The sequence below is a fragment of the Musca autumnalis genome, unplaced genomic scaffold, assembly GCF_047663935.1.
Source record: "Musca autumnalis isolate F117 unplaced genomic scaffold, ASM4766393v1 scaffold_4, whole genome shotgun sequence".
NCBI lineage: Eukaryota > Metazoa > Arthropoda > Insecta > Diptera > Muscidae > Musca > Musca autumnalis.
In genome coordinates, this window is record NW_027411977.1 from 191,023,106 (window position 1) to 191,095,194 (window position 72,089).

Sequence of the window (72,089 nt, forward strand, 5' to 3'; positions counted from 1 at the left end):
AGTGAACTTTTGTGTAGAATTTTTCATCCTTTGACACTTTTCACCTATAACCAAGTTTTATATTACTACCATGTATCAACTAGAAAAAAGAAGGAAAAATTTTTCATAAAAAAAAAATAAAAAAAATATTTTCATGTTTTTTCAGCAAAATTGATACTGATATTTTCATGCTATAGAATGTAACTAGACATTTCATTTCTTTGGTGACCTATGGAGAAATTTGACGGAAAATATTTTTGTCTCTGACATCATCTCTCTAAAATATGTTTTGTGGGACAATTTTGAATAAATTCAGATGAAGTCGGACTTTAACCCCAAAACGTGTTTTTCATTTTAAGAGATTCCTGGCGATTATACAGGAGTTACAGATTTGGTGTATTCTAAGACCTATAGTAAAATTTTATGGCGAACAATTTTGTAGTATCTTCGGATTTAATACGAACATATTTTTAATGAGTTTTTGCACGATTTTCGAAAAAAGGACAAAAAAGACCCCTTTGATGAACCGAATGAGGGTTAAAATTTTTAACAAAAGTATTTCCCACACCCTCTTAAGTAAAGTTGCCAAAGACCTGAAATGCAAGGATTCCATGATATCTAAACTCGAATATTTCGAAAAATTTAAAAATGGGCGGAACTTGTTTCCAATATGGAAATAGCCCCAAAGTTGCCGTGTGTGGTGGTTGGAGCGCAAGATAACTCTCGAATGGATCTGCCGATTCGGTCCAAAATTTGGCCTTAGTAATATTTTGTCCAAACATAATTTAATTTCGAAGATAAGCCATATCGGTCCACTCCTTCAGGTACCTCCCCCACAAAACTTCAAAAATGTTCGGAAAAATTGTTCGTACGGTAACCCATGAAAGGAGTAGCCGAATTGGTCCATACTTTACACATCCTAATATATCTACCAGATATTGATTAGGTTCAAATATGGACTACATTTGTCCACTCCATCCGGTACCTCCCACACAAAATTTCGGATAAGTTCCCTGCAATCGAATAACACTGATTTTTGTTGAAGCAACTTGCATACGCTGCCTCAATTACGATGGTAACTTTTTTCAGGTGCAAGTCCATACTCTTGAGCAAACAGCCCGAAGGGTGTAAAAACCCCCTATCGCATCATATGTAGTGGCTGGAGATCCACTTCCATAATGGTCAATGTCGATCCATTCCTTTAAGTATCTCCTCTGCAAAACTTTTGATCTTTAATCCTAATCAACCTTTTTGTCGGTTCATACATCCAAATTTTTAAAACCCCCTAAAAACATACGTTTTTTGGGAAAAAATTTTTTCAATATACCCAGGCTGAGGGTATATCTCTGTCAGCAAAGCTGACTGATACTTTTTTACTTGTTTTAATTATAAATAAACAATATGACAGAACATTTTTATATTTTGTTTAAAAAAAGAAATAATGTTGAAAAGAGATTACAAGAGAGAAACTTTGTCGATTACACTATCCATCGGTAGTCCATAAAATAGTCAATATGTTAGACGCCGCATTACCTGTAACTAGTGAATTGACATGATAGACAGGAAATCCCATTTCTAGTGGCAAAAGCCGGCTATAGTCTATTTTGTGTGCAATTCTTGGGTGTTAAGTAACTACGATCAATAAGTAACTAGTTACATAACTATGCCAAAGTAGACAATTGCTATTTATTGAACAACTGGGATGTGTGATTTGTTTTGTTTGAGAAAATAAAATGTGTCGGTATTTTGAATTATTTTATTTAATTGATTTCTTCAAAATAATGAATGAAACAGCCTTTAAAACGTGTCTGTAAAATTTTTATTTTGTTTCAAGAATGTGTTGCATACATTTGATTTAATATTTTCGGAGTTGTTGGTGAGTTTACGTTCTACTCGACAGCTACAAATCCAGTGAGTGATTTTGACATTCCTTTTCTATAAAAGACAGTCCTCTCGAAAGACAGGAAAGTGTACGTTTCCGTGTTATTTCGTATGGCTTGTCGGTTGCATAGATTTTCGTTTCGAAGGTATTTACATGAACAGAAAATGATTTTTTCCACTTCGGAACCGCAAGAAACCTTTCGGTCGACATACATAAACAGGGGCTAAATGTCCAATGACTGAACACCCTTATGTACATTCGATTATTTGTTCAATACATTCAGAATAACAATATGTTCTACTACAATTTCGTTAAAATTTTTTAGCATTTCTTTCTTATTTTTCCATTTCCTTAGAAAACATATCCCTAAGAAAAAATTGAGATTTAAAGCCCGTCATTTGGCTTTGTTATTACTTTGTGAACAACATCATATGTCGTTGCTTTTACTGCTGTTGATGGCCGGTTCAACTTTCTTCTTGTCTAAGTGTTATCCTTTCATTTATTGTCTTATATTCGCAGAGATTCATTCTTTGTTTCATTTATAAGAAGTGCTTTTTGTTAGGTCCTTAAAAAGCTATACAAAACATACATTTCAAAACCACTATTGTTTTTCGTCCTATAATTTTCTTTTGTTAGAAATATCTTGAAATATGACATATGTATGGTTTTCTTATGTTTTTCCCAAGAAAAATTCATAAAGAAAAGATTATTTTTAAAACAATGCCAAGCAAGATAAGTTGTCATAGTAACAACTCTTTTGGGAACTTTTGAAAAGTGTATGTGCTTAGCAATGTCACCATTACTGCAATCTGATGAAGATCATAGAACAATAAACCTCGAATGGACGACTTACAAAGGACAGTGGTTACTAAGGACGGGGCAAATGCTTGTTTTTTCGTAATATTTATAATTTTTTGCATACAAATGAACTGTTTTGTAGGATCTAGGTGGGGGCAGCTGCCCCTACCTAGCTATTCCTGGCTACGCCCATGCCTCCATGTGCACTCTTGAAGTGTACGTCGAAGGTTAGGCTAAGTTAGATTCGTTTAAGTAGCAAAGACATAAATACAACTAAGACTAGACAAAATGCATGCAACAAAAAAATGTTTACGAAACTTTGTATAGAAACATTACCTTTAACAGGTTGCAGTTAATTCAAAATCGCAACCAAGGAGGAACATTTCATGTAATTGTATCAGAAACGAAATATATGAATTCAAGGATCTATTCAAGAATAATTCTATGTCAATTGGATCGGTAATTTCGGTTAAATACGTAAAAAAGTATAAAAGAAAAAAATGTTATATCACCATATCGTGATATAACATTATGTTAAATTCAAAAGCCATTCACTGAAGAATGATAGCAAACAAAATGTCTTATCTTGTTGTATTTATGTCTTTGTAAGTAGTTCATAAGTAAAATATTTTGAAATAAAACCAGAATCGAAATAGCAATCGAACCGTTAGGTTGGTGTGTTTCCTTTCTCAACACAGAAAATGCACGTAACACCGCGAAATATTCGTAGTAGACCCCCAATGTGGTATACCAAAATTCATATCTCTACGAGATAAAGCGAATTTAAGATGGTTGTCCGCCTGACCGTCTGTCCGTTCATTAAAAATTATAATCAAACTCCAGGCCGCAATTATGGACGAATCGTCACAAAATTTTGTATGGAGGTATGGTTCAGACCAGAATAGACGCCTGCAGTTTTTGGTGATGATCGCATTTTTATATTATACCCTCCACCATAGTATGGAGGGTATATTAAGTTTGTTTTTCCGTTTGTAACGCATTGAAATACTCATTTGCGACCCTATAAAGTATATATATTCTTGATCAGGGTAAAATTCTGAGTCGATTTGTGCACGTCCGTCCGTCCGTCCGTCTGTGGTAATCACTCTAGCATCCACAAAAATGGAGATAGGACGCTGAAATGCGTCTTTTGTTTGCAGGCAGGTCAAGTTCGAAGATGGGCTATATCGGTCCACGTTTTGGTATAGCCCCCATATAACGGTACCCCCCGATTTACGGTTTTTTTGACGTTTTTAGCTACATTTTTAGACCGATTTAGCTATAATTTGACATTTAAGGTTCTTAAGTGTCAATAAACTTATATAACAAAACTTGTGGACATAGGTCCACGTTTTGGTATAGCCCCCATATAACGGCACCCCCGATTTACGGTATTTTGACGTTTTTAGCTACATTTTTAGACCGATTTTGCTATAATTTAACATTTAGAGCTCTTAAGTGTCAATAAACTTATATAACAAAACTTTTGGACATAGGTCAACGTTTTGGTATAGCCCCCATATAACGGTACCCCCGATTTACGGTATTTTGACGTTTTTAACTACATTTTCAGACCGATTTAGCTATAATTTCACATTTAGGGTTCCTAAGTGTCACTAAACTTATATAACAAAAGTTGTGGACATAGGTCCACGTTTTGGTATAGCCCCCATATAACGGTACCCCCGATTTACGGTATTTTCACGTTTTTAGCTACATTTTCAGACCGATGTAGTTATAATTTGACATTTAGGGTTCTTAAGTGTCAATAAACTTATATAACAAAACTTGTGGACATAGGTCCACTTTTTGGTATAGCCCTCATATAACGGTACCCCCCGATTTACGGTATTTTGATGTTTTTAGCTACATTTTCAGACCGATTTATCTATAATGTGACACTTAGGGTTATTAAGTGTCAATAAACGTGGACATAGGTCCACGTTTTGGTATAGCCCCCATATAATTGACTCAATTAATATTTATGGCCTTTTGACGTAATTAGTTACATTTTCAGACCGATTTAGCTATAAATTGACATTTAGGGTTCTTTAATGTCAATAAACTTATATAACTAGTGGACATAGGTCCATGTTTTGGAATAGCCCCCATATAACGTTACCCCCCGATTTCAGGTATTTTGACGTTTAAATGCACATTTCTATACCGAATTAGCTATAATTTGATATTTAGGGTTTTTAGTGACCAAAAACTTATATTCGAAATAATTATGAACGTTGGTCCATGTTTTGGTATAGCCCCATATAACGGAACCTCGGTATAACGGATTTCGGTATCCCCATATAAGGGATTTTCGGTATTTCGAGAATTTTACCTACAAGTTTTAACCCAATTATCTGTAATTTGAACATTTGACATTTGAAATTCTTAGTGGTCACCACACCTCTCCACCAAAAATGGTCAAGAAAGGTCGATGTATTGATAAAGCTCCCATATGAAAGTACCTCCCGATTTTCAGTAATTTGATGATTTTAGTTTGACATTTGAAGTTCTTAGTGGTCACAACACCTCACCATAAAAAATTGTGAACATTGGTCCATGTTCGGATATAGCTCCCATATAACGGTACATCCCAATTTTCAGTAATTGGCAATTTTAGCTAAAATTTTTAACCGAACTAACTGTAATTTGACATTTGAAGGTTGTAGTGGTCACCACACATCTGCATCAATCATTTTCAACATAGCCCTAATATAACGATACTTCCCGATTTTCGGTACTTTGAGGATTTTACTTAAAATGTTTAACTGAACGTTTCGAACCTCCCGATTTTCCGTACCTTAGCCTTATTTTTTGGACGAACTTTCTGTAATTTGAAATTTAAAAGCGAACAAAAATTTTTCATTTAAGTTCATATTTTCGTATAGCCCACATACCTCCGAACTAGTTGTTAATGACATTTGAAGTTCCCACGTTATGTACCGATTTTCGGTATTTTGAGGATTCTAGCTACAATTTTTAACCGAATTAGGAGTTATTTGACATTAAAGGCTCCTATAAAAAAGGGCCTACCGAATGAAACATTTTATGTACATTATCTGACATTTAAACGTACCCACTTAAAGTTGGGGACAGGAATGAAAACTAATTATTCCTTTTTAGTTCAGAATATTTTATGGTGGAGGGTATGAAAAGTTCGGCCCTGCCGAACTTAACGCTTTTTTACTTGTTTGTTTTTGTTTTGAATAACTTCGTCTAGAATATATTATCAAAGCAACAGAGCTAAGAAGATTTTTATGCTATTATCTTTTTTTATAACCTCAGCCTTTAGAACGTTGTGGCCATATACACTTGCACTGATAACAAGTAAGAACGGCGTTAGGTTCTGCCCGGACGAACTTGTTATACCCTCCACCACAAATTGTATTGAAGTAAAACCAAAACACATTTATAAAAGGTGGATGCATGCATTGCAACAACTAACAAATTTTCAAAATAACATTGTTGTTATTGGAAATTAAATGTCGAACAAAAAATTTTATAATAGGGTCGTTTTAAAAATTTTCTCAGAAAAAACATAAATTGATTTTGAAAATCTTCAAAATAGAAACTAATTTGAATCAATATGTAAATATAAAACATTCAGGACTGTCATAGGTCATTTTTATTACACGTTTAGGATGAAAAGAAGTATTTTATGGTAGTAAATTTCGAAGTTTCAAATTTCATGAGTAGACCCTATTACATTCTGAAAACCAAATTTACAAAAGAGTAAAAATACAGATGATTGTCACTTCTACCTTATATAAATGTGCCTTCAGTAAAACTGAACAATTAGTTTCCTTTCGTTTATGAAAAAGACTAAATACCAATTTTAAGCCATTTAGTTTAAACAATGACTAACTTTCAAAATACCGAAATTCAGGAGGTACCGTTCTGGACCTGTACGAACAAAATTCGGGGGGAAAGTTCTATATTAACAACGAAGACTAAATACCAAAATTTTTAATGAACTATATTTATGTTCAGTAATTTCGGTCGAATATTGAAGCCACAACTTCAAATACTGAAAATTGGGATGTACCGTTCTAGGGGGGCTATATGAAGGAGTCGACTATACCGACAAATTTAGAGGGGAAAGTTTAATACCCCAAATGAAAACTAAATACCAAATTTCAACCATTTCGGTTGAATATTGAGGCCACAACCTTCAAAATACCGAAAATCGGAAGGTACCGTTCTATAAGGGCTATATGAAGGCGTGGACCTATACCGACAAATTTCATATGGAAAGTTTTATACTCCAAATGAAGGCTAACTACCAAAACCTTCAATACACCGAAAATCGGAAGGTATCGTTCCATGCGGGCTATATGAAGGAGTGGACCTATACCGACAAATTTCATATGGAAAGTTTTATACTCCAAACGAAGACTAACTACCAAATTTTAGCCATTCCGAAGAAATATTGAGACCACAACCTTCAAAATACCGAAAATCGGAAGGTACCGTTCTATGGGGGCTACATGAAAGCGTGGACCTAAATACCAAATTTCAGCCATTCCGAAGAAAAATTGAGGCCACAACATTCAAAATACCGAAGATCGGGATGTACCGTTCTATGGGGGCTATATGAAGGCGCAGGCTATACCGACAAAATTCTGGGGAAAAGTTTTATAACCCTAGCGAAGACTATGTACCAAATTTCAGCGATTTCGGTATGATAATGAAGCTAAAACCTTTAAAATACCGCAAATTGGATGGCACCGTTCTATGGGGGCTATATCAAAACGTGGACCGATATAGCCCATTTGCAATACCAAATATCCTAGAAGTAATAGAAACGTCTATACCAATTCTTGATTTCTCCGATGAGTATTTCCATGTGTAAAAACGTAATGACAAATTTAATTGTATCCTCCATATTATGGTGGAGCCCACATTTGTTTGAAAGAAATCCGTTTCATACAATTTTGAGTCGACTTAGCACGATAATTCCTATCGGAGTACCTGATTTGATCCTAAATTTAGTCAGTTGGGTACGATTAACCGATCATCATATTTTTTAGAATTTTAAAATTTTTTTCATTTATTGGACAACAATATCGGCATATGGAGCATTTTCGTGACAAAGCACCTTTGGCCACATACAAATTATTATGGAAATAAAGATCGCTCAGGTAGCACGGGTTAACGTTAACCGATCGCCGTAAAATTTCCCATATAAGGTTCTTGGATCTAATAGAAAAAACAGGGTGCAAGCCATTACATTTTAATTTTAAATTCATGCGGACTAATGTTGCAAGCTGGGCAGATGTTCTGCGTTGTGCCAGCAATCATGGTCCAGTAAGAATTAAGGCGGCTACGCCCACCAGATCTCAGTTGATCCAAAACAACTCTCGCTTGTCTAGGCAGCAGTTGTTCTTCCGCTTCCACGGATGGCGGGTGCTCTCCGAGGACGGCATTCACGGTAGAATCGGTGACTGCATCAGTATGAATATCCCTCAAACCTGTCGGATAAACCTGTTGATATATAGGTTCTCTTTTGTATATTTGGACCTCCCTTTCTAGATCATGAAAATCTTTTCTGACATGCCTGGGTGGGGGTAGCTATTCATTAGGTGATTGTTTTGATGGTTTTGCCTATAGCATTTAAGCAAATATTGCATCGCCAACATTCTGTTGTGCCGAAGCATCGGCAAGATATTAGACTCCTCATGTAAATGATCCACTGACGACACGAGGAGATACCCTATTGCTGTTCTAAGAGCTGCATTCTTGCAAGTTTTTGCATGGCGTAGGAAAACCATACAGGCGCCGCATAGTCTACCACAGACCGACTTACTGCGTTGTATGTACTTAACAAGGTTTCTTTATCTGCTCACCCTTTGCTGCTAGGGACTTGAGGCCCTTGTTCCTCTTATCGCAGATAGCTGTGGCTTGCGCAAACGAATTATACGTGATGTCGAATGTGTCTCCCTGGACTTTGGGGTAGTTAGTTGTCGGAATTATTGACCCATCGACCTGCACATTCAGTGGGTGTTTCATTTCCGCCGTCCATGTGGTAAAAGGCTGTTCATAAGCCACTAAGGCTTATATTTTTATATTCCTCGCGTGAAAAAACTCAGCAAGGTCAATGAGATAGGCGTTTAGCCTGACATAAATGTCATCAATAGTGAGACCTGACGCCATGTGCGTTATTAACTCAATAGGATAGACTGTTCCGGAGATATCAACCCTTCTTGGGGAAGTACCTGTTTAACTCTACGGGGTTTGGACTTCTTATTTCTAAATTTCACGTTTGACTGGCGACCACACACAATAGGGTGGCTAATGATAGGTTGAGGACCTTACACAAGTACTCTACTCCTGGTGCCTCGGATAATATCTGCAACATCGCAAACGGCTATCGCACCTCTTCGAATCTGTCACAATCACGCCGTTAATATGACAGATGTGCGATCATCCCTTTTACTAGGATTCGATAACGCCTTAACCCACATTTTACTACTACCGGTTCCAATGTTGCAGCGCTCCCGATGCTCTAGCCACTTTATCCGCTAGTGTTCACCGACTAACTTGTTGACTTCCATTGTAAATTCTCTGACTCTGGGGTCGCTAGGGTTCGTACGGCGCAGTTCGTTACGCTCATTCGCAAATCCCGTCGCCTCTGCTAGGAAATTTGGCGTGATTTCAGATATTCGACCAGCAGTAAGAATTTATACGGATGCACCATCCCGAGTATAGTTAAGCCAAGAATACCCTGGTTTATCGTGGCAGCTGATACTCCTCAGCGGCGACATATGGGGAATGGGCATAAGTTGAGTTTAGGGCCCGGTTCCGGATCTTGATGATATATATACCACAGATAGCCCTTGGGTTCCTGAATATAACGATATAAATTTTGTCTAGCACAAGCAAGAATCTTTGTTTTTTATGTAGATGGTCCACTAAAGACCTGAAGAGGCATCCTGTTGCAGTTATCAGGGCAGCACTCTGACAGGTTTTAAAAATTTTGTATTCGCGCAACACTCTGGCCTATGCTGGCGGCTAGAGACTTGAAGGCCCTTTTTCTTACAGCTCAGCTTGTCACAAATAGTTAAGTCATATATGGACGACGTGAACATGCTGTCGAATGTGACGCTTAGCATCTTGGGAAAGTTAGTGGTCGGAATTCTGCTACCATCGACCATGATATTCACTCCGTGCTCAACTCTGCATTCCATGTGGTGAACAGAAAGCCCGTAGATTTAGTGGATATGTACATATTCCTCGCATTTTTCGCCTGACTTCGATTGTAAATTATCTGACTCTGAGGTCGGTAGTGTCCGTACGATGAAGCTTGTCAGATATTCGACCAGCATCAATATTGGGATCGGCAGCACCAGTGATGATGTCTCGGAAATTCCTCTCTGTTATCCGAACAGCAGATACATTGGGCAGTACTCTGAATAGTTGGATGGTACACTTTTTGAATACTTGCACATTGTGCGAAAGGAAAGTAAGGCATGGGTGCCTCCTTGGTGCAATGGTATGCACACCTGCCTTGCACGCAGAAGGTCGTGGGGTTCGATTCCCCGGCTAGACAACATAAAATATCCAACTGTGGCAAAATACCCCTCAGTAATGTTGGTGACATTTCCTGAGTATTTCAGCCATGTAAAACTTCTCTACAAATTGTGTCTTAGAACACGCCGTTCGGACTCGGCGATAAACTGTAGGTCCCATATAATTGAGCTAATATGAATCGGGATGCACTCATTGATATGAGAGAAGTTTCCCTTGTCCCACCAGCAATGTTTGTGGAACAAGTATTATTAAGGCGTTCAGGAGCGTGCTTTTCACGGTATCTTTTGTATTTCACCGGCACCGAACTATGATGGATGAGATGGTGACAAACGAAGCAAAGGTATGGTCCGGAATTATTCTCTATCCCGACGTGGACCAGAAGAATCCGGAGCAAGCTTTCCGGGACACGCCGTTCCCAAAATAAAAATAAAGACGAACAAGGACAAGGATTGAAGTTTTTATGTCTTATAGGCGAAAGTTTTGCACGACACATCTTAGCTCAAAGGTTATGATAAACGGATAGCTATATATCTTTTATAGGTTACCATGTTGAAATCGCTCGCTTTTGCTCGTCTACCTATAACTTTTAATATTCACCGTTCCATAACCTTATACTTGCTTCGTTTTTATTTAATAACTATAAAAATCCTGTAAGGCATAGACATCACTGTCTTTAGGCTAAACGAAGATATGTAGCTGTCACATTTGACACAATGTATTTCAACGCTTTGAAATCAAGACTTCCCTTTTGAGAATACCTTGATCTTAATTGCTGCGAATGAATGAACAGATTTGCAGTTTTTATTTTTTTTTTATATAAAATGTTCAGTGTCACTATCACTAATGGGACAGTGACCGGCCATATGGGTGGGCAGAAGACTATCAATGCTATGGGAATAGAAGAAGGAAGCAATGTCTTTGCGCCAGAAACCCCTTTAAGCCTTGGCATAACTTAAAATGGAAAAAGTTCCTTCATCATACACTTTGCGATGTTGTTGTTGTTTTCTTTATTTTCATTGTTGTTCTACATAGTTCAGTTTTTTTTTGTGTTCATTTTTTCATTGTTACAACTGGTGATGCTTGCCGGCTGATTGTTGATGTTTTGAGAAATGCTTTTGTTTATTGGTTCTTCAATTTACACCTCCAAGGACTTAAACTTGGTCAAAACAACTCACAACATAATACAACCAGTTATAGCATCATTGCCAGCTAGCTTGTTGGCAGGCTGGGCTGTATGACAGGCACAACAAGGCACAAAATATCAAGCTCTGTGAAAGCAAAACAAAATAACAAAAGCAAAACTTTTACCATGAATTTGTCCTTTTACGTCTTCGTTTTTTTTCCATCACCACCACCAACACTTGCAGCAATGGCTGGCACTATCCACACACACAGCTAGTCATGGCCACTGTCGAGAGATACAAGCCAATGAAGAAGAACAAGCAAGACAAGACACAATCTGCAAGAAGCAAATGAATTCTTTTGTGCATTCTTAACTATAAAGAATAAAATCCTTTATAGCCTGCGGCAAATGATGCACAACAATCTTGGTAAAAATAACAACAACAAAAAACGAAAGATATGTTTGCAGTGGTTGTTGTAGTTGATTCGTAGGTGGTAACAATGGTCATAATATTGTTGCAATGTTCATAAGAATCTATCATAAGCTGAAGAAAAACAGAAGACTGTTTCTGTTCTGAAATGAAACAGAAAAAATAAATGTATATAAATATTAAAAAAAATATGAGAAGGAGAAGAGGAATTTTTACAGGTATTTCTTATCTATTAAGTGCTCGCCCAGCAAAATAAATTGGAAGTAGTGCAATGTAGACTAGTTCTTTCACGGCATGTTTTTATGCAGTTCAAACGGAGTCGTGAAAAAGGCACTCCATTCCTCACATTTAAACCGCATTTGGATGCAATCCAAAGAATCACATCCATTTGTCACATTTTAATAACATCCGGAGGCAGTTCAACGGAGTCGTGAAAAAGGCACTCCAATTCCTCACAATTTAACAGCATTCGGATGCAGTTCAAACAGAGTCGTGAAAAAGGCACTCCGTTCACTACATTTTATTAGCAGTTGTTAGAGATCCCTACATGTACATAAATCAGTTTGTACATCTCTACAGTCAGCAGTCCAAAAAGAGATAATCGTGTTAACATTTCCAAACATTTGTTGATACAAACTAAATAATATTTAATTTGTGAACATTTTTCCGGTAACTCACGAGAAGAAAATTTCCCAATGGAGTGCTGTTGGAGTACATGTCGAAATCTTAACTGGTGATGGGAAGACAATATCAAACCCATTTAGCAGATGAAGCAAAAGCATTTAAGTTTGGATTAAATGAAAAGCGGAGGAAACACACATGTTTGCGATTGAATTCAATAGAGAATTTTCATAATTTGTGTTAATTTAATAAAGTTATTAATATTTTTGTTTTACACAAATAATAAATGCATTTTATTTTGTTATTCAAAACACGTGCTCTGGACTGCCTCCTATTCTACCCCAAAGGGTCAGTTAAAATGCAATGCCAAAGGGTCAGTTAAAATGCGGTGCCAAAGGTTCAGTTAAAATGCGGTGCCAAAGGTTCAGTTAAAATGCAATGCCAAAGGGTCAGTTAAAATGCGGTGCAATGGAGTGCCTCTTTCCGGGGTCACTCCCTTGTAAAAATCATGAGTGAAAATGCGTAATTTGATGCACTTCCAAATCACTTGTACATATCATTTAACTGCCTCTTTGGAGGCAAACTTTTCGCTGGGCGAATATGGACTATATTTATCCACTACTTCGGGTCAGGGTTTAAAAGCCAGCATCGAAAACCATTAGCATTAGCTATACACTTCAGCTGCTACACAACATTCACACACGGCTAAATAAGCGACCGAACGCATATTTATTTTTGTACATTTTTGCTTATTTCGTTTTTAACGCCTAATCTTTTTTTTCGTCGCATTTTGTGATTAGAGTTGCCAACGCAGTAATAAACAAGTAAAAAAGTATCAGTCGGCGTTGCCGACAGAGATATACCCTCAGCCTGTGCAAATTGAAACACTTTTTTTCACAAAAAACTTATGTATTTAGGGGGTTAAAAAATTTTGGTCTCGTATGAACCGACAAAAATGTTGATTAGGATTAAAGTTCAACAATTTTGCTGAAAAGGTATTTAAAGGAATGGACCGACATAGACCATGGGGGTTCCATAGGGGGTTTTTACACCCTTCGGGCTGTTTTCTCAAGAAGTATGGACTTGTCCCTGAAACAACTTTTACCATCGTAATTGGGGCAGCGAATGTAAGTTGTTTCAACAAAAATCAAAGTGATTCAATAGCAGGTCTTAAAGTGAACTTATCCAAAATTTTGTGTGGGAGGTACGTGATGGAGTGGACAAATATAGTCCATATTCGAACCTGTTCTGTATGGACCAAATCGGTCACTCCGATCAAGAGTTATCGTGACCACAATTTTTCGGAATATTTTTGAACTTTTGTGGGGTAGGTACCTGAAGGAGTGGACCGATATGGCTTATCTACGAACTTAAACTAAGTTCGGAAACAATATTACGAAGAACAAATTTTGGCCGGAACCGGCATTTCCGTTCGAGAATTATCTTGCGCTTCCACCCATAAACATGGTGTCATAAGGTTTGTTTTTCAACTTTCAGGCTATTTTTTCAGGAAATATGGAAAATTGTACCTTCGTATAGGGGACAGTGAATACAAGATGGTACAACAAAAACCAAGGCGATTCGAGAGCAGGTCCTAAACTGAACTTTTCCGAAATTTTGTGTGGGAGGTACTCGAAGGAGTTTACCGATTGAGTCCATATTGGAACCTCATCTAAGTCTGGTAGAAATTTCATAATGTGCAAAGTATGGACCAAATCGGTTACTCCCTTCAGAAGTTATCGTACGCACAAATTTTCCGAACATTTTCGAACTTTTGTGGGGGATGTACCGGAAGGCGTGGACCGATATAATCCATCTTTGAACTTGAACTAAGTTTGGACAAAATATTACGAAAGCCAAATGTTGGACCGAATCGGCAGATCCGTTCGAGAGTTATCTTGCGCTCCAACCACTACACACGGTGTCATAGGGTTTTCTGTAACTTTCAGCCCATTTTCTCTGGAAGTATGGACTTGCCCCTAATGAAACTTACAGCGTCGTATAGAGGACAGCGAATACAACTTGCGTAAACAAAAATCAAAGCGATTCGAGACCAGGTCCTAAACTGAACTTTTCCGAAATTTTGTGTGGGAGGTACCCGAAGGAGTGGACCGATTGAGTCCATATTGGAACCTAATCTAAATTTGGAAGAAATTACACGATGTGCAAAGTATGGACCAAATCGGTTATTCCCTACAAGATTTATCGTGCGCACAAGTTTTGCGACAATTTTAGAAAATGTGTGGGGGAGGTACCTGAAGGAGTGGACCTTTATGGCCCATCTTCGAACTTAAATCGTATCTGGACAAAATATTTCGATACCCAAGATTTGAACCGAATCGATTGATCCGTTCGAGAGTTATCGTGCGCACCAGCCAGCCAGACAGACGGACAGACAGACGGACGGACATTGCTAGATCGACTCAAAATTGTCTGAAACGGATATCGTACAAACATACTTGGGGTCTAAAACCATTATTTCGATGAGGCACATTTTTGGTCGTATCAAAGTGTAAATACCCTCTTTAGCCTAAAGGCTGGTGGTATAAAAAGGTGTAATTTAATGACAAAATGCCTCCATCATATGTTTGAACCTAAAGAATACTAATTATTAATTTTTAAAAATAAAAAATATATATATTGAACGGCTTCACCAAAAATTCACATGTCCTTTGAACCATGGTAGAATCATTACATGGTAGGGCATAGCAAACAGCTGATTACAATTTTTTTCTATTGGTTTGCTTATTCCCAGTTGTTCGGGTAACTAGGGGATAACTAGCAATTTTGCTAGCTACTGGTAAACACCCCTAGTTACCACCCAATCTACTCGCAATGCTATAGACTGGTGAATTTAACATGGGGATGTCATAGGAAGGGGTCTATTGTCCCCCCACTGCATTACCAGTAACCACCCAATTCGATAGTTGTGTGAGAGGCAATCGTCTCTTCATTGCATTACCAGTAACCAGTCAAATCGATAGTCTTGGGAAACCCAATAGTCCCTTCGCTGCATTACCAGTAACTAGTCAGTTCGGTACTCAGAAATGATAGCCAAAACTACTAGTAACTTGAAGTCATTTATTTTATTACATGGAGTGCAAATATTTTACAAAGGACAATATAATCTTGTATACAAATAGATCTTGATCCTTGATACTGGAACTAGTGTATGACTACTTGATACAGCGACTTATGTTTATTTGGTCCTCGGAATGTTTTTCCAGTGGGTCCTTCAGATCATTCAAAAGTTCCTGGAATAAAATGTATAGAAGTTTAATGAAATGGCGCGATAATGAATTGTGTCAAGATATGTATCAATACTTACCACATATATTATAAATATTCTTCTTAAATTAATCATCCTTTCTATGATTTAGCTCGTAACACGTTCTTTTTTGCATCTTAAATTTTTTCACAACAAACGCATCAATAATTTTCTTATTTATGAATAAACAAAATGACAGAACATTTTTTTCTATTTTGTTAAAAAAAAAAGAAATATTGTTGAAAAGAGATTACAAGAGAGAAACATTGTCGATTACACTATCCATCGGTAGTCTGTAAAATAGTCAATATATTACACGCCGCATTACCTGTAACTAGTGAATTGACATGATAGGTAGGGAAGACCATTTCCAGTGACAAAAGCAGGCTATAGGCTATTTTGTGTGCCATTTTTGGGTGTAAAGTAACTGGGATCAATGAGTAACTAGTTACATGCCTATGTCAAAGTAGACAATTGCTATTTATTGAACAACTGGGTGGTTTTGAAAAATATGACAAAATATTTTATACATATTAAAATTCAGTCGAAATCAAAATTGTTATTACAACATTTATTATTTATATTTATTACAACATTGTGATGAAACAAATTTTTGAACATATACAGAAGCTGACTCTGTAAAGAAGACTTAGCCTCCCATTCATTTTTCGCGTTTTTAGTTAATTATCCAAAATATCAAATAAACAGTACAACCTGTTGCATATTCAGTTATGGTAATTCTGACAGAATAAGCAAATACACCCAGGCCTTGTTTTTCACAATTTGTTCGAACCTGACCTACCTTCCAAATTATTGTACCATTCTTTGAACGAAAATGTGAAATTAATTATATCGTGATTTTTAATGAATTACACTGGTAACCCTGATCTCAAAAACAATTGTTTGCTGAAAACCTGGCTAAGCCGTTGAAACTTTGTTGCTTATTGTCTTTTCTGATATGTGTTGATCATGTGTGCTGCAAAATATGAGTATGCGTATCCGATGCTGATTTATTACAGCAACAATATCAATTAGCATCAGCATCGCTAGCAATTTTTTTGGGAAAATTTGTTGCTACATGTTACCGTTGTTCATTGTGGCTAAACATATTTCGAAGAAATTTTAGCAGGCAAAGCTGCAAATTTTCGGTGCTTTTGCTAATATGGCGTTAGCATTTTAAACCCTGCTTCGGGTACCTTCAACACAAAATTTCGGATAAGTTAACTTTAAGACCTGCTCTCCATATGTAGTTCGGAAATGGACTTTCTTATAATGGTCCCAAATCTCTTAATTATACGGGTACACACTGAAATGACTGGCTGGAACAAGTTTACGATTATCCAAGTTTTGTTGACGATTTCCTATCAAAAACTTTCGAGAACGCTGGTCCCGATTTATATTAGCTTATTGATATGAGACATATTGTTTATCGCCGAGTCCGAATGGCATGTCTTACGACACACATTGAAGAGAAGTTTTATATGGCTTAAATACTCAGGAAATTACACTAAACATTACACTGATGGGTATTTTGGCAAGTTTGAAAATTTGATGTTGCCTGACCTGGGATTGCCCTCTACCAATCTCAAATAACAGCTTATCCTTACGTATGTATGTATGTATATTAGGGTTATTTCTTTTTACAACCTCCTATCCCTGTATAACATTTCGATGATTCGATAAAAAAAAACCTTACGCAGAAAATAATTTGAAAATTTTTATTATTGAGAATTTTGACAACCAAAATGACATAACGTTTTGTGTCTCACTAGTTTTATCATCATATCATTATACCCTATACCGCAATGTGGAAAAGGGTATTATAAGTTTGTTTTGGTAAAAATTCATGTAACACCGCGAAATATTCGTCGGAGACCCCCAATGTGGTATACCAATCTTCATATCTCGACGAGATAAAGCGATTTGGAGATGTGTGTCCGTCAGTCCGTCCGTCCGTCTGTCCATTATAAATTGTAAACACGCTCCAGGCCGCAATTATGGACCGATCGTCACGAAATTTTGTATGGAGGTCGGGTTCAGATCAGAATAGATCCCTATTCTTATTGGTGATGATCGTGAAATATTTAGTGGGTGAAATGGACCAAAAACATAATATTTATCCAATTTTCTAGCGGCTCTGTAGGTCTCAATAATAGTCCGATCAACGCGTAATTTTAAACAAGGTAAGAGTATATCCCAAAGGAGAAGCTTGCAATTTGAGATGGCGATCGGATAATATTTAGAGGGTTAAATGGACCAAAACTTTTGTGTGAAAATTGTGAAAATTTTTAATATACAGCTTATATCTTAATTCCTGGAAGTGACATTCCGGACAAGTGAGATATGCTTGAAAGTGGAACGCTTGACCTTTCAATTGATGTCAATTATGTTGATGTACGTGATCAGATAACAGAGTTACAGCCTTATATATCCAATTTTTTGTTGTTAGTGTAATCATAAACCAGCTAGAGGTCGCAATTATAGCTCAATAGTCACGAAATTTTGCACGAGGTAGGAGTTTAGGTTGAAGAAAATGCCTATAATTTTGCATGATGATCTGATATTATTTAGCGGTTGACATACACCATTACTTTTGTATGAAAAATATACAAATTTTATTTTTGGTCCATATTTTCATTCCTGGAGGGCATATACCGGCAAAGTAGCCTACATATGGAATAATAACTACTAGAGGTGGGCGCGTGTCGTGCCGTGAGTAGTGCGTGTTCGTGCCTTCTCGAAAAACGCCGTGTTTGTGCGTGTCGTGCCGGAATACATTTTTGGCCGTGCGTGATCGTGTTTTTTTGTTCGGCACGGTTTTGCACGACACGACTAAACACGATCTGCACTATGTGACACGATCGTGCTAAATTTTTGGTCTCCCTTTAGAAGTCGTGCAAGAGACCATACTAAACACGAAAATCGAACAAGAATATAAAACCGACCAGAAAATGTCTAAAATTATTTGCTTCGTTTTTGTAGTCTGGTACTTATTGCCGTTTTGTTGTGGAGAGGCCAGAGTATGAGTGAAAAAAATTTTTGTTTGCAATTTGTTTTGTTTATGAGAGAAGCAATCACAAAAACTACTCAGAGGGTTAACGCAATATACTCTCTTTTCATCAAATATTCAAAGAGTGTTCCGAAAAATTTAGCTCGGAAAAATACCCTACTATGCACATTTTTGCCCTTTGGCCTAAAAAACTTTTGAAATTCTGCTCAATTGATACCATTGACTCAATTCATGAAAGAGTTGAAAGCTAAAACTAAACAATCATTTCTTAATCGGTTTGTACAAATAATGACACATCTTATAGGGACATTTTTATTTCTGCCGTCTAAGGAGATGAATTTTTATTAGCTAATGTAAAAGCAATGTTACTTGATATACGTAACAACACGAAATATACGTCCTAGACCCCATATTTGGTATGCCAAAATTCATATAGTACTACATAAGTGGGTTTCATTTAGGGTGTCCAAAACCGAAACCGGTTAACCGGTTTTGAGTTACAAAACCGAAACCGGTTTTCACCAAAAACGTAATTTTCGGTAACCCGAAAAAACGGTTGTTTGTGTCGGTTAATCGGTTTTAAAAAAGTAGTAATATTTTTAAAATTGCATTACAATTGTATTCTTGAAAGTAAACTAAACTTAACTAACAAAAGGTACGGCTAAATTATAAATGTCAGATACCTTTAAACTTGAAAATATTTTGTGTAAAATGGCACAACTCCAATATAGTTCAATTGAACGATCTATGAAAAAAAACTGCGTAAACGTAATGTCACACGGTTGCTTGAATGACGTTATTCATACGTTTTTGAATTATTACAGTAAACTAAGAACTTGTCGAATTTAAGGTTGTAAAGTACAGTACACATTGTCACTTTTGAATGACGATTTTTTGCAATTATCGATAACTGTCCAATCGTCCGGCAACCACAAAATATTTTGTGGTTGCATGATGAATCACAAAAGTGAACGGCCTTGCTAGTGTGTCATTCAAAACTGACAATGTGTACCAAGTTTAAAGGGTAGCGATAACAAAGTACATATTGAACCCGGCACGATAATTTGAGGTTCTCAACGCAAGAAGGAGAACCCAGACTTAAATTTAATTCCTTTGGTACACAATCGTATATTTGTAAGGGCTTTTACTATTCTTAGAGCACTATTTCTGACTTATGTTTCCTGTCTCCACTTTAAGGTTGAATGTTAAATATCAAGGATATTATCAGATAATTACATAATAACGAATTAGTTATACTTAATTTACCCCTTGCCGCACATTTTTAATCAAATATTTATCAATTATGGGCAATTTTCTACTTATTTTACAAAACCGGTTAACCGGTTTTGAAAATTTTTGAAACCCGAAAACCGGTTTTTGAAAAAACTGAAACTTTCGGTTAACCGAAAACCGTTTTGTTTGGAAACACCGGTTTTTTGGACACCCTAGTTTCATTACATTTTAGTTTGAACTAAATGTTCCTTTCCTGCTACAAAAATGTCTTTGTCAGGCTAGATAACTTTTTGATTTTGGTCATAAGTAATATATATTACATCTCAGATATTTGATAATTAAATTTTCACAATCATTGAAAAGAAGTTCCGTTGAGAGCGATTGCCCAGGGATAGTGGTATAGGGTATCCCATGGTCGGCTCCGTCCGACTATAGACTTTTCTTACTTGTTATACCCTCCACCATAGTATGGAGGGTATATTAAGTTTGTCATTCTGTTCGTAACACATCGAACTAATCATTTGCGACCCTATAAAGTATATATATATTCTTGATCAGGATAAAATTCTAAGACGATCTAGCCATGTCCCTCTGTCCGTCTGCCTGTCCGTCTGTTGTAATCACTCTAGCGTCCGCAATAATTGAGATAGAGGGCTGAAATTTTGCACCCGAGGGTCTTTTTTCCATAGGCAGGTCAAGATGGGCTATATCGGTCCACTTTTTGGTATAGCCCCCATATAACGGTACCTCCGGATTTGAGGTATTTTGACGTTCTTCGCCACATTTGCAGACCGAACTAGCTATAATTTGGGATTTAGGGTTCCTAGTGATCAACAAACTTATATCTCAAAGGATTCTGGTATAGTCCCCATATAACGGTACCTCCCGATTTTCGGTATTTTGAGAATTTTAGCCACAATGTTTAACCGAACTATCTGCAATTTGACATTTGAGGTTCTCAGTGGTCATGAAATATCTCCACGGAACATCGTCAACATAGGTCCATGTTTTGGTATAGCCCCCAAATAACGGTACCTCCCGATTTTCGGTATTTTGAGAATTTTAGCTATAATTTTTAACCGAACTAGCTGTAATTTGCCATTTGAGTTTCTCAGTGGTCATGAAATATCTCCACCAAGCATCGTCAACATAGGTCCATGTTTTGGTATAGCCCCCATATAACGGTACCTCCCGATTTTCGGTATTTTGAGAATTTTAACCACAATTTGTAACCGAAATATCTGCAATTTGACATTTGAGGTTCTCAGTGGTCATGAAATATCTCCACCAAACATCGTCAACATAGGTCCATGTTTTGGTATAGCCCCCATATAACGGTACCTCCCGATTTTCGGTATTTTGAGAATTTTAGCTATAATTTTTAACCGAACTAGCGGTAATTTGCCATTTGAGGTTCTCAGTGGTCATGAAATATCTCCACCAATCATCGTCAACATGCCATGTTTTGGTATAGCCCCCATATAACGGTACCTTCCGATTTTCGGTATTTTGAGAATTTTAACCACAATTTGTAACCGAAATATCTGCAATTTGACATTTGAGGTTCTCAGTGGTCATGAAATATCTCCACCAAACATCGTCAACATAGGTCCATGTTTTGGTATAGCCCCCATATAACGGTACCTCCCGATTTTCGGTATTTTGAGAATTTTATCTACAATTTTTAACCGAACTAGCTGTACGTAGGGGATGGAAGATACCAAGGAACGGTCCTGACCGGTTTTAACATGGCAAAGCCCAGGATTTATCTTGGTCCCTCTTTCATCCCAAGTGGACACTGACCTCCCCGTGGTGTCACCTGGGGAACTGCCTTTAACACCCGTTTAAGGTAGTGAGCTAACATGTGCCGCGCGTTCACCCATAAGAACGTTAAAAACTTGGGTTTGGGCGTCGGGTTAGTAACCCTCCCCTAGAAAAAACAGCCTACTATGAAAAAACGAAAGAAAAGAAAAACAAACCCCTCTAAAGTTGACGAACCCCGCAAACGTTTTAAGGACCATGATCTGCGAATCTGCACCCGGAATGTTCGCACTCTTTATAGAGAAGGTGCAGTCTTCGCATTGGCAGACGTACTTGAAAAGTACAAGACCGATATTACTGCCATACAGGAAATACGATGGATTGGGAAAGGCGTCACAACAACACCTAAAGGTGACGCACTGTATTATAGCTGCCATGACGTAAAGCATGAGTTTGGTTGTGGATTCGTAGTTAGTCGGAGACTAAAACATCTTGTATCCAGCTTCACTCCAGTGAATGAAAGACTTGCTTCAATTCGAATAAAAGCTAAATTCTTCAACATCAGCTTTATTTGCGCTCATGCTCCCACTGAAGAAAAGGATGAACAGACCAAAGATATATTTTACGAGCGCTTAGAAGAAACATATGACCGTTGCCCTGCCCATGACATTAAAATCATTCTAGACGATTTTAATGCCAAAATTGGAAAGGAGAATATCTTTGGCCCAACAGTCGGGAAATTCAGTCTCCACAGTGAAACATCTGACAATGGTATGAGACTGATAGACTTTGCAGCTGCAAAAAACATGGTAGTTAGCAGTACCAGATTTAATCATCTCGATATTCATAAGGGCACCTGGCTGTCTCCAGATCAGAACACAAGAAACCAAATTGATCATGTTGTGATAGATGGAAGACATTCATCGAGCGTGTTGGATGTACGATCGTTCCGAGGCGCAAACATTGATTCGGACCACTACCTTGTTGCAGCAAAGGTACGCACCCGCTTAAACGTAGCAAACAAAGTACGAACAGACACAACACGAAAGTTAGACATCGGTAAGCTGCAATCACAACAGATAGCCACAGCATATTCCACTCAACTAGCCCAATTGCTTAATCAAAGCCCTCCTCATCCCGATAACATATCAGCGCAATGGCAAAGCATTGCCCACTCCATGCAAACAGCCGCAAAATCCATACTTGGATACCAGAGACCTCCACCAAGGAATCCATGGTATGATGAGGAGTGTCGTGCTGCCACCGAAGAGAAAAATGCGGCATATAAGGCTACTTTACAATCCGTAGCAACGCGTAGCGCACGAGAGAGATACAGGGAGAAAAGGAGAGAGGAGAAACGTCTTTTCCGCAGGAAAAAAAAAAGAGAGAGATGGAAAAGCGGGAGTGTGAAAAAATCGAGATGTACAGGAGCCAGAATGAAGTCCGAAAATTCTACCAAAGAGTCAAGCATCAAACTGATGGCTTTGGTACAGGCACATCCTCCTGTAGAGACCAGCAAGGTAATTTGGTAACTGATACAGATAGTGTACTCAGGATATGGAAAGAACATTTTTCAAATCTGTTGGTATCCAATAGCAGCGAAGACGACGAAGATACCACAGTCCCAATCCCAGAAGATGGTATTGAATGTATACCGCCCAGCCAAGATGAGGTAAAGACAGCAATAAATCGGCTGAAGAATAATAAGGCAGCAGGGGCCGATGGCTTACCAGCCGAGCTGTTCAAAACCGGAGGCGACACGCTGATAAGGTGTATTCATCAGCTAGTTAGCACCATCTGGCAGGAAGAACGAGTACCCGACGATTGGAACCTGAGTATCCTGTGCCCCGTCCACAAGAAGGGAGATAAGACTATATGCTCTAACTATAGGGGCATAAGTCTACTCCCTATTGCCTACAAGATCGTGTCAGGGATATTGTGCGAACGACTAAAGCCAATGGTCAACGAGATTATTGGACCATACCAATGCGGCTTTAGACCTGGCAAGTCCACCATTGACCAGATATTTACCCTGCGGCAAATCCTGGAGAAGACCCAAGAGATGCAGATCGACACCTACCACCTTTTTGTCGATTATAAAGCAGCCTTCGACAGTCCGCTGCGCTCAAAGGTATTCCAAGCCATGTCTGAATTTGGTATTCCCGCAAAGCTCATCCGGCTTTGTAAAATGACTTTAACTGACACGAGGTCCTCAGTTAAAATAGGAAAGAACCTCTCCGAAGAGTTTGGTACCAAAAGAGGTTTCAGACAAGGAGACAGCCTTTCGTGTGACCTCTTCAACATCCTGCTAGAAAAGGTTATACGAGAGGCAAACGTCAAAAGAAGTGGCACAATCTACACCAATAGTCACATGTTACTTGCTTATGCTGATGATATAGACATCATGGGTCGATCAGTAAAAGAAGTAACTGATACCTTTATAAAAGTCGAAGGAGAATCTGCTAAAGTGGGTCTGGCGGTAAACGGTGAGAAGACCAAGTTGATGGTGTCGACGCGCAATGCGTCCATTGAGCTCGGACCGACTGTGGAAGTTGGTTCCTATAATATTGAGGTAGTAAAAGACTTCGTCTACCTCGGCACCTCCGTCAACACAACAAACGACATCAGTTGTGAAATAAAAAGAAGAATTGTATTGGCCAACAGATGCTACTTTGGATTAAGTAAGCAGTTTAAAAACAAAGCCACATCTCGTCAAACAAAAATAACGCTCTACAAAACACTGATACTACCCGTGCTGATGTATGGCTCCGAAGCCTGGGTACTTGCGCAAGCAGACATGGCAGTGCTTGGTGTGTTTGAGAGAAAAATTCTTCGAAAGATCTACGGACCAATCTGCGTTGACGGTGAATATCGACGTCGCATGAACCACGAGCTGTATCTGCTATACAACGACATCAATATTGTTAAACGTATCGAGATGCAGCGATTGCGTTGGCTAGGCCATATCAAAAGAATGAGCGATGATGAACCCACTAAAAAGGCGTATGAATACATGCCACATGGCGGTGCACGCAGAGTTGGCAGGCCAAGGAATAGATGGCGCAAACAAGTGGATGATGAGATGACAAGGCGCGGTATTCCAGAGAGCAAAGCAACAAATAGAGAGGAATGGAGATCTCTTCTTAGTTCGGCCTATAGAACAAATGTTCTGTAATGGGCCAGCTAAGTAAGTAAGTAAGTAGCTGTAATTTGCCATTTGAGGTTCTCAGTGGTCATGAAATATCTCCACCAAGCATCGTCAACATAGGTCCATGTTTTGGTATAGCCCCCATATAACGGTACCTCCCGATTTTCGGTATTTTGAGAATTTTAGCCACAATTTTTAACCGAACTATCTGCAATTTGACATTTGAGGTTCTCAGTGGTCATGAAATATCTCCACGAAACATCGTCAACATAGGTCCATGTTTTGGTATAGCCCCCATATAACGGTACCTCCCGATTTTCGGTATTTTGAGAATTTTAGCTAAAATTCGTCAACATGGGTCCATTTTTGAGGGTCTACATTGTTTTTTTTGAAACTACCCTCAATTTGACTCTTGAAGTGCCCTGCAGCTATAAAACTTTTCCGCCAAAAAATTTAAAGATAGGTTGACTCTTTGATATAGCCCCGTAGGTGGTACCTTTCCCCTAGCTGAACACATTTTTTTAGATTGGATCAGATAACACTGTGCAACAAAATGGAGGTGAAAGTCTGGGGCACGGAAAATTCCTCTTGGGGAAGAAAGGCCTTGGTGAGTATATCATGAACCCCGAAGGACAGATCCGCCGTGAGTCGAACTTCCGCGTTATGGCGTGATGAAATTTTTGTTAGAGACCCTGTGGGCCATCAGGAATTAGCGTTATATCTTTGTTCACTGTTGCTTAAGTGCTCTACAAAAACAACAAACACAGATATAATGCTAATTCATGATGGCTTACAGGGTCTCTTGCAAAAACTTCATCACGCCATAACGCGGAAGTTCGAATCACGGCGCATCTGTCCTTCGGGGTTTTTAATATACATACACCAAGGGCTTTCATCTCCAAAAGGAATTATCTCTGTCCCAACATTTGTGTTCACAGTGTAATTTAAGCAATAGTGGGAGGCAGTAGGAGTCTAACCATTGTCGAAAAGTTGTTCCACCTAAAATTGTAAAAGGACCCTAATTATTCCATTTTAATTAAGACTATTTTATGGTGGAGGGTATAAAAAGTTCGGCCCGGCCGAACTTAACGACTTTTTACTTGTTTTTTTTTTTTTTAAATTTGTCAATAACGTTTTTCCTATATATACTGCGCAAAATATGTTATTTTACCAAAAGCATAATGCGTTGCATTTATTTACATTTGTGGTGATGTTTTATTTAGGAATTTATCGTAAACATCTTAAAACATCTTTATTTTGCGATTTTAAGAATGGTTTAGAAATTGGTGTACCAGCATTACTGAATAATGTTTTTTTTGCCCGCGATATGTTTAAACATTACATATTTCATATTCAAATCCTCTTTCATATCTAAATAATAATCGGTGGATTCATAATTTTTCAATGTACCTTTTAGGTCAAAATAGCCCAACTCGAAAGAGAATTAATTCAAATATCACTCTAAAAATTACCTTCGCCTTAATAAGGAAAAAAAAAATTATTTCAGCATGAGCCAGGCTGGGATTCGAACCTGGGACTCCAACAACCAAGTGACACGGTTGCAGGCGTCTTAGCGTTCTAAGCCACTATCAACTTGTCAAAAATTCCGATGACAAATATTGATGATCATAACCTTCTGATACAGAAGGACAAATACAATAAAGGTGGAAAAAAGTTGCCTTAGTATTTATAATAAAGCATTGAAAAATAGGGTTACCAGCCAAGTCGGACTACAGGAAAGGTTTGGAATTAAATGACTAACATTTAAATAAAAATAAATAATTCGAATATACAAATTTCGAATGATTTGTGATATAAATGCTAGTTTCCAAGCTAAGCCTTCGTCCACCCACTAAAAAAACACCATTCAATATGCCTGATGATCGGTCTAACCACCCGTGAGACGTAGCATAGTGGTTGAATGTGTGGGGCTTTGGTGGATTCCTAATTTTTCAATGTACCCTTAGGTCAAAACAACTCAACTCGAAAGAATTAATTTAAAAAATAATCTTCTGACAAAAAATCCCTTTAATATTTGGTAGATTATTTGGCTCGGATGCTCAGTCGAGTTGTAGTTATTTGACCATCAGCTTAGGGGTAGTTTACACTATATGTCAATGTCATATGACACGAAATAAAAACATTCCATATCTAGCCACGCCGGCAATATGGAGACGTAATTTTATTACAATTTTGCTGGTGTGGACGCACAAAGTAAATTGCGTGAGAAAAATCCCCAATATTGCACATATTAGAGACTATATAATGATGGAAAATTTCATGTCATATGACATTTACATATAGTGTAAACTACCCCTTAGTTAGTTTATTGTCTGGCAGGTACAATAATGGCTAATCCATTTTCAAAATCTAAAAATAACTCTGTTTTACGTTTTTTAAGATAAATATTTTTTTTTAAATTTTTTGGTAAAATAATAAATTTTAAAAAATAAAAAAAAAAAAATAGTAATTATTCGAATCCAATACCAAATAAGATTTAAAATTTTTGTAATTGATAGTATTTTTATAAAAAAAATCAAGAAAATCTAATGGGTCATTGTTAAAAATTGATATTAAATATTAAATCGCGAAAATTGAATCCAAGTCCACTATGCCAAATTGTTTTTTATAATAAAGGAAATCAAAAATCTCATATTGAAATAGTGTCCATATTCACTCAGAAAACCCCATATGAATATTTTTTGAACAAATAAATGTACACATATATCGATTTCTCGTTTTTGTAATTTCGTGCGTGAGTGTGCGTGTTCGTGCCTACTCGAAAAACGCCGTGTTTGTGCGTGAATGTGCATAAAAATTTTGGTCCGTGTTCGTGCATGTTCGTGCATGTTCGTGCCTAATTTTGTATGCACGCGCCCATCTCTAATAACTACTGACCTTCCCCTGATGCAAATTGCAATAATGTGTCTGCTAGATAACGCACCTACTGCCTGATATATAATGTGTTTTGTATAGAGAACCACAATTTCCTCCCATGCTACAAATTTTCTCTATCATGACAGATAAATTTTCAGTTCAGTTGTCAAATTGGATTTTTATACAAATATTGCAACATGGGGTCGCCCCGCCACCTATTTTATATCTCAGGATTTAGGGTAAAGGGGATAGAAACATATTGGTTTTAGACCCTAAGTATATTTGGACGAAGTTCGTTTCAGACAATTTGGAGTCTATTTAGCGCAGTCCGTTCATCTGTCTCTCCTATTGTCTAACGGCTGGTGCGCACGATAACTCTCGAACGGATCTACCGATTAGAACCAAATTTTATAAAACGTAATATTTTGCCCATACTTTGTTTGAGTTCGAAGGTAGACTAGTCGGTCCACACCTCCCCCAAAAAAAATCGGAAAAGGGAAATTTAAGAGTCCTCTCGAATCGTTTTGAATTTTTTCAGCAGATTGTACTTGCGCCGTAAATCCGCAAGGGGATTTTCTGATTGGTCGAAACTTTACACATCGTATTATTTCATCCAGTCATGTGTCAGGTGGGAATATGGACTATATTGGTCCGTCCTTCGAGTACCTCCCACACAAAATTTGGGAAAAGTGCAGTTTGAGGACCCAACTAAAATTACAAATCTGAAAAAATAATTCTCAAATATTTCCAAAACTCATAATTTAGCTTACTAATATTGATTTGGTATAGCCCAATATTACGATACCTACAGATTCCACGTATTTTGAAGCAAACTCGTGTTACAAAATAAATATATTTTTAGAGGCTGAAGGTATATCACCGTTAGCTCAGTTGACTTATACTATCTTCTTTGCAGTATAATTGAATATGAATAATTTTGGGATTTATAAATTTGTTTGCATGCAAAATTTTTGAATTTCTATTCATTGTTAGTTATTTCTACCGGTATCTATATATATAAAAGAGCTTAGTGATGAGTGAGTGAGTGACTGACATATCATCGCGCAGACGAAACCGCTGAAGCTAGAATCTCCAAATTTTGGGTGTGGGTTCCTGTTGGTGTGTAGGGGTGAGATAAGGCTGTGTTTTTGGAAATTCGACCTAGAAGGGTACGAAAAGTACTAAAAGGTACTAAATATGGTATCCTTTGTATTAGGCAAACGGAAAGAGCTAGAATTCTGAAATTTGGCATGAAGGTAACTGGTTGAGAGTTAGAAAGATGCACCAAAGGGTTTTTGGAAATTCGACCTCTAAGTGTACGAAAAGTACTAAAATTTACAAAATTTAGTACCAATTGTATATTTTGAACGGATATAGCTAAAATCATGGAATTTGGTACGGAAATCAAGGTTGGGAAGTGTTGCTTCTAAAAGGAGATGGTTTGGAAAATTCATACTTATGTGTACGAAAAGTACTAAATGGTACTAAATTTGGTACAATGGGGATTTGGGTGAACGGATAGAGCTGGAATCTCGAAATTTGGAATTGACATTACTGGTGGAGTGTAGGTATGAGGGAGTTTTGGAAATTCGTACTTATGGGAACGAAAAGTACTAAATGGTACTAAATTAAGTACAATTTGGATTTGGGTGAACGGATAGAGCTGGAAACCTGAAATTTGGAATTACGATTACTGCTAAAGTGTAGGATTAAGATATGAGGGTAGTTTTGTAAATTCGTACTTATGTGTAAGAAAAGTACTAAATGGTACTAAATTTGGTACTATATGGATTTAGGTGAACGGATAGAGCTGGAATGCTGAAATTTGAAATTGGTATTACTGTTGGAGTGTACGATTGGAGAAGTTTGGAAATTCGTACATAAGTACACATAAGTGTATGAAAAGTACTAAATGGTACTAAATGTGGTACAATTAGGATTTGGGTGACGGATAGTGCTTGAGTCCTGAAATTTGAAATTAGAATTACTGTTGGAGTGTAGGACTGAGGTAGTTTTGGAAATTCTTAGCTATGGGTACGAAAAGTACTAAGTGGTACTACATTTGGTACAATTTGGATTTGGGGAAACGGATAGAGCTGGAATCCTTTAATTTGATCAGACTACTGTTGGAGTGTAAGATTGAGATGGAAGTAGTTTTTGAAATTCGTACTTATAGGTACGAAATGTACCAAATGCTACAATTTGGATTTGAGTGCACGGATAGCGCTGGAATCCGCTTATTTGGAATTATGGTTACTGTTGAAGTGAAGGATTGAGGTAGTTGTGGAAAATGCACTTATGGGTACGAAGAGTACTTAAGGGGAGTACACACTATCATTCAAAACTGACAGTCAACGTACTTTTAGGACAATTTTCCTGCAAGTAACAACTTTTATTTAGCTAAAAACGTTTGAAATACAATATATACGGTATAATTTAGAGATTACAAAAAAATTTGTCAGTTAGTCTTTGATATTCACGAAATAGACCTCGATGACTGTCAGTTTTGCTTGTCAGTGTGTACTATACTTTACTGGTACTATGTTTTACATTTGTATGTGTTTATCGAAATTTATTATTGGAGTCAGGGTGAGTGTTGGTGTGTGGCGTTGGCATATGGAGGTGGTTTAAGAAATACGTGTATACCATAAGTATACGAAAAGTACTAAATCGTTCTAAATTTGGTATCGGGTGTAGGAACAGAGCTGGAATTCTACAATTTGTTTTAAGGGTCACTGTTTGTGTGTGGGATTAAGATATGCAGATAGATGACTTTGGAAAAAAATACTATTAAATGTACTAAATGGTAAAGAATTTGGTACAATTTGTTTTTGTATAAAGGGGTTTTTGGAAATTCGTCCTAGAAAGGTACGAAAAGTACTAAAGGGTACTAAATATAGTATCCATTGTATTAGGCGAACGCGAAGAGCTAGAATTCGGAAATTTTGAACGAGGGCACTGATGGAGAGTTATAGAGATGTGCCAAAGGATTTTTGGAAATTCGACCGATAAGTGTACGAAAAGTACTAAAGGTTACTAAATTTGGTACTAATAGTATATTTCGAACGGATATAGCTACAATCTTCAAATTTGGTATGGTAATCAAGTTTGGGAAATGGCGTTGATATAAGGAAATGGTTTTGGAAGTTCGTACTTATGAGTACGAGATGCACTAAATAGTACTAAATTTGGTGACATTTGACTTGAGTGAATGGATGGAGCTTGAAACCTGAAGTTTTGAATTAAGATTACTGTAAGGGTGTAGGGTGTACTAAGTGTACAAAAAGTACTAAAATTTACAAAATTTAGTACCAATTGTATATTTTGAACGGATATAGCTAAAATCATGGAATTTGGTATGGAAATCAAAGTTGGGAAGTGGTACTTCTAAAAAGGGAGATGGTTTGAAAAATTCATACTTACATATGTGTACGAAAAGTACTTAATGGTACTAAATTTGGTACAATGGGGATTTGGGTGAACGGATAAAGCTGGAATCCTGAAATGTGGAATTGAGATTTCTGTTGGAGTGTAGGATTGAAGTAGTTTTGGAAAATTGTACTTAATGGGAACGAAAAGTTATAAATGGTACTAAATTTAGTACAGTTTGGATTTGGGCGAATGGATAGAGTAAGAGAGATGTACTAAAGGTTTTTTGGAAATTATGAGTGTACCAAAAAGTACTAAATGGTACTAAATTTGGTACAATGGGGCTGTGGGTGAACGGATAGTGCTGGAATCTCGAAATTTGGAATTGGGATTACTGGTGGAGTGTAGGATTGAGGTAGTTTTGGAAATTCGTACTTATGTACTAAATTGTACTAAATTTGGTACAATGGGGATTTGGGTGAACGGATAGAGCTGGAATCCCGAAATTTGGAATTGAGATTGCTGTTGGAGTGTAGGATAAAGGTAGAAAATTCGTAGTTATGGATATGAAAAGCACCAAATGGTACTAAATTTGGTACAACTTGGATTTGGGTGAATTAATAAAGCAGGAATCCAGAAATTTGGAATTACGATTACAGCCGAAGAGTAGGATTCAGGTAGTTTTGAAAAATCGTACTTATGGGTACGAAAAGTACTAAATTTGGTACAATTTGGAGTTAGGTGAACGGATAGCGGTGGAACCCTGCAATTTGAAACTATGATTATTGTAGCCCTGTTGCATTGAGGAAAATCGAATCGGCCGATCTTTTTGAAAGTCGAACTAAAGGGGTACGTACAGTACTAAAATAAAAATAAATATTGATTAAAATTGGTATTAGTGCAACAACATTTTCAGTGTTTGCAATTTCCATATTACATATTGTTTATTTTTTGTATCCTTTCCGCATACGAAGTTGCGGGCACTTTGCTAGTAAAATATATTTTTGATATCACAATATATGCCTACAATGAACTATTTTCGAAACATATGTGGGTACAAGTGCACAATTTTTGGACGATAGATCTTCAATAAAATAAAATAATAAAATCGCAATTTTTATTATATATTTAGTATTCCAAAAAGGAACCTGATGTTCAAAGAGAATTTGAAGATGTAGCAGGAGGGGCTAAGCATTGCGAATTTTCCTATTTTCGAATATTATTTAGAAATGTATAATTTATATATTTTTCCACAAACATCCCAATAAAGACAAGGGAGGCTTCTCTTATATCAATGGATTCATATTATGTTATAGATATGTGCACTAGTTTTTATCGCCGAGTCCGAACGGCGCACAATGGTTCAGGAATCGATTTTCCTGGCCAAAAATCAAAATTTTGTTTTGTCAAAGATATTTAATTTCTATATGGGATTCGATAGTAAACATATTGAAACTAAGGAAACCAAAAAATTAGGGCCAAATATTGGAAGGTGTAGGCGTGGCGTGCCCCTAAAGACGAGCATTTTCCCCATTTTTGGGAAATACGTAATTTTTGCAAATTTCTGGAGAAAGACGAAGCTATTTCTCTGAAAGTATAACAGTAATTGTGTTCATTGTTTTTTTTTTTTTGTAAGGTAGGTAGGGTTGTGGCCTTTAAAAATCGTTTTAGTAAATTACCGTAGCGTTTACACAACATGATCTGTTTTATTTTTCCTCGGGTACTCAATTTTATGAAATTCCAAATTTAGTGGACTAGAACTTTTGTGGACCAACATGGAACAAAGTTCTGTTTTCACAGAAAGATGCCCAAAAGTCGCCCATATATACTTTTGTACCAGTCCCGTTCCGTCCGTTTAACACTTTTTTCAATTTATTGAAATTACATGGGTAAAAATGTGTGTTTTTCTATACTGTTTCCATATGAATTACAGTTTTTTGACACAAATTACAACTTTTTTGAGTATATGAGTTTTTATACGAGTTATAAAAGTTTTATTAAATCCCAAGGAGAATTTTTTTAACTTTTGAAAAAAATTAAATTTCTTTGTAAAATTTTTTTTACAAATGTAAATGTCATATGACACAAAATAAAATCTTTCCATATCTATCCATGGAGGCAGTGTGGAGACGTAGTTTTATTACATTATCGCTGGTGTGGACGCAGAGAGTAAATTGCGTAAGGAAAATCTCCAATATTGCACATATTAGCGAATATATAACGATGGAAAAGTTCATGTCATATGACATGTACATACACTATATGTAAATGGGGCCACCGTGGTGCAATGGTTAGCACGTCCCCCTTGCACTCATAAGGTCTGCGGTTCGAATACCAGGCCAAACAACATCAAATTTTCAAAGGTGGCAAAATACCCCTCAGTAATATTGGCGACATTTCCTGAGTATTTCAGCCATGAAAAACTTCTCTACAAAGTGGTGTCTTAAAACACGCCGTTCGGACTCGGCAATAAAAAGTAGGTCCCATATCATTGAGCTAATATGAATCGGCGTGCACTCATTGATATGAGAGAAGTCCCCCTTGTCCCTTCAGGGATGTTGTGGGAACATATGTATGTATATGTAAATGTCATATGACATGAACTACCCCTTAGTGTGCATTTTAAAAAAAGGGCGTTATAAATATATTTTGGTTTTCATTTATTTTCTAAATATCAATGAAGGAAAGTTTGACAAAAAAATCGTTATAGAGAGGTTATTTTGTTAGAGAATTCCCACTTGTTCAATAAAAACACTTAGTTATAGAGAAACTAGCAAAGTACCCGCTACTTCGTATGCGGAAAGGATATACAAAACAAATAAAAAATATATAATATAAAACGGTGAACATAAAAAAAATTTTGTACTAATACCTATTTTATTTGATATTTATTTTCATGTAAGTACTATTCGTACCACATAAGTCCGATTTTCCTCACGCTTACACATCAAGAGTCAGCCATAATTGTTGAGATATTTTAATTTGGGGCTCAGCGCCAAGACGGCTTAACCCACCAACCGCGATCCTCATTTCCAGCTCTATCTGTTCCCCCAAAACCATTTATAGTTCTATTTAGTACTTTACATATAAATACGAAACTAACCTATAACAACCTATACCAAATCCTGTACCATATAGTACAATTCATATATTTATGGTACATATTTCCTAAATCTGATGTTATTACCAAATAACAACAGTAATCTTAATTTTAAATCTCACGAATCCAGGTCTATTCGTTAGTCCAATACAAAATTGTACAATGCATTGAACCATCTTCGTACCCCTAAGACTTCCAAGTCCTAATTGTACCAAATTTAGTACTTTTTGTAAAAATTAGTACGAATTTCCAAAACAAAATCCAACAGTAATCTCAATTCCAAATTTCAAGATTACAGCTCTAGCCGTTCGCTCAAATCCAAATTGTACCAAATTTCGTACCATTTAGTACTTTTGGCACCCATATCCAAAAAATTTCCAAAACTACCTCAATCCTACACTTCAACAGGTATTTTAATTTCAAATTTGAGGATTGCAGCTGCATCAGGACACCGAAATCCAAATTGTACTAAATTTAGTACTTTTCGTACCCATAAGTACAAATTTTCACAACTACCTCAGTGCTAAGTTCAAACAATAAGCTTAATTCCGAATTTCAGGATTCCAGATATATCCAATCACTCAAATCCAAATTTGTTACCATTTAGTACTGTTCGTATCCAGAGTACGAGTTTTTAAACCTACCTCTATCAACACTCCAACATCAATATTAATTCCAAATTCCAAAAGTCCTGCTATATCCAAATTGTACAAAATTTAGTACCAAATCCAAATTGTACAAGATTTGGTACCATTTAGTACTTTTCGTACTCATAACCAAAAATTTCCAAAACTACCTCAATCCTACACTCCAACAGTAATCTTAATTCCAAATTCCAGAAGTCCTGCTATATCCAAATTGTACAAAATTTAGTACCAGTACTTTTTGTACCCATAAGTTCGAATTTAGTACTTTTCGTTTGCATAAGTACGAATTTCCAAAAGTATCCCAACCCCACACTTCAATAGTAATCTTAATTCCAAATTTCACTATTCAAGCTCTATCCGATCACTTAAATTCATATTGTCCCAAATTTGGTACCATTCAGTTCTTTTTGTACCCAAAAGTACGAATTTCCAAAGTACCTCTATCCTACACTCCGACAGTAATCCTAATTCTAAATTTCAGGATTCCAGCTCCATCCGTTCCCCCAAATCCAAATATTATCTTATTTGGTACTATTTAGTACCTTTCGTATCCATATGTACGAATTTCGAAAACTACCTCTATATCTCAAACCTACACTCCAACAGTAATAGTAATTCCAAATTTCAGAATTCCAACTTTATCGGTTCGCCCAAATTCAATTTGTACCAAATTTAGTACTATTCGTACACATGAGTATACATTTTCAAAACCACCTCCTTATATCAACTCATCTTGTAAACCTTGATTTTCATTCCAAATTTCAAGATTTGAGCTCTATCCGTTCACGTAATACCAAATGGTACTTAATTTAGTAACTTTTAGTACTTTTCGTACACTTATGGTTCGAATTTCCAAAAACCCTTTGATACACCTTTCTAACTCGCCATCAGTGAATCTTATTCCAAATTTCAGAATTCTAGCTCTTCGCGTTTGCCTAATACAAAGGGTACCATATTTAGTACCTTTTAGTACTTTTCGTACCGTTCTAGTTTGAATTTCCAAAAATCCAGCCTTATCTGACACCTTCGGGTCAAGAGTGACCCTCACCCAAAATTTCAACATTCTAGCTTCAGCCGTTTAGTCTGGGCGTTGATTATGAATCAGTCAGTCGGTGAGTCATCATTACTGAACTCTTTTATAAGTATAGATATTCGTTATAGGGAAATTCGTTATAGAGAGGTTAGAATAGGTGCAAATGGGCTGAAAAAAATTGTGTTTTCAATTTTTCTTCGTTATGGATAAAAATTCACTATAGAGAAGTTCAACTGAATAAAAAACACAACAATTGATCCAGACGAAGTCTTAATATCATTCGATGTCGTTTCTCTTTTTGCAAATATACCAATTTACCTGGCCATCAAAATAATGATGAACAGATGGGACACTATCAAACACCACACAAACATACCAATAAAGAAATTCTTACAAATATTAAATTTCTGTCTTAAAGACAATAATTATTTCGATTATAAAGGCGAAATATATAATCAGATCTTTGGAATGCCAATGGGAAACCCTCTATCCCCCACTATAGCAGATATCGTCCTAGACGATCTTCTTGATAATGCTGTCGACGAATTGAGTAAAAAGGGAATAACAATCAAATATATTGCCAAATACGTAGACGATACTCTCTATATAATCAAAAAGAAAGATATCAAAGAAATTCTGAATATTTTCAATAATTATCACCCAAAAATTCAATTTACCTACGAAATAGAAAACAACAACACCATATCATATTTAGACACAACACTAAAACGATGTGGCAACTCAATTTTATTCGACTGGTACCAGAAATCTATGGCGTCAGGCAGAATTATGAACTTTCATACTACGCAACCTAAATCCCAAATTATTAACACAGCAAAGAGTTTCATAACAAGAGTATTACGAATAAGCGATGAACAATTTCACAACAACAACATCAAAGGTATAACACAAATATTAATCAACAATAGTTTCCCAATAAAATTGATATTACAACTTATTACGGACACCAAACGTAAAACAAGTCAAGAACATGGCAACCCTATCATAGAGGACAATACTAAACGATATTGCAGCCTAAAATACATCCCTGGTTTGACGGATAATAGAAACATGAGAAAGACAATACACAACACAAACAACATATGTTACGCATACCAAGCCAATCATACAATAAAAAACCCTGTCGGACTTTTATTAACCAGCTGATAAAATGATTGATAACACTGCTCAACAAAATTGAAAAAGTTGAATGTTTCAGACGAATTTGCAGTTGTTTCTAGATGAAATCGGCGAGTTATTTTCAAATCCGGTCCCGGGTTTTCTCCATCAGCTCTTGTTTTTGAGATATAGCTCAAAATCGGTTTTTACGAGTTTTACCCAGACTTTCGTTATTTTCGGATACAAACAAATATTTTTTGTGGGTTTTTCGACATATATATATTAAGAAGATGTTGTTTTGAAATAATTATGGTGAGTATATATCAAAAAATATAGAAAATATACGACGGACCTTGTAAAAATTGCATATTTTAACTACTTTAAGCTGTAATTACGTCATCAGGGGAAGTCATAGGATCTTCATATGGTACTCCGGATATGCTCAGGGTGTTTACTATATAATCCAGTATTCAAGTGAATAATATAAAGCTCATAGCGCCCATGATTCCGCCATAACCTAAAAACCATCATGAAGAATGCCATTGAAAAGTAAAGGGCTGATGTGGTAATGATATCACTGGTAAATGATTTCCCTTTAGCAGTCTTCATGGCGATTTTTAGGTTATGGCCGAATCATGGCCGCTATGAACTTTATATTATATACTTGAATACTGGACTATATAGTAGACACCCTAAGCATATCCGCTTTGCCATATGAAGATCCTATGACTTCCCCCGATGACGTAATTACAGCTTAAAGTACTCAATACATGCAATTTTTAAAAGGTCCGTCGTAATTTTTTTCTATTTTTTGATATATACGCACCATAACTATTTCAAAGACGATTTGTATCGAGGGTACAACATCTCCTTAATATATTAATGTCGAAAAACCCACAAAAAATATTTGTTTGTATCCGAAAATAACGAAAGTCTGGGTTAAACTCGTAAAAACCGATTTTGAGCTATATCTGAAAAACAAGAGCTGATGGAGAAAAACCGGGACCAGATTTGAAAATAACTCGCCGATTTCATCTAGAAACAACAGCAACTTCGGTTGAAACAAGAGTCGTGTTGACCAGTGTAATAGATCGATAATTTTTAAACTGACTAAAAACTGACTAAAAAATTATCTAGAGATGAACCACTTTGAACAGAAAAAAATTTCGGCAATTGTCCATGTCTAGATAACTTTTCGACCAATATAAAGTTAGTCGAAAAGTTATCTTGAGATTAACCACTCTGAAAACAGAAACATGTACCGTCTGCAAAGTATTTGTGTTTGTCGAAGAAATAAGGCACAAATGTATAAATAATTCGAACTTGCTTTTTCTTAATATTCTTCGTATAAATGCAGCATCCAGTTATAGAATAGAGTGTTGATGGACTGAACATATTCGTATATATTACTCATATTTAGACATCGGATTTTGCATATTTGCATATTTTTTATTAATAAAGATACGAAAATTCTGATTGGACCAAAATTCGTTTTGAAGAAAACTGAATGCAATGACAGGCTCATATTTTTTATTTTTTTTGCATATTTGCATATTTTGCATATGCACAAAATATGCAAAAAATATGCAAAATATGCAAAAAAATATGCAAAATATGCAAAAAATATGCAAAATATGCAAAAAATATGCAAAATATGCAAGTAATTTTTTTGACAAAAATCATCAAATTAAATTTGGAAAGTCATCAAAAAGTGTTCTAAATTAAGTTTATTGCCGCTAAACGTCGATTTCTTAGCAGATTATCATGTTATTAATTATTATTCCGCCACAGCAATAAATCTGGAATAAAAGACTTAGAAAATTTCCTATAACCCAGCCTTCTTATTACGACATAAGTTGATTTCTAATACAAATTTGTTCAAAAACTCAATCAGAAATGTCAAAATGTACGTATCCAAATATGTTGATAGTTTCTGCTCGGTCAAAATTGTCTGACAGAATAACAAATGAGCTAGAAATTAAGACTAAGAAAATATTGAATATTACATAAAATCTTTCATATTTTATTGAAAACATATAAAAAATATATACGGTGCCACCATGAATATTTCCCTCTGAATTTTACACACGGAAAATAAATTTAAAAAGTGAAATTCTTTTAAAATCAATATTTGTTAAAAGTTGAAAACTACTAGATTCGCTTCATTATGGCGTATTCTAGTCGAATCGACAAAAATATTCCCTTTTTGGGCATAAATACGGAAATAAAAAATTCTGAAATTGGGGAAAGGAAACAAATTCTGCACGGAATTTTTATTCATGATTGCACTGATAACTATATTTTAATACCCTAAGGGTATTATGTCTTAGTGAATGAGTTTGCAACATGCAAAATGAAACGAAATAAACCCACAGTTCCTTTTGATGATCTGCATAGATTCGCACTTATCCATCTCGCCATGTCTTTTTGAAAACAAAGCACAGGTCACATTTATAGACCACTTCGCATAAAAATTGGGGATTTTTTGGCCCTAGAGCGATCCCTATTTTGATAAGAATCGATTCAGGTTTAGATATTGCTCCCATATATACAGTACTTTCGCGATAGTCTCTACACCACAGGTTTCGGCAGTGTCCGAATTATCAAATAATTCGGATTAACGAATTGTAAGGAAAATAAATTATTTTATATGATTAAAACACTCGTGGAAGTTATATAATAATACTTTTTTAAATTGTAAATGCTAACAACGAACTCTTAAATAAAAGTGCTCTACGTGTAAAAAACAGTGAGATTTTTCTACTCGACAATCCGGAAAAAAAGGAAAAAGCCAATCAGATTGTGAAAGTAGTGCTAGAAATATGGCGTTTTTAAAGTTTACATCAGGATGTAAGCAAACCTAGAGACAGATGCGGAATTTCATCGTTTTGTAAATTAATATTCCTTGAAATCTTTGCCTTTTAGGTGTATAGTGCATTTGGCAACTTTAATGACAATATTGCGGCGAATATTTTTCTTAATATATTTATTTATATCGTATACAACAAGAATAATGTGTCATGAAAGGTTTGTCCTTGTACTCGATAATTTTTACTAAATGTTGCTAAAACAATTTTTTTACCAACTTCTCCATTAAACAACTGTCAAAATTCGAAGCATTGGTAATAATTAGTACAAATTATCGAGTATACGGACAGGTATAAATTAAACAATTGTGTATACAAAAGGGTTATGACTTTTCGACTATGTTATCAAAATTGTTTTCCTGTAGCAGGAATGAATGAACTATATTTTTTTAGCATTCCAAATACTTTTCAAGCAGAAATATGTGAGTGGTTTTGCCATTTTAAATATTTTTGACTTATTTTACCACTACCACTCTATTGTGTGGTTTTTCTAAGTGATGTCATTTTGCACTAATCATTGGACGTTCTTCATTTTTCTTATTATTCATCGTGGATGGGTATAACAATAATGCATTACTTTTCGCCGAGGAGTGAACATTTTCCAATTCTGCATTATGCGTACAATATAGATCGATATTATAAAAGTATGTATTTTTAGTGCATTAAACTAAAACCATGTCATCAATATTAAAGCGGCAGTTAGATCATTTTTCCAAAGAAGCTTTTTGACCACAAAGAACAAAAATTGCCAATTTATGTCTGTATATACTGAATAAAGAACTAAACACTATAAAATATATTCAAATCTAATATGTGGATATTCAAAACGTATACTTCTAATTATAGTTCTATTCCAGAACCTGGAATCGTAAATGGTACTTTAGTACTTTTTCCCATTTTGCGCTAAAAAACGAACCTTTTTTTTTAAAACTAGAAAAAATTGCGCTTTTATCTAAACAAAAATAGCTATGACTAACTCTAGCTCCTTTGTTTTTCTGCTAGACAATTTGGCCGATTAGAAACTATAACCATATTTGGACACGTTGATTTTGACATTTCTGATTGAGTTTTTGACATTTTTCCATTATCTATCTACATTTGTATAGGAAGCAAATTATGTTGTAATAGGAATGCTGGGTTATTTGACATTTTCTCACCTTGTGAAAACTGATTTAAGTCTTGTTAGTCCAGATTTATTGCTGTGGCGGAATATCTGGAGAGTCTCAATAACATAAACTATGTTAAACGTCAAAAAACTTAATTTAGAATGCTTTTTTGATGATTTTCCAAATTTAATTGACGATTTTTGTCAAAAAAACACTTGCATATTTAGCATATTTTTTGCATATTTTGCATATTTTTTGCATATATTTTGCATATTTTTTGCATATATTTTGCATATTTTTTGCATATTTTTTGCATATTTTTGATATGACCCCAAATATCGAAAAATTGACCCTCAAAACGCCTAGATCCAAAGTTTGAGTCCAATCGGATAAGAAATAAAAAACATGCTAAAATCCGATGTCTACTCATATTATTCTGGAATTAAAAAGGAACACAAAGGAAATATACAAAATTGCCTCTTCTTCTCTCTAACAAAAGAGAGAGAGACAAAGAGAGGGAGAGAGAGAATATGAAAAGTCAAATATAAAAAACACACAGAAACAAAAATTGTTTTTTTTTCACATTATGTTTAAAACTGACTAAAAATTTGCAAAAAAAAAGTTAGTTTATTATCAGTCGAAAAGTTATCTGGCGATGGACAAGACTGACTACTCAGGCGCTCATCGCCTTGTAAAATTAGTCAGTTGGCATAAGGCAAAATTATCGATAAAATGCCACTTATGTTTAAAAAAAGCTAGCTTTATGTTAGCTTTAAATCGGCCACAGTCCATACAGGGAACATATTTACAAATGTTAAAACTCCAATCAGCAAACAACAACAAAGCAACATCGTTTATCAGGTGGAGTGTAAAGGAGATGACCAACATAGCTGTGATCTCGTTTACATTGGAACAACAAAACGATCACTGCAAACAAGGATGGGTGAACATAAAGCAGATATAGATAAAGGAACACAAAAGACAGCATTAGCTCAACATATTGCGAAAACTGGGCACAAAGCTAATTTGGAAAACGTCAAAATATTGGACAAAGAAAATAAAGAAAACAAAAGATACACAATCGAAAGTTTGCGGATACAGCAAAAAATAAACAAAACGATGAATGTGAAGGAAGACACCAACAACATTAGTATTAGTTACCGAGTTGCAATATAGAAATCTGTGATATAATTTAAGTTGTCTTTAATTAAATATGTGTTGCCATTCATTGTGCTATTTGTCGAAAACCTTCATGTAAATATATTCAAAATTATTGTAAGTTTATTTATATTGACATGAAGATTAGATTGTAACTTGATGTTTTTTAATTAAATAGACGTATCCCCTGAAGATGTCAACAAAAATTGACGAAATGTCGGGACCAATGAAATAAAAACGAATTTTTATTTACACAAACTTAGGTCGACAAAGCTTAACTAATACACAATATGAATAAAATATTGCTTGAAATATATATTTAATAGAGAAAATTAATAAAATATTAAATATTACTAGTAATGCATTTCCTTTTTTCCTTTCTCAAAAATGTCCAATACATATTTTACTTAAAAAGTATTCTATTTAAAAAGCCGTAGTTAACTAAATACTGATCCGAGACGAACGAAAGGAAACATAAAGAAGAAAAAAAAGCGACAACCACACTATCAAAAATTAAGGTCTTATGAATCTAATGTCTTCTGTGGAATGTCTACAGTTACTTACAGGCAAAAAAGAAACAACAGAATGGCCGTCCACTACTTACTGCACTGGCTGTCATAACGACCATAGACAATTTGATCACGTTCATTTACAGTTTATGTTCACAAATTGTCTTGGGCAAGTAGAGAATATTTTTATGCCTGGATGATAGTCGCTGGAAACAACACGAGACAATAGCAGTTTGTCCTTGCATTTGTGGGGATTGGTTTTATTTTTCACTCTACAGAATTTATATTTTATTTTCTCTCCACTTCTCTTCATAGGATTAGAATTCCCTTTGTTGTTGGGTTTTTCTTTTGTGTTGCACTTCTATTCTTCCATTTTCTTCTTTGAAAAATACTTACGCGTTTCGCCAACAAATTTTCATAATATTTCCACTTAACTGTGCAAAATGACAGACTGACACCAAAGGAATGCCGTGAGTAGAATCACGCTTATGCCATCAATGGTTGTAATAGACAGTTTAATGTCAAGTTTCTGAGAGCCTTCAATAGCAACGCGATAACAGCTGTTCAGGCAGCCGTCGTCTGTCGTATTGATAGGAGGTGCTAACAATTCTGTGGTTAAAATATTAAGAGGAAATTTGTTATTAAATTGTAGATGGTGTTTGAAAAAGGAACAGCGAAACTTGTTAAAATTAGTAAAAGAACCGATAAATGTTTCCCTTAAGCTGGCACAAGGCTTAAGAAGATTTAAAGCATGTCTAAGAACAATAATGTTTGTCCAAATTATGTGAAAAACTGATAAGAACTAATACGACAACAATTTACCAAGAATCAGACCGCTGTCCGTCAGCTAAAGTGTTGAGCTTATATCGACGCCTCCAAACAATAGTATGCTAAGTCGACTTAGCATGTTTTCAAGTTCTTTACATTTTTATATTTAACGTCCTTTAACTTAAATTCTGTCAAATTTTGGAAATAATCGGACAATCCGAACAGAAGTTATAAACAAATATTTACTTAGCATAATACTGAAGGTCAAAGAAATTTCCAAACTTTTAGAGCTTGTCCTGCTAAACTCACTGTTCAGAATTAACAAACTATTATTTGGAGGTGTCGAACGTCCTTTAACTTAAATTCTGTCAAATTTTGGTAATGATCGGTCAATCCGAACAGAAGTTATAAACAAATATAGACTTAGCATAGTACTGAAGTTCAAAAACATTTCTACACTTTGAGAGCTTCTCCTGCAAAACTCACTTTTTAGACTTAGCATACTATTATTTGGAGGTGCCGATATGATGAGGTACTGAAGGAATGGACTGATAATTTCGTTTTGGAACATGATCTATGTATGGAAGTCACTCCTTTCGTAGGGAACGGACTACAACTGGAACAGCATGCTTGACTTCAAAAAATATGTTCTTAACCCATTTCGTACTTGGTGTTCGATTTTTCGGACAGTAAAATCACCTTTTTCAAAAAATATTTACAGGGTAAAAAGGTAAAAATTTAAACAAGTTTTGGTACATACATATATTAAATCCGATCTGTCAGCAAATAAAAAAAAATCTTCCCTTGAAAACCCCACATCCCTCTTGATGGTAGGGGTACATTTTTGAAACCTATATTTTTTTTGGGGCTATGTTGAAAATTGTTGAGGCAGATGTGTGGTGACCACTACAACCTTCAAATGTCAAATTACTGCTAGTTCGGTTTAATATTGTAGTTAAAATCATCAAATTATTAAAAATCGGGAGGTACTTTTATATGGGAGCTTTATCAATACATCCACCTTTCTTGACAATTTTTGGTGGAGAGGTGCGGTGACCACTAAGAATTTCAAATGTCGAATGTTCAAATTATAGATAATTCGTTTAAAACTTGTAGGTAAAATTCTCAAAATACCGAAAATCCGTTATATGTGGATACCGAAATCCATTATACCGAGGTACCGTTATATGGGGCTATACCAAAACATGGACATACGTTCGAATTCCAAAAAAACACCAATTATCGAGAAGGCCAATACATACATATTTTATACGAATTATGGCGATTTTTTCAATGGGCCCGCGGGGCACGAATTATCGCCATTCTACTATATTTCCGATATTAAATAACTATAAGGCAAATAATATATGACTTATACATGAAAATACAAATACCCATATTCCCGGGAATTTCAAAAAATTTTCCCGAGAAATCCCGTTCAAAAAATTTCGGGGATTCCAGGGAAATCCCGTGCCGGGAATTCCCGATCAGAAACTCTAATAAAAACGTAAAAATACCGTAAATCGGGGGGTACCGTTATATAGGGGCTATACCAAAACGTGGACCGATATAGCCCATCATCGAACTTGACCTGCCTGCAAACAAAAGACGCATTTTCCCAAAATTTCAGCGTCCTATTTCCATTTTTGTGGATGCTAGAGTGATTACCACAGACGGACGGACGGACGTGCACAGATCGACTCAGAATTTTACCCTGATCAAGAATATATACACTTTATAGGGTCACAAATGAGTATTTCAATGCGTTACAAACGGAAAAACAAACTTAATATACCCTCCATACTATGGTGGAGAGTATAAAAAGTAAACATGGGGAATTATTGTCAATACTCGTATATGTAACCGCTTCACAAAATATAATGAACATGATTTACATGCGCAAGTGCAACTTTACATAGGTATGTGCAAAGTTGACTGTTCGAAATTTCGAACACTGGTACTTATCCTATATGTCGGTGGCTATATCAAATCGTGGAAATGTACTGACAAATTGGGGGGAAAGATATTATAGCCCCATAAAAAGCTAAATGCTAAATTTCAGCTATTTGATATTGCGGGCGTACTATTCTACTTACTTACTTAGCTGGCCCATTACAGAACATTTGTTCTATAGGCCGAACTAAGAAGAGATCTCCATTCCTCTCTATTTGTTGCTCTGGAATACCGCGCCTTTTCATCTCATCATCCACTTGTTAGCGCCATCTATTCCTTGGCCTGCCAATTCTGCGTGCACCGCCATGTGGCATGTATTCCTACGCCTTTTTAGCGGGTTCATCATCGCTCATTCTTATGATATGGCCTAGCCAACACAATCGCTGCATCTCGATACGTTTAACTATATTGATGTCGTTGTATAGCAGATACAGCTCGTGGTTCATGCGACGTCGATATTCACCGTCAACGCAGATTGGTCCGTAGATCTTTCGAAGAATTTTTCTCTCAAACACACCAAGCACTGCCATGTCTGCTTGCGCAAGTATCCAGGCTTCGGAGCCATACATCAGCACGGGTAGTATCAGTGTTTTGTAGAGCGTTATTTTTGTTTGACAAGATGTGGCTTTGTTTTTAAACTGCTTACTTAAACCAAAGTAGCATCTGTTGGCCAATACAATTTTTCTTTTTATTTCACAACTGATGTCGTTTGTTGTGTTTACGGAGGTGCCGAGGTATACGAAGTCTTTTACTACCTCAAAATTATAGGAACCAACTTCAACAGTTGGTCCGATCTCAATGGACGCATTGCGCGTCGACACCATCAACTTGGTCTTCTCACCGTTTACCGCTAGACCCACTTTAGCAGATTCTCCTTTGACCTTTATAAAGGTATCGGTTACTTCTTTTACTGATCGGCCCATGATGTCTATATCATCAGCATAAGCAAGTAACATGTGACTATTGGTGTAGATTGTGCCACTTCTTTTGACGTTTGCCTCTCGTATAACCTTTTCTAGCAGGATGTTGAAGAGGTCACACGAAAGGCTGTCTCCTTGTCTGAAACCACTTTTGGTACCAAACTCTTCGGAGAGGTTCTTTCCTATTTTAACTGAGGACCTCGTGTCAGTTAAAGTCATTTTACAAAGCCGGATGAGCTTTGCGGGGATACCAAATTCAGACATGGCTTGGAATACCTTTGAACGCAGCGGGCTGTCGAAGGCTGCTTTATAATCGACAAAAAGGTGGTAGGTGTCGATCTGCATCTCTTGGGTCTTCTCCAGGATTTGCCGCAGGGTAAATATCTGGTCAATGGTGGACTTGCCAGGTCTAAAGCCGCATTTGTATGGTCCAATTATCTCGTTGACCATAGGCTTTAGTCGTTCGCACAATATCCCTGACACGATCTTGCAGGCAATAGGGAGTAGACGTATGCCCCTATAGTTAGAGCATCTAGTCTTATCTCTCTTCTTGTGGACGGGGCACAGGATACTCAGGTTCCAATCGTCGGGTACTCGTTCTTCCTGCCAGATGGTGGTAACTAGCTGATGAATACACCTTATCAGCGTGTAGCCTCCGGTTTTGAACAGCTCGGCTGGTAAGCCATCGGCACCTGCTGCCTTATTATTCTTCAGCCGATTTATTGCTGTCTTTACCTCATCTTGGCTGGGCGGTATACATTCAATACCATCTTCTAGGATTGGGACTGTGGTATCTTCGTCGTCTTCGCTGCTATTGGATACCAACAGATTTGAAAAATGTTCTTTCCATATCCTGAGTACACTATCTGTATCAGTTACCAAATTACCTTGCTGGTCTCTACAGGAGGATGTGCCTGTACCAAAGCCATCAGTTTGATGCTTGACTCTTTGGTAGAATTTTCGGACTTCATTCTGGCTCCTGTACATCTCGATTTTTTCACACTCCCGCGTTTCCATCTCTCTCTTTTTCCTGCGGAAAAGACGTTTCTCCTCTCTCCTTTTCTCCCTACGGATTGTAAAGTAGCCCTATATGCCGCATTTTTCTCTTCGGTGGCAGCACGACACTCCTCATCATACCATGGATTCCTTGGTGGAGGTCTCTCGTATCCAAGTATGGATTTTGCGGCTGTTTGCATGGAGTGGGCAATGCTTTGCCATTGCTCTGATATGTTATCGGGATGAGGAGTGCTTTGATTAAGCAATTGGGCTAGTTGAGTGGAATATGCTGTGGCTATCTGTTGTGATTGCAGCTTACCGATGTCTAACTTTCGTGTTGTGTCTGTTCGTACTTTGTTTGCTACGTTTAAGCGGGTGCGTACCTTTGCTGCAACAAGGTAGTGGTCCGAATCAATGTTTGCGCCTCGGAACGATCGTACATCCAACACGCTCGATGAATGTCTTCCATCTATCACAACATGATCAATTTGGTTTCTTGTTTTCTGATCTGGAGACAGCCAGGTGCCCTTACGAATATCGAGATGATTAAATCTGGTACTGCTAACTAGCATGTTTTTTGCAGCTGCAAAGTCTATCAGCCTCATACCATTGTCAGATGTTTCACTGTGGAGACTGAATTTCCCGACTGTTGGGCCAAAGATATTCTCCTTTCCAATTTTGGCATTAAAATCGCCTAGAATGATTTTAATGTCATGGGCAGGGCAACGATCATATGTTTCTTCTAAGCGCTCGTAAAATATATCTTTGGTCTGTTCGTCCTTTTCTTCAGTGGGAGCATGAGCGCAAATAAAGCTGATGTTGAAGAATTTAGCTTTTATTCGAATTGCAGCAAGTCTTTCATTCACTGGGGTGAAGCTGGATACCAGATGTTTTAGTCTCCGACTAAGTACGAATCCACAACCAAACTCATGCTTTACGTCATGGCAGCTATAATACAGGGCGCCACCTTTAGGTGTTGTTGTGAAGCCTTTCCCAATCCATCGTATTTCTTGTATGACAGTAATATCGGTCTTGTACTTTTCAAGTACGTCTGCCAATGCGAGGACTGCACCTTCTCTATAAAGTGTGCGAACATTCCAGGTGCAGATTCGCAGATCTTGTCCTTAAAACGTTTGCGGGGTTCGTCAACTTTAGAGGGGTTTGTTTTTCTTTTCTTTCGTTTTTTCATAGTAGGCTGTTTTTTTTTTTTGGGGAGGGTTACTAACCCGACGCCCAAACCCAAGTTTTTAACGTTCTTATGGGTGAACGCGCGGCACATGTTAGCTCACTACCTTTAACGGATGTTAAAGGCAGTTCCCCAGGTGACACCACGGGGAGGTCAGTGTCCACTTGGGATGAAAGAGGGACCAAGATAAATCCTGTGCTTTGCCATGTTAAAACCGGTCAGGACCGTTGCTTGGTATCTTCCATCCCCTACGTACTATTCTACGGAGGCTATATAAAACGTGGATCTGTACTGACAAATTTCTGGAGGAAAGTTTAGTAAGCCCAAAGAAGACTAAATATGTATTAAATTACAGTCATTTCTGTATGATAGTGCATCTAAACCCTGAAAAACCCCGAAAAATCGAGCGGTACCGTTCTATAGGGGGTAATCAAAAACGTGCATTTTTTCATAAAAAAAATATAAAATAAATCAATAAAACAGCAAATAAATCAAATTTTTTTTACTTCTGTACATATAGGATAAGCGCCAGTGTTCCAAGTTTCGAAAACCATTTTCCGGGAAAACGAAAAATCGGACATTTTTTTGAGTAGATTTTTGACATTTGTGGTTCCTAATTACCATAAAAAGTACTTTGTCTCGAGACGATATGGGTTAAACAAAATCCTTAGTGGAGACGAAAAACAAAGGCATCAATTTGATGTTCCACTGCACATTGGTTGCACTTATATGGGAAGATGTAACAAAAATACTTTTATATAATATATCGAAATGAAATTGTTAAAATTGTTAAAATTTGCCTAAAAATGCTCTAAAAAATATTGCAGTCCTAGGTCCAAGTTTTCGCTATTCCCATGTAATGAATCATTCAGAATTTAAATAGTTTACTGTTGCAAACACATTGTTTAATCGGATTTGCCGTAATCCGGTACCAGGAGTTCTTATTTCATATTAAACCACCCGAGAAAAATTGTCAATATTGGTTCATGATTTGGTATACTTCTTATATGATTTATATTTTGATTTATTTCGGCAGATGTTAACCAAATATTCTAACCAAATAATGATGAAATCGGAGTTCAGAATTTAATTTTTGACCACAGCCTCCATGTTGGGTACTTTATAAGATTTATTCACCTTTATCTGTGGAATTACCTGTAATAATGTATTTTTGGTTCTCAGTGCGGGGAATATCTCCACGACTTGGCGTGGACCAACATTAGGTTGTCCAAAAAAAAAAAAAAAATTATTTTTTACGTTTTCAGTGCGGCCTCACGTTACCATGACAATAGAAATCGCTAATAGCACAATATCGACACCTCCAAATAATAGTATGCTAAGTCTAAAAAGTGAGTTTTGCAGGAGAAGCTCTCAAAGTTTGGATTTTTTTTTTGAACTTCAGTACTATGCTAAGTCAATATTTGTTTATAACTTTTGTTCGGATTGACCGATCATTACCAAAATTTGACAGAATTTAAGTAAAAGGACGTTCGACACCTCCAAATAATAGTTTGCTAATTCTGAAAAGCGAGTTTTGCAGGACAAGCTCTTAAAGTTTGGAAATTTCTTTGACCTTCAGTACTATGCTAAGGAAATATTTGTTTACTTCTGTTCGGATTGTCCGATCATTACCAAAATTTGACAGAATTTAAGTTAAAGGACGTTAAATATAAAAATGTAAAGAACTTGAAAACATGCTAAGTCGACTTAGCATACTATTGTTTGGAGGCGTCGATATAATCTTGAGCTCCATTCGTCATCAAATTGGGAAAGAGCTCTTTGTTTCAACACATAGAACTAAGAGAACTGATGAGTCCAAGTGGCGTTGGACGAAACTAGTATTCTTAGCAATTCCAGAAATTAAATCAATGCTAACTACATCTACATTAAAAACTTGTTGTTTATACCCTACACCACACTGTGGTAAGGGGTATTATGTCATTGTGCATTTGTATGCAATATGCCCACCTTGACCAAAAATTATGAAATTAAAAAATGTTGTATAGCGTTACATAAAGCTATTTTAAAGGGTTTTAGTTGATTTTATATGAAATATTGACACAAAGTATTTAATTTCAATAGAGGGAGTTTACAATATTTTAGATATAGCTTTGAAATTTGGGACAGAGTATAAAAAAATAGTCTTTGGATGTTTAGAATTGAAATGAACCATATCAGAACATGTTCAGTATAGTTCCTATACAAAAATTCCGCCTGTTATTTTGAAGATTTTAACCAAATTCTCCAACGCATTTGACACAATAACTAAAACATCTTTCAAATGAAGATTATCCATGTAGGTTTACGTTTAAATGTATCCCAGATTTTTTAACCACAGTAGCTCTTATTTGGCATTTTCGATTCTATTTCAAAGATTTTCAGTATTTCTTCTTCTTTAAAGTACATATCCATATATCACACATTGACTTCAGTCCCATTAAAAAAGTTTTGTCATATTTTTGCCTTATTAAGTTATCAATTGGACACATTTTTACCACGAGGACTGATTCTGATAGAAGATCTATTTAACAAGTAAAAAAGTATCAGTCGGCTTTGCCGACAGAGATATACACTCAGCCTGTGCAAATAGAAACACTTTTTTCACAAAAAACTTATGTATTTAGGGGGTTTCAACATTTTGGTCGAATGAACCGACAAAAATGTTGATTAGGATTAAAGTTCAAACATTTTGTAGAAAAGGTACTTAAAGGAATGCACCGACATAGACCATGGGGGTGCTATAGGGGATTTTTACACCCTTCGGGCTGTTTTCTCAAGAAGTATGGACTTGCCCCTGAAACAACTTTTACCATCGTAATTGAGGCAGCGAATGTAAGTTGCTTCAACAAAAATCAATAACTGGTCTTAAAGTGAACTTATCCAAAATTTTGTGTGGGAGGTACGGGATGGAGTGGACAAATATAGTCCATATTCGAACATGATCTATATCTGGTAGATATTATGAAAATGTGTAAAGTATGGACCACATCGGTCACTCCCATCAAGAGTTATCGTGCGCACAATTTTTCCGAATATTTTTGAACTTTTGTGGGGTAGGTACCTGAAGGAGTGGACCGGTATGGCTTATCTACGAACTTAAACTAAGTTTGGAAACAATATTACGAAGGCCAAATTTTGGCCGGAATCGGCATATCCGTTCGAGAATTATCTTGCGCTTCCACCCATAAACATGGTGTCATAGGGTTTGTTTTTCAACTTTCAGGCTATTTTTTCAGGAAGTATTGACTTGCCCCTGAGAAAACATGTACCTTCGTATAGGGGACAGTGAATACAAGATGTTACAACAAAAACCAAGGCGATTCGAGAGCAGGTCCTAAACTTAACTTTTCCGAAATTTTGTGTGGGAGGTACTCGAAGGAGTTTACCGATTGAGTCCATATTGGAACCTCATCTAAGTCTAGTAGAAATTTCATAATGTGCAAAGTACGGACCAATCAGTTACTCCCTTTAAGAGTTATCGTACGCACAAATTTTTCGAAAATTTTCGAACTTTTGTGGGGGAGGTACCGGAAGGAGTGGACCGATGTAATCCATCTTTGAACTTGAACTAAGTTTGGACAAAATATTACGAAAGCCAAATTTTGGACCGAATCGACAGATCCGTTCGAGAGTTATATTGTGCTCCAACCACTACACACGGTGTCAGATGGTTTCTTGTAACTTTCAGGCTATTTTCTCAGGAAGTATGGACTTGCCCCTAATGAAACTGACGTATAGAGGACAACGAATACAACTTGCTTAAACAAAAATCAAACCGATTCGAGACCAGGTCCTAAACTGAACTTTTCCGATATTTTGTGTGGGAGGTACCCGAAATAGTTGACCGATTGAGTCCATATTGCAGTTATCGTGCGCACAAGTTTTGCGACAATTTTTGAACATTTGTGGGGGAGGTACCTGAAGGAGTGGACCTATATGGCCCTATATGGTTTCGAACTTAAATCGAATCTGGACAAAATATTTCGATACCCAAAATTTGAACCGAATCGATTGATCCGTTCGAGAGTTATCGTGCGCACCAGCCTGCCAGACAGACAGGCAGACGGACGGACATTGCTAGATCTTCTCAAAATTGTCTGAAACGGATATCGTACAAACATACTTGGGGTCTAAAACCATTATTTCGATGAGGCACATTTTTGGTCGTATCAAAGTGTAAATACCCTCTTTAGCCTAAAGGCTGAGGGTATAAAAACCTATTAGTGTTATTTGTATACCATTACACTGAAAGAAAAATGCTTCGTTGTATCAATGAACGGGTTTCATTGATTATTTTTCATTGATGCAATGAAACGTTCCATTAATATAATGAAATGTTTCTTTCATGCTATGAAACTTTACGTTATTTAAAATTTAATGATTTTTGGTTTCATTGTATAAACGAAACGGATTTCATTGATGTAATGAAACTTTTAATTTTTGTAAAGTTAAGAAAAATATGTAAGTTTTGAATTCAAACTACATACAATGGGTATAAAAGAACTAGTACGCAAAACTTTTTTTTTTAAAAAAATGGCGAAACAATGTATATTTTCTATGTTTTTGGTTGCTCCAAAATTAATGAAACAGTTTCATTAAATAAATGAAACAGTTTCGTTAAATAAATGAAACATGTTTGAAATCCCTAATGCACTCGTATCTAATATTATCTTATGTAGGTATTATTACCCTTTTTGCATTTGTATTCTTTGTAAATCTGTTAATTTATAACATTTGTCTTCTAATTATTTTGTTTTTTTTTGACAAATTATATTTTTGACTATCACAAAAAGAACACATATATTGGCTAGTTCCAATTTACATTAGGCGAGTTTACTTGCGGCAATTGTCAGTTTGTAGGTGAGAGAGGGTGCTGAGAGGCAAAGGGTTATCATATGCCTCACCTCTCTCTCCTACAAAATGACAATTGCCGCAAGTAAACTCGCCCAATGTAAATTGGGACATACATACATATGTATGGAGACACATACATAAATATGTATGCATGACTATTTACAAAAACTAGCAGAAGTGCCACCAACTGTACACAAATTCGCTACTGTCGCCGATTGGCGTTGGTATACATAAATATGCATTCGCATTAAAAAGAATGTTATGAATGTTAGAATGAATGTAACCCCCCGTTTACACATGCAAGTGGCAGTTCGAAAAACACAAATACACTCACACATATTCATTGCCACACCAACTAACAACCTCACTGCCGACAAAATTTTCTTGTCAGTAATCAATGTAAGTGCTTTGAAAGTAACTTCAATTTTTTTCCGAACGTCTACACATGCAAGTGTCAGTTCGAAAAAATTGAAGTTTCGACTATAATATGTATACACAACTGTCTGTAAGTTACTTGCATGTGTAATCATTGGGTTATATGAATGTTATTCTCAGTTCTTTGTTATTGTTTGTATTGTTGTTCATTGAATTCCAGCTGTGGTTGTGTGTGTGTATTTAACAAGCAGAATACACGTGTAGGCAAAATTACTCTCTCTTTACAAAACAACCACCGTTTTCATAGTTACACCAAATCAGGGATGCCAACTGTTCCGAGGTAAAAAATCGCTACAGCCACATACGCACCATAGGTCTGTAGCGATTTTTACCTTAAAACAGTTGACATTCCTGCTAAAACAGTGGTTTTTGTACGTCAAAAATCACCACAAGTAACGGGAAAACCACCAACTTGTCACCCCTGCACCAAATGATGTTCACGAACTTTGTTTTAGTTTGTGCTATACCACAATGAAGTATGGACGAAAAAAGTTATTTTACGTCTGGTGTTTTCAACTTTGAAAAGTGTGATGCGTTTAATAAGAAAAGAAAATGTAAATATTGTTTTTATGTGTTCAGTTGTTCTTTTAAGTGAATTTTCATTTATATTTTTCTTTGTAATGGAAGCATTCAATAGAAAATCTAAAGATGAGTGGAATTGGCCAACCAAGCACCTCAAATTTAGTTTGCTGTGGAACGGCAAAAATTAAAGGCAAGTTACTGTTTAGAAAACCAGATAAATTACTAAAAATTGTTTGTTTTTTAATTTTGCTTACAGATGACAACGCCCAGAAGGATAATTAACTTCGCTGAGTGTTGTTTAATGTGAAATAAAAATTCAAATATTGGTTAAACTATTTTTTATGTCTTGTTTTTTTTTGTCAATTTTCATTTGTATTTGCAATGGAGATAAAAATAGAAAATCTAATGATCAGTGGAATTACGAAGACTGTACGGGGTCAATGAAGCACTACTCCCTTAAGAAACAAAATGCTGTATCCCAACATCATGGACGTACAAAGGGGATGACACAGCGACAAAAGTTGGAGGTAAGTTATTGTTAAGAAAACCAGTTAATTTGTTAACAATTTGTTTATTATTTCAATTTTACTTACAGATGACAACGCCCAATACTATCATTAATGTGCTTAATACCTGAGGTATTAAATATGACTTGTTATATTAATGGTCAAAACTAATTGCAATAAAATGAAATAAACATATTTAGCATTGACTTCATTTTTGTTCATTACGTAAGTATGAAATGACATCATAACATGAATGAAATCCTACGTTGTAGCAATGAAATGTGTCATTGATTTTGAGCCAACGTAAGGCTTCATTGCATAAATGAAGAATTTCATTACAACAATGAAAGTATTTCATTGCATTAATGAAAAAGTTTCATTGCATCAATGAAGGATTTGCATAGCATTAATGAAAAAATTGCATTGCATCAATGAAGAAGTTTCATTGCATAAATGAATAAATTCCATTGCATTAATGAAAAAGTTTCATTGCATGAATGAAGCATTTTCATTGCATTAATGAAAAAGTTTCATTGTATTAACGAAAAAGTTTCATTTCATCAATGAACAAATTTCATTGCATCAATGAAAAAGTTTCGTTGCATCAATGAAGGAGTTTCATTGCGTTAATAAACAAACTCAATGAAACTTTTTTCATTTATTCAATGAAGCTCTACGTTGGCTCAAAATCAATGACAAATTTCATTGATACAACGTAGGATTTCATTCATATTACGTAGCTTTTTCTTTCAGTGTAATTAATTGAAATAAATAACTCCAAAAAAGAATAACTCGAATCCGCGAATGCAGATTGGACTTGTACCGAACTATTGTAAGAAAATAATATTCTTTTATGTCATAATAAAAATAGGTAAAAAAACTTTTTAAGTTAAACGGTTTTATGTTAAACATACATTGTAATGTTTAAGATAAATGTACTAAAAACCAAAAAAATAATAAAATAGATACAGTCGTGGGAGTTATAAACATATGCATAGATTAGAGAAAAAAATAAAACCGTGGGGCACGTCAATTGTCTAATAGTACATTGCATTCTACTGGTTGAGAACTTTCATTTGATACCCATATTGATGGATTGATAAAACCGCCATCTTGGATTTCAATTTTTTATAGTATATAGTATTCCGCTTGTTGAGCCCTTTCATTTGATACCCATATTGATGGGATTGATAAAACCTACGTTATCCGCCATTTTGTAGCGGCCGCCACCTTGGATTTCAATTTTTTATAGTGTATTGTATTCTGCTTGTTGAGCCCTTTCATTTGATACCCATATTGATGGGATTGATAAAACCTACGTTATCCGCCAATTTGTAGCGGCCGCCATCTTGGATTTCAATTTTTTTATAGTACATTGTATTCTGCTTGTTGAGTCCTTTCATTTGATACTCTTATTGATGGGATTGATAAAACCTACGTTATCCGCGATTTTGTAGCGGCGGCCATCTTGAATTTATAATGATAATGAATAAACATAATTGTATTGTCACCAAAATCCAAAGTGTATACAAAATTTCAGATTAATCGGTTGACAGGAAGAGGGTGAAATTTGAATTACTAAATTTGACCCAAGAATAAATAATAAAACAAACGGGGTGAGCTAAATAAAACCATTTAAAAACACCAAAACTTTACTATTTTAGCAGAAGTGATAGAGTCCATGCACGACAACTGAAAAATTCAGAAAATTACATTTAAGGTCTGTTCCAGTACTGCAAGAATCTACTCATTTATAGTAGCAAAAATGTGTAGATACTTGAAGGTTCTGGAACAGGCATTTAGAAAAAAGAGAAAACATGTTTATCCGGAGTCGGGCGATATCAACTACGACTCATAGACTCCGAATTCTACTCGCAGTACTGTTTGAGACTACGAAATCCACATTCGGTCTCGGCAAAATTTTAGCTAAGTCCTGACAAAATAGGTTTAGTCGAAAAACTCCATGAGTAGTGCGATTGTCTAACACATTTTTTTTGGATTTACCGACAAAAATCGGTAAAATTTAAACGCAAAATTATGAATGAAAATTTCATCCACGGTAGAACTTTACGACTGCTTTTTATTCGTCGCTAACATACCGAAAAATCGGTAATTACCGAAATTATGAGCATTTTAATTTTACCGACAATTGTCGGTAACTCAAAAATTGAGCTAGAGAATCGCTCTACTGATATCCCAATGGTTGTTGTTCCGCTTTATTTCTATCTTAATTGTACGATTAGATATTTATGAACTCGATGACTTTTAAAACTTTCCAAGGACTATGACTTCTGTCGGCACAACGGAGGCAATCTTACGAAAAATCATAACTTTTGTTTTCTCGAAAACAAGTAAAAAAGTATCAGTCGGGTTTGCCGACAGCCTGTGTGAAGTGAGACTTTTATCTATAGACAGATCGAATACGGGCTTCATAACCAAATTCTTTGACCTAAAAATTGTGTAGTCAGGGACTTTCAGAATTTCGTGGCCTTTTTTGGACGTATAATCTTTTCGACAAAAATATCGAAACATTTGGGTATAAAACTTCACAATTTTGGGGGTTGCCAATAAATGCTTATGCTGATACCTGAAGTGGACCTAATTTTGGAAGTCATTCCTTTTGATAGTTATGGTGTCAAGCCGTTATTTTAGTTGGTCATGGTAAGATTTAGAGCTTTTGAACCGTTATGTCAGGAAGCATGGACTTACCACGAAAAATAGAATATCACTGTTACCAAGATCGCAAGCAGTAATATTGGTCAAAATGTCCAATGGATTCTCGAATAGCCCATAAATTGCACTTATGTTGAAATTTTGTGAGGGAGGTATCCGAAGATGTTGTCGCATATAGACTCTCTTGGTACTTGATATACATATGTACGTCCGGAAGTAATTTTAGGATGTCCAAAGTTTCGGTGAAATCGGATATTGAAATTTTGTGTGGGAGGTGCCTGAAGGTGTGAACCGATATAATCCATATTCGAACCTAATCTAGCGAAATATTTTGTAGTCTTGTGGGAAAAAAAGGAATGGACCGATATGACTTAAAATTCGGTTGATCCATTCGAGAGTTCTCATACGCTCGAGCCAGACAGAAAAGCGAACTGGGCTAAATCGACTTTTGTCGAAACATTTGAGAAGTCAAAGGCCATTATTTCGTTTACGGTTGTTTTCAGCTACAACTTTGTTAATGATAGGAAAAAAATTCTGGTGGGTATGCTACTTATAGCAGATATTAGCACTTTATGACGCACAACAATAAATTACTCTCCTTTATATAAATAATAAAAAAATGAGGGTAATAAAACAATTTTCTAATCTGCTGTAGAGATATACTCCACGGAAAACACTTGATATATCGTACATTTTGTCCAGTAAACATGTCATCCCTGTGCATACAGGTCGCATTTATTGTCTGATTTAGATGAAAATTGGTGGATATCACTTTTTGCCGTATTAAGAACGCTATTGCTTTTGATGAAAATCGGTCCAGATTTAGATATAGCTACCATATATGTATATGTTCGCCCGATTTCACGTATTTGCTGCACCAAACACTACAATTTTGAGATGGTCAAGGACTTCGTCTACCTCGGCACCGTCATTAGCACAACAAACAACATCAATTGTGAAATACGAAGAAGAATAGTGTTGGCCAACAGATGCTACTTTGGCTGAGTAAGCAGTTTAGGAATAAAGCCACATCTCGTCAAACGAAAGTAACTCTTTACAAAGGACTGATACTGCCAGTGCTAATGTATGGTTCCGAAGCATGGGTTCTTGCGCAAGCAGATAAGGCTTGGTCATGTCATAAGAATGATTGGTGATGAACCCGTTAAAAAGGCGTGTAAATTCGAGCCGCATGGAGGTTCACGAATATCTGGACGGCCAAAGCTTCGTTGAAACGAGACATCAGAAAGCTACATATCCCAGATTGGGAAAAATATAGCAGCAAACAGAGAGGATTGGAAATCTTTTCTTAGTTCGGCTTATGGAACAAATATTAAGTAAAAAGCCAGCTAAGTAACGTTGCGCAATCATTTGAAATGATTTCCGTAGAAAACTAGTGAAAAGAGGAAGTGGTGTAGGGTATCACATGACCGGCCCAACCAACCTCTATTACTTGTTTAAACACTTTTTAAGTGCTGTGGTTTAAAAAATGAAATTTCCATACTGCATATTTACTAAATATCATATGCAGTCGCCTTCTCTATGTAGGTATGTTTGCTTACATATGTATATATGTAATATACACATATACATATGTGTTTATGACACATTCAGTTTATGAATTTTCATGTGGGAAAAACATACTTCACATATCTGAGTTGGAGATTATCCATCCCTTAAACTAATTATATTGAAAAGTTTTAACATGTATGTATATGTATTTATATGTATGTATGTATACATATATCCCTAAGGCATAACTTTTTTATTTAAGCAAAACTTGCAAAATTACTTTTGCAACGCAACACAACTTTTGTGTTACTATTTGTCTTCAATGTAAAATGTTACGATGTAAAATACCAGTATATGCATGTACTATGAATGTATGAATATGTGTCCCTATAAATATTGTGTAAGAAATGTCTTTTTAGCTGGAAGTAATAAAAGTCTTGCTAGTCAAATATAATCCCAAATAATCATTCTCTTCGTTTTCATAATAATTGTTATTGGAATCCTTATAATTCGATCCAATAATTTCACTTTATGTCTATCATTGAAAAGGAATTGTCAAGTCATAGCCCCAGAGTCGAAATCGATGACAGTATCACTTTCATGTTTGGCTGTGTAACTGTGTTTGTGTACTTTTTTTGTTCCCCTACTTATTGTTTGAGTTGGCTTCTTTATCAACTCACAAACGCCCACATAGTTCGATAGTTTAAATGACAAAGTTTCTTTGATTTTCTGTATAATTGGCAATTTTAATAAGTTCTCCTCTTCTTGATCATCTTCTTTGATTGGAAATTCTTTTGCATACAATATCAGTTAGTTTCTTAACTATTTTAAATATATCCAAAGTGTAATAACAAGAAGATGATGACGACGAATAAGAAGTTATAATTGTAATTAGAATAAATGGTAATTTATAATATGTGAATAGTTTAATGGGATTTTGTTATAAGAAAAAGTTGATGAGATGAAGATGTACGAGTATGCATTATAATTGATTTTGATTGTTTTTTTTTCAGAATGTTCATTTTCATACCCTCAGGCTTTAGGCTAACGAGTGTATATCACGACAAATTTCTAAAATTGTCTTTTCCATTTCTAGAAAATTTAAAAAAATTGATACTACTTCATTTTGGTACATAGATTGAGAAAAAAATCATCATTCCAAATCTGCTTTTATACCCTCAGCCTTTAGGCTAAAAAGGGTATATGGCAAATAACAAAATTCCTTTGCAATTCCATTTGAAAAAATTAAAAATTTTTTCGTGAGCACATCTACGATTTTTGGTGTAGAGTTAAAGGAAAAAAATCTGGTTTCAAATCTGCTCGCGTTCACGAAATTGGCCGATGCGCGCAAAAGTTATAGCGGTTTTTATCCTCTTATAAAGAAAAAATATTTTAAAATTTCTTATTTTTTGTATTGAGAAAATGTAAGCATATATCAGTAACAGCATTTGATATCCATCCGTAGATGCACCAAAATTTCCAAAATGTGTTTTTATTTTCGCGGAAAATCAAAAAAATTAAAAAAAATCTGGCAATAAATTCAAATTATACTAACTCAGAGTCCGTATAAACGTCTGAAAACTAAATTAAAATTACGTACAGAAACTAGACAACGCGTAAAAAAATGTGAAACCAAAATTATAAACATTAAAATAAATAAATAATTCGAATATACAAATTTCGAATGATTTGTGATATAAATGCTAGTTTCCAAGCTTAGCCTTCGTCCACCCACTAAAAAGCACCATTCAATATGCCTGATGATCGGTCTAACCACCCGTGAAACGTAGCATAGTGGTTGAATGTGTGGGACTTCGGTGGATTCCTAATTTTTCAATGTACCTATTAGGTCTAAATAGCTCAACTCGAAAGAGAATTAATTCAAATATCACTCTAAAAATTACCTTCGCCTTAATAAGGCAAAACAAAAAAATGATTTCAGCATGAGCCAGGCTGGGATTCGAACCTGGGACCCCAACAACCAAGTGACACGGTTGCAGGCGTCTTAGCGTTCTAAGCCACCATCAACTTGTCAAAGATTCCGATGACAAATATTGATAATCAAAATCTTCTGATACAGAAGAACAAATAAAATAAAAGGTGGAAAAAAGCTGCCTTAGTATTTGTAATAAAGCATTGAAAAATAGGGTTACCAGCCAAGTCGGACTATAGGAAAGGTTTGGAATTAAATGACTAACATTAAAATAAATAAATAATTCGAATATACAAATTTCGAATGATTTGTGATATAAAAACTAGTTTCCAAGCTTAGCCTTCGTCCACCCACTAAAAAACACCATTCAATATGCCTGATGATCGGTCTAACCACCCGTGAAACGTAGCATAGTGGTTGAATGTGTGGGACTTCGGTGGATTCCTAATTTTTCAATGTACCTATTAGGTCTAAATAGCTCAACTCGAAAGAGAATTAATTCAAATATCACTCTAAAAATGACCTTCGCCTTAATAAGGCAAAACAAAAAAAAAAAAACAAAATTATAAACATTGGCTTTATAAATTGCATATTATAACAACAACAAAATAGAAACAACTCATTGTTAGAAAACATTGTTACAAATCGTCTGCTCCGTCGGAAAAGGTCGTAAGTCCACTTTTTTTGGAAATCGCGTTTTTGTTACAGGATGATAGTACAAGTCAAAACACGTCGTATGATACAAAGAAAATGGTAGTATGTCGCGTTTTTCTATATGTTTTGCCATTGTCGGAAAAGGTCGTAAGTCCACAAAACGTACAAATTTGAGTACGAAAAGGTCGTAAGTCCACAGGAAAATGTATACTTTAAAAGAATACTACAGCTAATGTAGTTCAGATATAATGTTTAACGTCATCCATGGTTGGGGTACAATGTAAATAACTAGCCTACACCTTTGAATGATAATCGGATGATATTTGGCGGAGTCTATGGACCAAACGTTTGAACAAAAATATGATAATTTCTATTTTGCAAGGAAAATTTACATTTGAAATCTATTTTCCCCTATAAGCGAACTGATTATGAAAGATGGACTTCTGGCCTTTTCATTGATACAAATTGGGATGCTGTATGTGTTCAAATAGCTCATATATTGACAAATTTGTAAAAAAAATTAAAATTTTTACAGTTTTTACTGTCGTACTTAACATTATTGGTAATTTGTGGTTTCTCTAGGGATTCATTTATTCACATTTATTCACATTACGAGATTAGTCTGTATTCTGAATTTAATAAAGTAATACCTTCTAACGGACGGGTAAGTGCAATGTTTATATTATTAAATGATTCTAAAATAATAATTGATTGAAATGTTATTAATCTAAGAAGACATCATGATTTTTGCTAACAAAGAGCAGTATGAATTTGGAATGGAATTAGACGATGGTGTCATGGGTCTAGTTCCCTGTGGTTTTCACGGTGAAAGCTCTGATGATAAACTTCCTAAACGCAGGAAGACATTACATGCTGAAGATTCTACATGGTTTGCAGACAAAAACAAAAGATGCAGTGTGTTGGGGCAGAAATACGTGGGAAGACAAAAAAGGACACTATTTGGGATTACAATGTAGCTAAGAAACCACGTACATTAACGGAATTAATCATGAAATTTAATTGAATGAAAAGGTCGTAAGGCAAAAATACAAGGTCGTAAGTACAACTTGTCATGTTTTATATTAAATATTAGCCGAGCCGGTCCACGTTTCTGGCCCTTGAAACAGTTTATGTTACCTTTTCTTACGTCAATTAATTTTTTTTGCATCGCAAATTAGTTGGGATATGCAAGTGAATATCAATAACAAGTAAGAACGTCGTTAAATTCGGCCAGGCCGAACTTGTTATACCCTCCACCATGAGTTGTATTGAATTTTACTTCAATTAGTTTATTTTCGTTTATGAATGTAGCTAACCTTCAAAATACCGAAATTCGGGAGTCACCGTTCTATGGGGCTATATGAAGGCGTGGACCTATATAGACAAATTAATGGAAGAAAGCTTTATACTCGAAACAAAGAATAAATACCAAATTTCAGGCATTTCGGAGGAATATTGAGGCCACACCTTCAAAATACCGGAAATCGGGAGGTACTATTCTATGGGGGCTATATGAAGGCGTCAATACCAAACATCCTAGAAGTAAGAGAAACTTCTATACCAAATCACGAAGATCTATCTTAAAAATTGCGAGCTGTATCTTAATTTCTAATGACGGACGGACGGCTATGGTTATACCGAATAAGAATTTTACTCTGTTCGGGTCTTATTGCTAAAATATGTACCCAAGATTGGGGAAACGGAATCGTTCGTAGGTTTTATATATATAGCGCATTTAAAAAATATTGCACAGGTGTTACCCGCTCCTCCGAAATTCAACAAAAAATATAGCCTACTTCCACCAAGGGACATCCCTGTGCATAATCCGAAAATTACATGGAATAAGTACTTAGGGTCGGAGATTCAACAAATTAATTTTCTGGCCGATACTTTGATAACTTTTGCAAAAAAGCGTTTTTTTTAAAATGGCGCCTGCCCCCGCACTCTTCGAAATTCAAAAAATATAAAGCCTATTTTCACTATTGTATAGTCTCCGAAATTTTCAAAAAAATCGGTTCAGCCGTTTTTGAGTCTATGCGGAACATACAAACATACACACATTGTCTTTTATATATAAGATTTCACACAAAAGTTTTGGTCCATTAAACCCGCTAATAATTATCTCATCACCATGTTAAATCGCAAGCTTATTCTTTGCCTTATACTCAAATCATTCTTAAAATTTCGCTTCGGTCGGAATATTACTGTGATCTACAGGACAGCTACAACGTCTGGTAAAAATTGTGGGTTTGGTCCATTTCACACCTTTCGAACATAACCAACATCTAATGGAGTCACTTCTGGTCGGAACCCGACCTCTCCACAAAATTTCGTGACGATCGGCCCAAAATTGAGGCCTGGAGTTTTATTACAATTGTTAATGGATGGACGGACACACATAGCTAGATCGCTTTATCTCGTCAAGATATGAAAAAATGGCAAGGGTCTACGACGAATACTTCGCGAAGTTACACGAATATTGGACAAAACAAGCTTATAATACCCTTTCTACATTGTTTTATAAAGTATAAATATTTTATTTTAAAAACGTACGTAAATTGTAGGAAAAGGTCGTAAGTCCCTACAAAAATACAAAACTGTACAAGGAAAAGGTCGTAAGTCCAAAGACATCCAATTATCTCCCAAACGCGACGGAATTTTATCAAACAAAGTACAGGTATTGAAGCGGAATAAATAAACGAAAAATACTGCCGTTACCACCATAATAAAATCTTTAATACAGAAAGCGCTGTAATGTTTTTTCTTCCTCCTGAAAAATTTATTGAAAGGGACTTACGACCTTTTCCGACGGAGCAGACGAAATATATTTTTTGGTTTGTTTCGAAAAATTAAAAAAAAAATATTTGAGAGTTATCCAACTATTTCACTAAAATCGAATACATAAATATATATGGTTTACTATCGTGAAAGCTTAACTGCTTACTGTGATAACTTATAAGGATAGGAAATTAAGAGTAATATTGAAATTACTATCATTTAAAAGATATGAAAATTAAAAAGCCTGTAATTCGCGTATTAGTTAAAGTCGGTTGATGCGCATCCGATTTTGGATAAAGCGAATCAATCTCTTTCAAAATTTATGCATATTTCGATGTTTCACTCAGGGGCCATTGTGTGCCGCCAGTTGCATCATACAATGCAAAAAAACCTTAAAGTTGGTAAAAGTCGCGCAATGTGCATACGATTTTGATGCGCATCCGGTTTAATCAGCGCCTATCAAAAATACGTCAAAATATACCAATTTTAATTAGATTCTTCAAGAACCGCGGATGTGCCTCCACATTCAATTTTTTGTGAAAGACCCATATTACTCGCGTATCTCTTTTCTTTTGTGACACGCGTTTTCACAAATATTATAATCGCCAGTAAAGGATTCCATTCATGTAAAAAATTGTAAAGAAAATCGCGGTTTAGTGTGCGGATTTGTCAAAATATATTTTTGCTGATTTTCTAATTTTCAAGGTATCTATATCCGCGGTTGTAGTAGATGAATTCGATCGCGGAAGGCTTCATTAGAACCGTCGCGTAAAAAAACTAAATTCACGCGGGTTTCAAAGGAAATTGAATGACAGTTGTAAATTTTACACGCAAAAAATATGTTTTGTAAGAAAATTCACGCATGAAATTATGGCCTTTTGACTCCAATTACTAGGATGCTGTAAGGAGCACACTCATGAGATATGCACCAAACGACGTAAAATCACGAGTTCTATAATCGTGTTATGAGTTTGGAATATTATATTCTTGCGCGTCCGGATTATTAAAAAAATTCAAAAAACCCCGAAATTCCGACTTATTAATGTCAGCATCAATTTTAGGTGGATGCAGTGGATATATCGAAAAATCATACACTGCTATCTTATTGCCCATGGAGTATTCTGTGATTCATTTTTTGGGAATGGGTCTATTAAATGTAAGGTTAAGCCAGAAATCGCATGGGAACATAAAAAAAACTTGTTGGCTTCAACCCATTTTTACCCATTTTTCTACATTGACGCCAACACAGCTTCCACGAAAATTAATTTTAATGGTCGACATTATGGGATCCCTCCTAAAACACTTCATTTTAAGGAATTGTAGTCATACTTTATATAATATGTTAACAGTTTGCGAATTCTGAAAGGGTGAAACTCGGATTCATCGATTGCAAAACATGTTTGATACGATGAAAATGTGCCTCATCGAAATAATGGTATTAGACCCCAAGTATGTTTGGACGAAATGTGTCTGTCTGTCCTGCTGGTTGGAGCGCACGATAACCCTCGAACGGATGAACCGATTCGGTTCAAGCTTTGGCTTTCGTAATATTTTGCCCAAACTTAGTTTAAGTTCGAAGATGAGCTACATCGGTCCACTCCTTCCGGTACCTCCCCCACAAAAGTTCGAAAATGTTCGGAAAGTTTGTGCGCACGATAACTCTTGAAGGGAGTGACCGATTTGGTCCATATTTTGTATAGCGTAAACTTTCTACTAGAGTAATATGAGGTTCAAAGATGGACTCAATCGGTCCACCTCTTCGGATACCTCCCACACAAAATTTCGGAAAAGTTCAGTTTAGGACCTGCTCTCGAATCGCTTTGATTTTTGTTGTAGCAACTTGTATTCACTGCCCCACATACAACGTACAAGTTTCATCAGGGACAAGTTCACACTTCCTGAGAAACTAGCCTTAAAGGTGCAAAAAACCCCTATTACACCGTGTGTAGTGGTAGGAGCGCTAGATAATTCTTGAACGGATCTACTGAGTCGGTCCAAAATGTGGCCTTCGTAATATTTTGTGCAAACTTAGTTTAAGTTTGAAGATAAGCCATATCGGTCCACACCTTCAGGTACCTCCCCAAAAAAGTTCAAAAATGTTCGGCAAAATTGTGCGCACGATAACTCTGGATGGGAGTGAGCGATTTGGTCCATACTTTACACATCCTTATATATTTACCAGATATAGATCAGGTTCGAATATGGACTATATTTGTTTTGTTCAGTCCTTCGGGTACCTCCCACATAAAATTTTGGATAAATTCACTTTAAGACCTGTTCTCGAATCACTTTGATTTTTGTTGACGCATCTTGCATTCTCCGTCTCAACTACGGCAGTAAACGTTTTTTTCAGGGACAAGTCCATACTTCTTGATAAAACAGCCCGAAAGTTGTAAAAAGAAGTACGCAGAGGCTATACCCTACACCACAACCTCTAGGAATAAGCTATGTGCAACCGCCCTGCACGCTAAATGTGCGGTTTCCTGGGAATCCTGCCTGGCCACATCAAATTTTTAACGGTGGCAAAATACCCCTTAGCAATGTTGGCGATATTTCCTGAGTATTTCAGACATGAAAAACTTCTCCACAAGTGGCATCTTAGGGCACGCCTTTCGGATTCGGCGATCAAAACTAGGTCACATATCAATGAGCTAATATGAAACCATTGATATAAGAGAAGACTCTCTTGTCCCAACTGGGATGTTTGTGGAACAAATATAAAAATTATACATTTTTAAAACATATGCCAAAATTGTTAAATTCACTTTGATTAGCATCTCCTGCTACAACTTTAAATTGTCTTTAAATATCAGGTTCCTTTTTGGAATTCACCTAATATAAATAAATATATATACAATGCAATTTATCATGTCTCTGAAATTTGGTATTTGGGAAAATTGTGAGTTTATTGAAGATCTACCGTCCAAAAATTGTGCACTTGTACCTCACATATGCTTTATAATGCACGCAGTTTTGTGATTTTCGGGGCATTTCGAAAATAGTTCATTGTGGTTATATGTATATTGTGATATCAAACATATATTTTATCCCCTTGAGAGTTATTCTGCGGATTTGCCATTTTAGTTAGGTTCTTGTTTGTTTTTCAGGGTTTCTTTGAGCTTTTCGGCCATAATCTCAGGGAGTATGGAATTGCCAGTGCAATTGTACCATCGTAAAGGGGACCGCAAGGACAATCAGTTAAAAAATTGAAAACGATTCGAGAGGATTCTTAAATTTCACTTTTCCGAATTTTGTGAGGGAGGTACTCGAAGGTGTGGACCGATATAGTCTTACCCGATCTATATTTGGAAGGAATAATATATGGAAAGTTTGGACCAAATCGATTGATCACTTCGACAGTTATCGTTGACACAATTTTTCATACAAATTTAGAACTTTTGTGGGGGAGGTGCCCAAAGGAGTGAACCGATATTGCCCATATTCGCAATTAAACTAAGTTTGGGCAAAATATTACGAAACATAAAATTTGGTTCTAATAGGTGATCCATTCGAGAGTTATCGCAAGCGCCAACCAGCTAGACATTAAGAGTGACAGATGAACGTACAGGGCTAAATAGACTCCAAATTGTCTGAAACGAATTTCGTCCAAACATACTTGGGGTCTAAAACCAATATTTCGATGAGACACATCTTTGGTCGTATTTTGTTTGTATCCCCTTTACCCTAAATCCTGAGGTATAAAATATAAAAATATATAAAAACTCCAATTTGACAACTCAACTGAAAATTTCTCTGTCATGATAGAGACAATTTGTAGTATGGGAGGAAATTGTGGTTCTCTACACAAAACCCATTATATATCAGGCAGTAGCCCGTTATCTAGCAGACACATTATTGCAATTTGCATCAGGGGAAAGGTCAGTAGTTATTATTCCATATGTAGGCTACTTTGCCGGTATATGCCCTCCAGGAATTAAAATATGGACCAAAAATAAAATTTGTATATTTTTCATACAAAAGAAATGGTCTATGTCACTCGCTATATAATATCAAATCATCATGCAAAATCATAGACATTTTCTTCTACCTAAACTCTTACCTCGTGCAAAATTTTGAGACTATTAAGCTATAATTGCGACCTCTAGAGTGTTAATTACTACACTACAAACAAAAAACTGGAAATATTAGGCTCTAGCTCTGTTATCTGATCACGTGCATCAACGTAATCGACATCAGTGCAAAGGTCAAGAGATCGTCTTCCAAATATAACTCACGAGGGAAGAATGTGTCTTTCAGGCACCAAGATAAAAGCTGTTTGTTAAAAATTTTCACAATTTTCACACAAAAGTTGTGGTCCATTTAACCCTCTAAATATTATCTGATCGCCATCTGAAATTGCAAGCAACTTCTTTGTCATATACTCTTACCATATTTAAAATTTCGTTGATCGGACTATTATTGCGACCTACAGAGCCGCTACAAAATTGGATAAAAATTATGTTTTCGGTCCATTTTACCCGCTAAATATTTCACGATCATCACCAATTAAAATAGCGATCTATTCTGATGTGAAACCGACCTCCATACCAAATTTCGTGACGATCGGTCCATAATTGCGGCCTGGAGTTTGATTACAATTTATAATGGACAGACGGACACAGGGACGGACGGACACACATATCAAAATCGCTTTATCTCGCCAAGATATGAAGATTTATATACCACATTGGGGGTCTCCGACGAATATGAATGAATTTTTACCAAAACAAACTTATAATACCCTTTCCACATAGTGGTGTAGGGTATAAATATTCTGGCTAATCCATTACGAGAGTACTTAAAACTAGTAATAAATTTTATCAATTCAAATATACGCTTGCACTTTTGTAATGGAAATAAAATTTCACTGTGTGGCATAAGTATTTTCACAAAATTGTTCTACTGATTTTTAGACCTCAACAATTAAAAATGTCTTATTTACATTTTTGATTATTATAGTTATGGTAAAAATTATATATTTCACACACATCTGTACCATTATGAACCCATTTACGGATCGATATTTCAAGGATATGGGGATATTCAAGAGATTTATCATTAAACAACATTTTCGATGGTTTTCTCCCATTATCTCGGAATATTTTGCAGATTTCGACTTTTTATGAGAGTAAGAACATTTTTTCTCTTAAAATGTGATATTTGAAGGAAATAACTTTAAGTTCGAACCCGAAATACGCTTCAAACGTTGTTATGAAAAATCGTTCAAAGTGCCAAAATATTTATTATAGCCCACATCATTAACGATAAAAATTAAATATCGCAGTGTTTTAAACGATGGATCAGACTGTTCTAATGCCTGGCAGCATTTGAGCATGGAAATAGCATCACAAGGAAACTTATTTCACAAAGATACCCAACTTTCTTGTTGTTTTTTTGATTCAAGCTTACTGAAAACTGTATTTCACGACGTATTTTGTTCAATTATACTTTTATCAGTCCGCAATGTGCTCTGCCACAATGATTATGGGGGGTAAATGATTTTTATTGAAAATCTAATTAACAATTTGTTTACCTATGCCTTATCAACCGACTGGAATGGCAAAATATGACTTCAAATTAATTTTTGTTCTAATGTCTAGAGGTTCTATTCTTAATAGAGAACTTGTTTTGACATCCAAATTGCTCAGAAAATGAGAATTTATGTGCATAAGTAAGATTAGGCAACGTGTGTAATTTCACATTTTTCTGCATAGATCGTGCATATTTACAGCGTTTCCAGTATTTTCATATTTATTCGTTACAAAATAAATAGATAACTGCAGCAATATCTGATCATTAGTTAAACTTATCACCGAAACTGTAATTTCAAATTCCGTTACAACTTTTGAAAACAACATTCCCTATTTTAATTTTAAGTCTATATTTACATTAGGCGATTTTCCTTGCGGCAATTGTCAGTTTGTAGGTGAGAGAGGGTGTTGAGAGGCAAAGGGTTACCAAATGCCTCACCCCTCTCTCCATCAAACTGACAATTGCCGCATGGAAAATTGCCTAATGTAACATAAGTACACCTTTCTAACTCGTCCACATAAGTACATCTTTCTAACTCTGCATCAGTGACCTTCATTCCAAATTTCAGAATTCTAGCTCTTCCCATTTGCCTAATACAAAGGGTACCATATTTGGTAACTTTTAGTACTTTCGTACCCTTCTAGTTCGAATATCCAAAAAACCAGTCTTAACTCACCCCTACACACCAACAACAACGCTTCTAGCTTCAGCCGTTTCGCCTGGGCGATGATCTATCAGTCAGTCACTCACTTATCACTAAGCTCTTTTATGCTCAACATTTTGGAAATATGTAGTCTTTTTGTAGGGATCTACAAATCGACTTGTAAATCAGGTTTCTCTAGAGCAGGCAAGGAAACTTTTATAATTGGTCTGTTCCTTTACTTTTAAAAATGGTAATTGTTGCAAAAATAGTAAAAGTGGTGAAATGCTCTCATATAAATTGTATGCTTTTAAAAGAAAGGGAACACTTTGCGGGTAAAAACTGGTAACCTCAGGCACGTAAAGGAACACGATTAATACCAAAGAGTGCAGTCCGACTCTACTATTAGCTCAATGATTTGAACTTCCTAGCATAATAAATCTTACATGTACTTACGTACATATTTAGATAAATAAAAGAATATATACATGTGTTAAACAAAATAAAAACACCAAGTTCATCTCTGTTGGATCGATGGAATGGGTTCAAATGCTAAGGAAAAGATCGGATCTATCACGACTTCCTTTGAATTGGTTCAAATGCAGATGAAACGATCGGATCTTTCACGACTTCCTTTGAATGGATTTAAATGCTGATGAAAAGATTGGATCTTTCTCGACTTCATTTGAACCAATGCAAAAGATCCAGTGAAATCATGGCATCTCATGGAACCACTTCCATAAAAGGGTTAGGGTGCAAAAAAAAACAGTAAAATGCCCATAGTTTCCACGAAGTACATTTGCATTTTATACGCATCCGATTTCAATGATCACCATTAAAAAATACATCATTCTATGCCATTTCAGCACGATCCATCAAAAACCGTGGTAGTAGCATCGCACTCAGTTTTAAGAAAAAATTTATTATACTACCCAGCAAAATTTGAAGGAAGGGGTTCCAGGCGATGACGTGATTTCATGGCGTCTTTTGCATTGGTTCAAACGAAGTCGTAAAATATCCAATCTTTTCATTAGCATTTGAACCAATGCAAAGGAAGTCGTGAAAGATCCGATCTTTTCATCAGCATTTGAACCATTTCCATCGATCCGATAGAGATGAATATTGTGTTATTATTTCTACACATTTTTCTAAATTATTTACAATAGGCTTGATGTTGTCGGAGACTTGAAATCACAACTAACGTTGTTAAAACTCTCGTCGTAATGGCTGCAAAGGGTTGGTGAAAATGACATGCCCAAAGCATTGGAGGAAATGACATGCCACAGCATTGGTGAAAATTACATGCCAAAGCATTGGTGTAAATGACAAGCTTTGGATCCAAAAAATGAATAGCATCTTTTGGGGTCCACGCTCATATAAATTTCATCGATGAAGATGCTAAAAAGATGACACCCATGATTGATTGACATCTTTGGCATCGAACATTTTGCGAACGTTTTTAAATATCGGTTTTCGCACATTTTAAACAGGTGTTTCGCTCTATTTATCTAAGTAGGAATGACACATCCAAATCGCGTCTCAATACGCGATATTTTCCATTTCCATTTCGGAATGAATATAAAACCTTCAAATTACCGAAAATCGGAGGAACTGTTCTATGGGGGCTATATCAAAACGTGGACCTGTACAGACAATTTTGTA